The sequence below is a fragment of the Apus apus genome, chromosome 2, assembly GCF_020740795.1.
Source record: "Apus apus isolate bApuApu2 chromosome 2, bApuApu2.pri.cur, whole genome shotgun sequence".
Classification (NCBI taxonomy): domain Eukaryota; kingdom Metazoa; phylum Chordata; class Aves; order Apodiformes; family Apodidae; genus Apus; species Apus apus.
In genome coordinates, this window is record NC_067283.1 from 136,281,563 (window position 1) to 136,332,248 (window position 50,686).

Consider the following 50,686-nt stretch of genomic DNA (forward strand, 5'->3'; position numbering starts at 1 on the left):
ACTCTGTGCATTTTACATTCCTGTGTTTGTTGCTGATTTATCTTTAAGAGCCAAGACCAAAGACTGCAAAGGTATAATGAATGGTTCCCACCTCCTTTCTTCATGGAATCAGAATATTTCTGCATCTGATGTCCTGAGGCTGTGGCTCTTGGATTTTGCTGTCACATCAAAGAAAATAAAATACATATATTCCACATAAGAAATTTCTGTATTTGCCAAAGCAAGCTTAAATAGTAAAAAATGAGAGGAATTATAGCTCTAGAATTATGAACAGGAGAGTTTGTGGTTGCTGTCATGGCAAAAGTGGAAGAGACAGAATCCAAAACATTTTCTCCACAAGGTGTCATGTTACTGGGGGGAGAGGGGAGACAAAGAACTCGGTTATAACTCAGAGCTGACTCTATAAATAGCAAGTTGGGTATGTGCTGAGGTAATCCTTCCCTGTTACACAGCCTCAGGAAGGTCCCAGCTGAAGCACTCGGCCCTTTCTGACAGCTCCCTTTTAAGAAGGTCAGGAAGAGACCAGGAAGAGCCATTGGCCACTTCAGAGGCACAGTCCTCTGGGAGAGCTCAAGGAAGCCTGTCTGCCTGGGGCAAAAGGCAAGCAGGCTTGTGGTCTTCCTTTACATCCACTGGGAAGAACACAAGAAGAAATGGACATAAGGGGAAGCTGGAAAAATTAATTCTAGAAAAGAAAAAATTTCAAAGATCACTTGACATCTTGTCTAGGAAATTTTTTTAAGATCACAGTAGACAGAGATACTTGTGTGGTGTAGGGACAACAAATTCTTCACTTCATGTGTTATTCCACCATAACCCACAGAAACACCAGTTCTACTGAATTTTCTAGAACATCTTGTACCCCAATAATGTCTTCCCTAAGGAACCTATGAGCAAAAAAGGCATCTGATGTTACGATATTAGTCTTGTACTAAGAGCTTATCCAAATATAATGACTGTGGGGAAGGGGGATACATGCTCATATCAGGCATGACACACCCATGTAATGAAAGCCCCACTTCTCCTTGGGTGATAATGCTAGCTGTTTGTCCTTCATCACTTGGCATTTTTAACAATGGCACCCAGGAGATTCGTTGCTGAGCTTACTGTGTAAGAACACAGAATGAGACACTCATCTGAAAAGTGAGTCATTCTCTGCAACAAGACATAGGAAGTATGATCAACAACAACAACAAAGGCTGGCTAATGAGAAGAAGGATTCCATACATTAAAAGTGTTCTGTTGATGAGGAATGCTTTGAAATCATAGCAAAAATCTGTATGGCATAGCAATAGACAAGGAAGGTGTATATTCAAACATTCAAAACCAAAAATATGTACTTCTGAATCATGGCAAACACTTCAGTGCTCAGATAGTAACCTGATTTAGTTAAAGAAGTCCCTGTGCACTACTGGGGGACTGGACTAGATATCCTTTAAAGGTCCCTTCCAACCCCACACATTCTGATTCTATCATTCTGTAGGATTGGCTACAGGACATGCTTATCTTCAGCAGAAAGGCATGATCTAAAATGCTACTGTCAAAAATCAAGTGGGACAATGTATAGAGTCAATCCCAGTTAGGCTTCAGGATACAGCTATTTCCTCAGGCAGAAGCATTAAGCATTTCAGGTATGGTTGATACAGCTGTATCGTCTTCTTCTTGCACAAGATGCTAGTAATACCTGCTGTGTTTGAGACCCTCCTGGAATGTGGTAAAATAAGTGTGCAATGAGTGACTGCTACAAAGTTAAACAAATGTGAGAGGAGGATTAAAAAGTACAAGAGAGAGCAAAAAGCAAATCCTCCTTGGGGGCTTCACTGTTGCACACAGCAGGTACAAAAAGCTCTTTTTTATATATACCCCAGTAACATACAAATATAGACATGACCTTAGTGAGGGCTCTGCATTAAGTCCCCATTAAAGGTGATACATCTACAGGGTTTACAGTTTTCTGTGATAAAAAAAAAATTATCTATGAAATAATGACAAATTCTAGTCAGCACCTCTGCAAAGATGAAAAGAAAATAAATCTGGTCATGTGGAAATAGCAGCAGCCAAGCACAATGCAGAAGAAAACAGAACAAAGCACTTGCTAGAGAAATTGCATGGCCCATACTAGCAGCAAAGCTGTTAACTGCCTGTTGAAAAAATCTGTGGTCTCCAGGACTCCAGCAGCAAAGGATGAGCAGCCAGCAGCCTCCTTCATGGCCAGCAGAATTAGTGAGCTAGGGAGAATAAAGGGGTCATGGTTTGTTCTCCCTCTTTATTCAGTGCAGGTGTTGTAAATGTATAAGGTAACTGGAATACATAGCTAATAAAAATGTCCTTGCTTCTGTGGAAAATACAGGAGGGAGAAAATAGCTGCTGGGTTGTTTAACCTGTCCCATAAAAGTAAACTCATAACTTTCACAGGTAGCACTTTTTTTTTTCCAAAGTTACACTAAATTTTAGAGATATTTTACTTAGTGCCAGAAAGGGTTACTCTTGCAGAAATATCATCCCCATCCTAATTGCCTGTGCCTTGGGTGTTGTCTGTCAGGTAGCTTGTTCTCTTTGATTCCTGGCCAAGACGTTGACACAGCAACTGATTTGTTTCCTGTGGAAAAGGAAGACTAGTACAAAGGAACAGCTTTCAGAAGTGCCAAAAGGCAAAAGGATATGGGGACACAAGAAAGCCACCATCCAGTTGTAAAAGCCCAAGGGGACCCTGCAAACAGGATACTTTGAATCTGTGGTTAAACTGTGACTTGCAAGCAGAGTCCATGTTGCTGCAGGAAGTGATGGAGGGGGAGAACTCATTGCAGGTGAAGCCCCCAAAGCAGTTGGGGTTTAATGGACTCTGTTCCTCTCATGCATCTGGGAAATATATGCTGAGGAGACATTTCTAAAATGAAAATTTAGGAGGAGTTAAGTGGTCTACAAGGCTGTGCACACCGTGCATCCACTCTACTTATCAATTCTGCAGTGGGGCAAATTTGGCCTCATATTTTGAAGAACTTGGTACACTATGATGTTTCAAAATTAAACCTTCAGTGTCGTCAGGCCAAGCATCCCCCATTGCACTAGTGCCATCCCAGGTGCCTCCCTTCCAGATTTTCTCAGTGAAGAATGTGAAAAAGTAGCAGCCAGAAATAAGATATGATGGTCTAAGATGCAGTGGCTCAAGACCTCTCATTCTGTACCGTTATCTTCCTGGGGTTTTCAAGTCCTCCTACCTGATTCCAGATTGCCTGTGCATATTATCCAGAGTTCAAAGCCATTCTCATGCCCAGCTGTAAACTAATTACAAAGTTGGATCATTAATGTAGGATAAAAAGTGAGCTGATTCACTAGAAAATACACTAGTTAACACATGCCGCTTCACCAGGATAAAATCAAGGTTTATTTGCAATACCTGCTGGCACAGAAAAACTCAGCAAACACTAAAACATAAGAAATACTCTAATTTTAACAGTAGAAGTAGGATGTTGATAAGCAAAAAAGAAGCAGAGAGAATATAATAGCTTTTCTTTTCTTTCTGGAGGACTGAATATTGTTTAAGTCCTGAGCAAGAACAGTGGAATGCTTCTGTAAATCCATCCTCGCTAGAGTGTTTGAAACAAGCAGTTTTATGTTCCTGTGGGTGCCTGCTTAGGAAAAACAGGGTTGAGGAAGAAGGAAAGAGACTGGTGTCAGAGGTCAAGACTGAGCCAGCTGTATTGATTGGCCTTACTTGCACATTCTTGCATTATAATCAGTATTGTTCAGCTTTAATTTAATTTCCATTAACCTTTGCAAAACACCCACATATTTGGATACAGCAAAATATGTCTTGGGTATTACTGCATGGATACAAAGAACGATTTGCTCACAGTCAAAAAGCAGCTTAAGAAAAGGCACCATAGCTAATTAGCACCCTGTTCTTTATCAGCTATGAGGAGCTGTCAAATGCAAAAGGCATGAAAATATTTATGGCCATTCATATCTGCTCACACCAGAAATAAAACTATTTGGTTTGTTCATGCAAGGCAGGTAGAACTTTCCAGGTCATGCTTAGTAAATGGCTTAATGTTCCGTTGCCTGACTCAAGAGCTGAAGGGCTGATTTAATCCTAAAACAGGAGGTGCTGAGTTTTGCCCATGTCCCTAAAAAAGCCCTTGTGTGGTGCTGTGGCATCTACCTTAAAATTCTTTCCCCCCGCCCTAGACATCTTCCCCAGCTTCATTCAGAGTATTAATATGACATAATTTTTGCAGCATGTTATTATGCATGTTATTATATACTAGAGAGCATAATTTTACCAATTCAGATGCGGACCTGGGGAAGCTAAAGCTTCATGATCAGAACTGCCAAGCACAGGAGCAAAGTTACTTCTCATTGATTCACTCTGCAGCTACAACCCCACACAAGTAGTACCATCACCTCTGAGAACCATTTGGATATAGGGAATTCAATATTAATGGACAGGTATAACACTCTGTGCAAATGATATTGATTATTCATGTTTCCAATTCAAAACCACCTTTCAGATGAATGAAAATATTTAAAATCATTGCTGAGAAAAGTATTTTACACCTGCTCCTGGAATGCAATGCTTTACTCCTCTAGCTGGGATTTCACACCTAGCAAATACAGGTTTTATGTCCCTTGACTGTGGTTGATATCATGGCAATCTTTTGACAGTTTGGAAGAACAATTAATGAAATACAACAGATTAACTTCCAGAATATATACTGGGCCACATTTCCGAGCAGGCATGCAGAGGAAATCCCTGTTTATCTGTCTGCATGCATTTTCTTACAATGCAGTAATTACTTGCATCCATGGTAAGAAAGCAGCTTCTAAAGCCTGCACTATATAGGTATTTTTCAATTCCCTCTAATAATCTCTCACTGGCATTCCATATTACAAGTGCATTTTTATCACGAGGTGAATCTACTCTGCTAAATCACTTTTCTCCAATACTTGCTCCTAGATGCTAATCCCAGACCATCTGCATTATACATATGCACATGTGCATGTTCACTGGGAAAGAAACAACCAGTTCCCTCTGCAATAAAACTGGGTTTTGGCCCAGGAGCTGCTCCTTGAGGCGTTCTTAGCTGTGTCTCTCTCCCTTTGCCCTACAGAGAGCTCTGCCACCCCACAGACCTCCCAGCATGGCACAGACACCTCTGTGTTATGCCTCAGGGCATGTCTGGGAGAGCATCGGCGGCATGTAATAAACAGCTCTTGTGAGCTGCACAGCAATCCATTAATTTCTCTGGGGAAGGTGTTTTCACACATTGGGAAAGCCCGTTCCTATCAGCTCCTCCTTTCCAGCTTCCTGGGGAACACCACCCAGGCAGCCCAATAGCAGTCCCAGCCTTTAGCTTTTAAGTCTCCATCCTCCTTCTCCAGGCTGAACAACCCTGCACGTATTCCTTGTTTCTTCCCCAGCTCAGCCCTCATGGTGTCTTGCATTTTTACATGCATTTATTTCACCATAATACACCACTTTTTCCTCATCACACATTCCTGCCCACCTGGTACACACTCTGAGCACACGGATGCTCTCCTCTCGGCTACGTGGGCACCATGCTCAGGTTACAAGTACTACCTGACTGCATCAGAAATTACAGTCTGGTGAGCACTGCAGGCAGAGGCCTACAAGGGGCGGATCACAAAAGTTCCACAGGGCTCTCAGAATGGTTCTCCATGTCCCCCATTGGTGGCTGTACTGAATTTTAACTGCCAGCCCTCCAGGCCAGGGTACCAGACTGAACCTTCAGTATGATTTCCAGGGTCTAAAGAAACACAGCTTATATGCACAGCCAAGAATTTCTTGTTAGCCTAGTAAAGATATTAACAGATCAATAAAATAATTACTATCTGTCCAGTTAAAAAACCTATATACTAATACTGAAAGTCCAAATTGTCCAGTTATTAGAGTCCGTTCCCAGAAGGACACCCACTGCTCAGCACCCACACCATTGTCAGGAACTGTCCTCATCCTGCCTGGCCCCTCTGCGTTCTAGGGTCAATGGCACCAGTCTGCATCAAGAAGGGACGGGGAAGCCTGAAAGGAATATGATATTAATATTCACAGTTCATAGTTTCCCACCTCATCTTCTCCGGGAGGAGTATGGCATTGTTGCTGATGAGCTTCTTCCTTCTCACTCTGGGTCTGTCTGGTGTAACTTTTGTATGTTTTCTAATACAGACTGTTTACTTACTCTGTCCTCATTGGTTTGCAGTTCCATGTTCCATCTGAATTTGCTATTTATAGCATATTTAACTTACATTGGAAGCTTACTGTTTGTTCTCTTCGTTATCCCTTTAACAGGTTTAACCCATTCCACGGGGCTGTTCTCCTCAAGTGACTAATAACTGACCACATGTGACTTGTGTTTACAGGTCTGGCACCTTTAGGATCAGTCTACACTTGCACCATGAAGGCCTCTGTGTCACCTTTGTGCTTGTACTTTCAGGGACTCCTGTTAAACCCTGTTTGCCTTCACTAACCATAAAGCTTTCTGGTAATCTAATCTGTGTTTTATTAGCACAACGTAGTCCCACACAAGGCCTTGTTTTAGAGACAACTTTATTACTTTATGAGAAGAACAATACACCAGAAGACACACATTCAGACACATACGGGCACAGATACAATACTCTGAAACTTTTAGTTGTGGCAATATCACTGGCAAACTGTTTATAAACACATCCAGTGCACTTGAGGATAAAAAATCTGGATGATAGCTTCAAAAGCTTCCACCATGCTCATACTTCCACAGACATAAATCGGTGGTCTTAAGGGTGATGAGGTTTCAGAGCACTGTCCTCTGCCATGGGATTTTGCCAGCTGCCTCCACCAACTGTGGAATTGCTCCTCCCTTAGAAGTATTTGGTATCCAGCCCTGATCATCCCAGCACATCCTGGTCCTGCCAGGCACACTGCTAGCCTGGGTCATAAATCTTTTCTGAAGTATAGAGAAACCAGCAAGAATATAGTCTTGGTGACTCCTGGTTGCTCATGTCTCTGGCAACAGCCTGCCCATAAACTGGCTTCCCTAGGATAGGTGGCTGCTCTATTGGTCAGGACTGATGTCTCCATCTCCTCTGGCGAGACTTTGTTCAAGAGTAGGAGTCAGGTTTTGGAAAGACAATAGACAACATCAAAGTTTCTTTGACTTGAACGTGAGCAGTAAATATAGCAGTGGCAGAAGCACCAAAAAGCAGTTGCAATGGTGAGTCCAACAGCAGCAGTGGTGGGCAGCATATTCTTCCACCAAGGGGATGTCAGTGTGGGGAGTGCACAGACAATTTTTGAAGAGGCTGCTGGAGCAGTCACTTGTCACACATGAGACAGGAAAGTGCCACACATGGCACACAAGAAAAGGCCAAGTGGTGAGATGGTGAAAAGACAGCTGGATTCAGACCAACCCAAGCTCCATGGCTATGCAGTCTGGATGCAACTGGCCTGCTCTAAAAGGGACCAACCTTGAGATTTTGAAGACAAGCTACAATAGGCCTGATGCCTCCAGAGGTATATCTGCCAGCTGCCCATGGCCAAATTTGAATCTGGACAGAATTTGAATTAAGGAGAGTTCACATGATACTCCTCACATGAAAGGCAAAGGTTTTAATTTATCTCAAGTCTTACGAATGAGTAACATCAGGGTTACTTTTAATTTTACACCTCAGAAAATCAATGAATTAATCCCTTAAGGACAGACCATGTGTTAACCCTTTTTGATCAAAGTGACTAGCACAATTCACGTCATTTGATTTAGGAGGACATTTTGATGGCAGATCCAGATATCTCTGATGTAGTCCTGTTTGTTTATAGAGAGTACACAAATTCAGGTTGCCCTGGCCACACCAGGATGCAAGCAGAGGGAGATAATTTCTCTAATGTCTCCAAGCACTTCTGTGATCAACATCTTCTGGGAAGTTCTGTCAGTTCCTTCTCCCAGTCACGTCAGCAGTGCTTCTCTGACTCAACATCCTTTAAGTTAAGCACAGCTCGTGACAGAAGCAAGTGATCCACACTCAGTCTCTATGTCCTCCCTGTAAAGTCATACAGTGATTCAGAATTTGCCTTTTTCATACATCAAATAACCTTCCAATGGTGGTTTAAGCACACAAATTACATTGCAAAGCAATGAGAAGTTACCCTTGCAACGGTCAGACAACCTGTCTCTAGTGGGAGGTTGGTCATTCAGACTGAAGGAGTTGTAAATTCTCAAATGTATTTGATTACTTGTGGTTATCCACTTAGATTAACAGAGAAGTATTTCCTACTGTCTCAATCACATTATGTTCCAGAACTCCACTGTCATAGGTAATAATCACTGAAGGCTTTTATTTTGGATGCTTTTGAGGCAGGTGGAAGGCTGCTCTACAAGAAGAGGTACTGCTGGTTCTTATTAATCGCATTAATCATCACCTTATGGACCACTCCAGTGGTAATTTTTTTTTTTTTTTTCCTTACTAACTCAGGGTATCCTAATTTATGTCTGCTCAAATCTTTGAACTGCTTTTCTGCAAATGGTGTTTATCCCACATACCTGAACAGTCACTGCCACTGAATTGTTAGTTATATTTCTGTCCTCTCAAAGACCTACTGCAGATTTGCTTGAGCAAACCCAGGTGACCACTTTTTCAGCATGATCAGTGAGACTCCGCTCTCAGACTGCCTGTCAGTTTTCCAGACAATTAATAGCACCTTCACTTCTGCTGGGTATTTGGGATGTCTGAGGTAAAAAGAAACAATGGTTTCCTTCTTCAAATGACAGACAAGTTCAAGTTTTGCTTAGCCACATCAATGCAATTTGGTATTAATTGTTTCAACTCTATTATTTTCTTCCATATATCTAAAATAGCAGTTCAAAACTCATGGGGGATAGGCCTACGTGGCATCTTTCTTCCTCCATTGACTGACTACTTTGATTGCACCTACCAAAGCTAAGTTTTGAAACAAGTGACACATTTTCAGTTATATTAAGACCATTGCATAACATGCTGTCTACTTTATTAGCATAAAACTGCACATTCTCATTAATCCCTCAATTTTGCCAATGGCGTATAAGGTGAATTAACTGTGGGCAAAAATCAGTGGGTCTGCATATTTTCTGAGGCTTTTATTTATATAATTCTATACAATATAAAAATAAATTACTTTTCTGCATGTTCACAAGTGAAAACAGCCTCTTTCTTTATTAATTCAACATGTATTATGCTGCTGCTGTTCTCCCACAATGGTCTATAATCCAGAAGAAATCATGCTGCTTTACCACAAATTAGTATGAAAGTAGAAAGCTCCACTAATGCAGGTTTGATTTTCTTCCCTTTTCATTACTTTCAAATTTGGAAACAGGTTAAAACCAGCACTTGAACTGACACAGCTGGAGTTCCTGAATATAAAACAGCTTTAGATTCTTCCAAATTGGTAGAAATTGGAGAATTCTTTCCTGTCTTCTGACAGTTCTGCTCACACAATTCACGTGGAGCTCAAACAAAAGCTTAGCTGAATTATTCTCTTTACTCCCAGGAGTATAGAAACTTTGGATTTGCTAGTGGCTGAAGAAATTACACAATGCAATTGGCAGAGATGCAGGAACACGTATATCACACCAAAATGGACACAGAAGAATGTGAACATAAGTGAAATAGAGGAAAATGCAACAGGGGAAACATAGGAATTATGGAATTATGGAAATGCCAGGCTGTTGGATTAAATCCCGATGCTAGTTTTATCAATGTAAATCAATTAAGACATTACAACTTTTTACATGATAACATAATTTGTTCCTTGTCTCCTATTAAAAATGTTAGTATCCAGTTTTTACTATAAATTACTTCACAACACCTGCTTAAACACCACAAAGGAAGTTGAATCAATTTGGTGCAAAACATAATGAGGCACATATTAGCATAATGCAAGTGTAAAGGTGAAAATAGGAATAAACCACTATCTTTGTCTGTTATTACTGGCTGAATTTGTTTTAAGATCCTTTGCACAGAAGCACATAACTGCTCTTAAATAGTGCAGAATTAACTTCCTAGATACTTATTTTCAGTTCTTACTCTATGCCAGGTGTTAGGACATTTGATGCACAAAGAAGAGACAGTAAGATTTTATTTATTAATGCAGGGGCAAGACTGACAAATCCTAGCTACGTTTCTCCAATTGCATTTCCAGTAGAAATTCAGTTGGATGAGTTAAACTGATTTTGGTCTTGTCTATCTATTTTGCTCTACTGACATTTTGAAAAGGTCCCAGGAGCTGTGTTACAATACTTCTGGCATGGAATTACCCTTCTCTTTCTGACCTCCGTAAATAGTGCTGCCATCCCTGGATGTCCCTGCCCCCCTTTCCAGAGACTTGGACTGCTTGGTTGGCCTTGTCCCTTAAGTGTTGTCAGTATCTTTAGGTGTATATTATCTGCCTCCCATGATCAGCCTCTCCATCTAGTTGTTCAATGGACATATGGCTTCTACTACTATGCTGGGGTTGTTTTGCTTATCTTCAATTTTCATCATGAAAGTCCTACAGCATGGCACCACTGCAAAGTTGGTCCAAACATAGAACCTCATCTTAAACTTATCCCTAAAGCAACATAAAAACAATGGTTCAGGATAATGTGTGTTATAGGATAGCATCCTCTCAGGTGGTCCTTAAACTGCCTAAAGTTTGAGTAAAGGATCATCAGTGCATGGGGTGAGCACTGGTGGCACAGGGTGACTCAGCATGGTCATTTGTGCCCAGATGGCCCAGCACAGGTATAAATGCAACCTGTAGCAGTGCAGGACTGAATGAAGGCTCCGAGACAGACTTGCAAGACAGTTAAAACAAATAATGAACACTTAGCCATTGCTAAGTCATTGTTCTCTGCTACTGTGAGGATCTGAACTGTGTTCTGTTGTGGGACAGGGACATCATACCAACATAAAGGAGTGCCTCCATGGAGGGAGACATGAGCATCCCTATCATACAAGGGCAGTTTGTGTCATCTGAGGACAAAGGCAACCATGATGCTTGGGCTGCTGTTGGCAAGGATGGCCAGAGAAGTCTTCCATGAACCCTAAGTGTTGCTTTGCCTCACACAACCTCTCTAGGATCCAAGGAGATGATGGTATGAGTGCTTTCCACATTCCCTTTGTAAGAGGGAATGTTTTATGGGTACTTGTCAGCCAAATTCCCAGTTTGGAATCCAAGACCACTGGCCTTCATGAACCATGCTCTGAGAAGAGCAGTTTTGGATTTCTGTGTCACAGACATGCATAAACCCCACCTCACATGTCAGAGTTCTCTTTTATTATTGCTTTTATGCCACATTATTGCTTTGCTGTTCTGGATACTTCACAAGATCCCTAGCAAATGCCCAGAGCTGAACTTTGTATGTTCCACCCCCACCCAGCAAGTAGATTCTCCCCCCGCCTCCTGTCTGCCCTGCTCAGAGAAACAAAGAGCCTCCTGGCCTTTCTCCTCTGCTTCTCATCCAACTGCCTCAGAGAAGCCTGGCCCTCTGTCCCTTCCCCCTTGCCTCCTGGCCTTCCTTCTCTGAAGCTTTATCTTCTGGATTTTGGTCTTCTCTTTCCCCTTCAAGTCAAACATACCCAGTTAGATGGCAAAAAGCCCAAGAAAGAAAACAAAGCCACAAACATGGAACCAGTAGACTTGGTTACAAAAATCATGTAAGAAGACACAACGGGCTAATGGTTAGCTCTGTCTCTGACTCCTCTTAAACTGTCAGTCATAGCTGATGATGTATCTGTTAATTACCAAAACTCTGCTATGAGTAGGAAGACAAATCTGAATGCTAACTAGACATAGTAAAGAAAATGTACCTTTGTGCTTAGAATCAATTCCTTGCTAACGAAGCAAGTTTTTTTCTGTTTAAGACCTACTGGGATTGTTGCTGACAGTTGCAACAGCCCTTCGTTTCTCCTTCATTATTGGCTTATTATTTTTTGTCTAACAATAGTTCATATTCCTTTTTCTGCCATAATTTGTATGTGGGGCACTTTGACACTCACACAGCTGGCTCCATTATCTTTCTGACTGCAAATTATTAGATGGAAGAGCTTAATTTCTAGATATTGACTGGAAATATAATCCTTAACAGCAAGGATGAAAAGACATGCAAGGAGACTGAGAAAATGGGGTTTACATAACTTGTAGGTGTTAACAGTGGTCAGCACTATCTCCCAGAACATGGTATAACAGGTTCCATAAGCATATTTTGCAAATCCTAGTTTAAAACAGTAATGTTGACACATGTCCTGGAGTGGAGCAGATTTTATTAACATGAGCAATGCATTATGTGGTTACAGTTACCCTAAGATCTAAAGTGTGACTCATTTTTGTATTCTGCATTGATCTTGGGCAGAGTTGTACATCTCAGCTGAAAACTTATTTAGTATTCTGCATGCTGTTTCCATTTTGTAATAGCTCTGGAGCATCTGTGCAGCAGGTTAGGAAGACAAGGTCCTTTCATTATTTCTGAGTTTAAAACTATCACATTCAAATAATTTTACTGTTCATAACTGATCATAAACAGGTCAAAACAGTGACAAAAAATTGGCAGAAAATAAGTTGCAGTTCTGTTCATAAAGACAATGGATACAGTCATCTTGATACTTTCTACTTAATTCTCACACATTAACAAGAACTTCACTCCATGCAATTCCACAGAAACACTATTAAAGACATATATGAGATTGTGAAACAATGGAATCAAACAAACAAACAAAAAAAGAAATGTACTGCCTATCTGAACTTCTTTCACAGTTTAGCAAATAGTGGATTTGCCACTCTATAAACTCCACTGGGAGAAGGTGGGAGCATGTACTTACAAACAGATCTGTTGGGGTTTTTTTTACAAGGTACTCTGATATGTATTTATCCAGAACCTGGGAAATCTCTGCAGCACAGGATTTTTATGATGGGAAGACAGTATGCATTAGGTGGGCATGGGATGGGTGTAATTACCCTGGCACAGTGCTGTTGATGCTCATTAGTATGCCTTTAACATATTGATTAGTACCTTTGGAATCACCTTGTAGTTATTGCCTGAGCTTTCAAAACTATTGTTTTGTTTTAGCCCTGCCATTCTCATGTTTCAATAAATACCTTGAACTACCAACTTGAAAAGCAGCATTTGAAATGTGTGTGAAGTCAATCCTGCTCTGGTAATTGCACATTGTACTGGTAGGGACAGTTCAACTGCATCAGTGTCTTGGAGGGGCCGCGCAACAAAGCTAGAGCATACGCCATCAAGGACTTTCTGTTTTGCTGCCAGCATCACCTGTACCTTGCTGTCCACTCTAACTGAGTGCTTGGTTTCTGTCAGTCTTTTCCACTGGAAATGACTCATGGCCTATAGCACACATTTCCCTTCTCCCAGCCTTTGTGACATCGTCCAAAGTAAGTGCTGCCCCTGACGCAGAAAAAAGCAGGATAAGAGGGGCTCCGTTGGGAAAAACACCCCCCACCACTGCTATGGTTGGTGTCACCCAACAAGACAGGCTGCAGGTTTACCAGGAGTGAAGGCTGCTGCTCAAAGTCCACAAGGAACGAAGTATCTTTGACTGTTCTTGGGAAAGTTTTCTACTGACAAGCGTATTTCCTGTTTAGTTTACATTGTGCTTAATATCTGAGGCTAGGTGAGGTAATGTGCTGGGAAAGGAATACTCTCAGCATAATCACTGGTTTATTAAAGCAATGATGTAAAGGCACAGGTTGCCATCTACATTCAGATGAAAGATGAGATCCTTCTAGCATGAAGGGATCAACATTTTCTTATGTGTGGGTGCCACAACCCACACAGCCATAATATTTTGAAGGACTACAGTCTAAATAGGTCATACTTTGTTCTGGAAGAAGCTGACATGGGTTCCAAGTACCCAGTAATGTGGTTAGCACATGGCAATGCAAAAACCTTCTGGCTTTCTCAGGATGCTTCCTTCTCCAGTTTGCATTGCTGTTGGGGGAGGTGTTACAATTTAAAGGCTTTATGGAGAGAAATTAATTATAAAGAAACGTTTAGGTTGACCCAGCTGCATGAGATTGGAGAAGTGCTCAAAAGGCAATGAATCACCAAAACTGGATTTTCTAAATAACTAGGAAATTACTGTAACACACCTATGTGTTCTTATAAGCCTTTCTCATGAGTTTATGTGTTCAATTAAATGGTAGAGTTTCCACTTAGGAAACATATTCTATTTAAAACTAAAACATTTTCCCTGACTATTACTGTAAAATAATAAGAATAAATTATATAAATAATGCTGTTTTGTCTGTTTGTTTTGTGTTTTCTTTTTCATTTTCAAAATGCATTTCAGAAAGACAAGAATCACAGCTTTCAAGTCTCACATAGGATTTATTGGTGCCATCTACTGGCTATTTAGTCCTTTTAAATGTCACCAAATTATGAATAATGTATTTTAAATGCAGAATAAAAGGAACATTATGAACCCTACAACTGAATCATCTGACATCAAACAATGTAATTGGCAAATCTGTAATATTTAAATTACATTAAGTCAAACTTTGGTACAATGTTCCAACAGTGTAATGCAGTTATGAAGCTTTCAGATGTGCCAACAGGAGACAGTTTGATCCAGCGTACAACTGCTCGTGTGCAGACTCCAAGCACGAGAGCCACACACACACATACCCCTTGTACCTCAAAAGTAAGATTTTTCCTGACAACTGCCAGCCATTTTGGGTCCTTCCTTCCTAGTGCATGAGCATGTGGAGCACTAATATGTTCATGCTGCAGGTTAACATGGTCATGTTGCTGTTTGCCTTTCCTGGAGAGATATCCTTACAAAACCTTGAAGGAGGTCATAGTCCAGGAAAGCTGTCAACACTTCTGCTAAGGATAGGTTTAAACTGGATGGATGGTGTGTGGACATGGGGGGGATGGCACACAATCTGTTGCACCACATCCATCACAAGGGTGGCAGGAGCCAGCAGAACTTGGAAGGGAGCTGCTGTCGGCCACTGCTGAAACCCTCTCTGCTACATTTCTTGAAAGGCACCTGAAGATGACCCAGGATTTGGACAAGGCTTACACTCTTTGTAGTAAAAATTGCTAAACTGTAATAATTTGAAGCAGTGCCAGGGAAAGGTCAGCAAATTAATATTACATTAACTGAAATGTTAACGATATCTGCAGTGCCAGGTGAGCAAAGTACTTACACATCCAAGTAGCTGCATCCCTAATCAGCAATATATCTGAGCACATGCTTAAAATACTTAATGACACTTAAAGGTGCTTTGCTAGGTAACAGTGAGAGTGCTCACATTCCTCACTCTGGTTAGTCGAGACCTTTATAGAGCCAGAAACAAATATATTTAGATCATGGCTCTGAGAACCAACCTCTGGAATAACTTGCTTTGCAACTATGCTGTGACCAAAGAAAGTACATTCATAATGGGACTGAAGAAAGGGCTCACCCTTCCTTTTCTTTGTCTTTTTCCACCATCTAACAAAAACATGAGATTCTTCAAGGAAGGAAAGAAATGTTATTTAGCAATATGTGTTTTTTAGAGATTTAATTTATGTATGCAAATGCATTTTGACAGAAGGAACTAAGCCATCACTTTGTATAACTCCATATTTATGGAGTATGATAATAGCAGAGCTTACGGCTAAGGCTGCTAAACTCCTCACAATACCCTATTTTCAGGTGCTTGTTACTTTGACAAACTTCTGTGATTTGGCAGAAACTTCCACACCTTGGATTTTTGTCTGGTTCTTTCAGCAAAATGTGTTACTAAGCCTTCATGAGATCATGTAAGACATGCTGGTTTTGCCATATTTAAATTAGAAGCTTGTCTGAGAATTCATCAACCCTACAGACTGGGAAGCAGAGACTTTTCACTTGGCATAGGTGGTCCTAGACAGCTCTAATACCTTTTCCATTAAAATACCTATAGGCTTAGTCAGTGAAACTAGAAAAAGAAGATAATTCAGTAGAAATCTACTTGAGTATGAATCTGCACTGAACACATCCTGTCCCTGCAGAGTTTCATTGTATCTGCAGAACTGCTGGTGTTCAAAGAGCAGAGAGCAACTCAGCAACTTCATCAGGGACTGACCAAGACCTTCCCTGTAACAGCTTCTGCAGACATGGAGTGAGGAGACTCTCTTGCATGCTACTGGTGCTCTCACTGCCAAACCTGCAAAGTGTGGCCTCTCAGAGGTCAAGAAAAAAAAAAACATATTTCTAGGATGGGAAGGATCTACTGAGAGAGATTAAGACAGAAATCAGCTGGAAGATGACAACTGGAATGATGACAGAGGATAATGTAGATCTTTGTACACTTGAGCACATTCACTTCCACAGCCTGCAAGCAAGAAGTCTTCATTAATGCCACCTGTGAAACCTCCTGGAAGAATGTTAGACACGTCCCCATTCAGTTACTTGTTCATTCAGCAAAATTAATTCCATTACAGCTATGTGGATCTGTGGCAGGTAGGTATAATCCTCCTCATAATTCATGCAGGTGCTAAAATGGTTTCATATAAGAGAATCTGGAGGGGTTTTGTGTTTCTGTGGGGTAACACAGGAAATGACAAATAAAACATCTGCATGAAGAGACTGTGGTCCTCTGAATAACCATGTGCAGCTTCACACTCTCCGTCATTTATGAACAGGTTCCCTGGGTAAATGTGCACAGACTACCTGGGGGCACACCAGCAGAAAGGCAACACTGCCTGAGCATCATCAAACCATTTCTAAACCTGGTTTGCATGTCTCGGCATCTGGTGTTTCCTGTTCCAGTCCCGGAGAGCAGAGTGAGCTGCATGGCTGAACAGCAGCCTGGTGAGACCTTGGGTGGCTCTGCACTGAGAGATTCAGTCATCTCTGCCTAGTAACCTCCAGCATTTTCACAGGTCTCATTAGCTCAGGCCTGTCTTTGTGAACACAGCTAAGTGCTACCAGTCACATACCTGTCTGGTGTGTGTGGCCTCAGACAGCAGCAGCCGTGGGTGCAGTGGAAGGACAATTCCCATGTGGCTGGAAGGCAATGGCACAGTGCTTCTCCTTCACCCATTTGTTTTCACCTCAGCATCCCTTTGCTTTGCAAATACCTGACATAACTTCCCATTCTTCCATTACATTCCGTCTTCCTACATGGACTTCTAATACTAACCTCCTCCTCCTCAGCCTTTTCCTCATCCGAGCCTCCCCACCCCTCACCTCAGGAGGACTGGGGCCCTGGCCGTGCGGAGGGGCAGCGCCGCGCCCGCCCTCCCGCAGAGCCCTCGCACGTCCCGCACCGCCCGGGCTGGCGCAGAAACAAGCCCCGGGATCCTTTCCACAGGCGGGACACGTTCCTTTCCCGGTACCTGGAAGTCTGTAAATCGTCTTAATATTCATACAGGGTATCGCAGAGTTAACACCGAGTGTTTTTAAGGAAACCTAAGTGACAAGAGATTGTTCGGAAGGATTTTTCACGCCGTTTGCAGCCGTGCGTTCTGCCCCAGGCGCCTTCTCAGCCGAGGCCGAGCCCGCACCGCAGGCGCTGCGGCACCAGGACGCCCTGGGGAGGCCGGGCCGCGCCGCTGGCATCGGGCGGGACACCGACCCCGCACAGCCCCGCGCCCTCGGCGGGGCGTCCCGGCCGGGAGCGGACCCCGCGCACCCGAGGGGCGGGGCGGGAAGGTGCGGGACGGCCCCGCCCCCGCCCGCCAAGTATCGCGCGAGCGCCGACCCCCCCGCCCCGCACCGCCAGACACCGCCTTCGGTCGGTGCTGCGGGGCGGCCGCGGGCGGGAGCTGCTGCAGGGCCGGCTCCGGTGAGTGCGGCTGGGGCGAGCTCCGTCCCGGGGAGCCGCGCCTCCCCCTCGGAGCGGCGCGCCGGGGTGGCCGCTGAGGGGGCAGCGTGTGCGGGAGGCGGGTCCCGCTGAGGGGGCAGCGTGTGCGGGAGGCGGGTCCCGCTGAGGGGGCGGCGGGGGCGCGGTGCGGGCGGGGCGGTGATGCGGCGCCGAGGCCGCGCCCGGCGAGCCCCGGCTCCTGGGCCGACTTCTCGGCCGGCTCCCCGCCTGGCCCCGCGGGCGCCGCTTCCCAGGGCGGGGCTGGGAATCCAGCGCCGACAGCGGGGCGTCGGGAGCAGCGGTGGCTGCGGGGCCCGGGCGGGAGCGGTGGCCAAACGCACCGCTGCCCGTGGGCGGGGCGGCGCTCGGCGGGACGGGGCGCAGCGGGAGCGCGGGCTGCGCCGTGCGGGGTGCGTGCGGGCCGGGGGCAGCTGCGGGGGCGCGGGGCGGGCCCGGCGGGAGCTGCCCGTTCTCCCCCCTCCGTCCTGAGGAGACCGAGCTCGGGCTTCGGGCGAGCGGTCGCGGTCGGGTTGTTTCTGCTGTTAATTGTTCTGTCTCTTCCTGCTCCTGCAGCGCACAGGCTGGAGGAGGAAGGGGATTCAGTAAAATCGCGGCCGGCCGAAATGGGGAAGCACCTGGAAGAGCGGCGAGGAGTCTGATCGTTCTCCTGACGTGCGCTTGCTTTGTGCTGGGACCTGCGACGGAGTATGTGTGCTTTTGTCCCTGTGCAAAGCCGCCCAGTCTCACTGCTGAACACAGCTATGTGCTGAAGTTGGAGGTCTGACAAAATGGGAGCACTTGTGTTCTCTGTGACTTGCACTTTACTTCTCGCTCTGGTGCGAGGGCACAGTTTATTCACATGTGAGCCAATTACTATTCCCAGGTGTTCAGGAATGCCTTACAATATGACTTTTTTCCCAAACATCATGGGACACTACGATCAGGACACAGCTGCTCACCAAATGGAGGTAAGTTCTCACACCTCTGCTGTGGAATGTTAATGCAAACTCTGTGAAACAACCTTTTTTGTCATTGTGAAATGGTTTGCGTTATTTGTTGCATGAATGACAAGGCAGGTAATGTTTAGTGACTAGATGTTTCTTTAAATCTTCTTGGAGTGCACTAGAACTCGTTGGCTGTACAAGCACTGTGTAAGGGAAAGGAGGTATAGACACCCCTGCCCTGCCTTGGATTCTGTGTTGGAGTGGAAGAGGAGTGGGTGTAGCACAGCAATGTGGCTATTCAGAGCTCTTTGGCAGAGCTGATCACATGTAGCCCAGGCACCTCACTGACGTACAGAGCAGATACTGGAATTCTCTTGGGACATAGTTTTTGGTATCCTGGCCTGCCAGAACTCAGGCAGAGGAAAAATTATGTTTAGGAGTTGTGCTTTGTTCCTCTCTTTCCTTATGTCTACTAAGGAGAAATACCTAACCTTGTTCTTAGCCATTGTGGCTTTTGTATTTTGTTGTCTTCTGACTGGATGCTGAAACTTCTCACTGAACGAGCAAGTTCCCTCTTTTTTTTTTTCTTTTTTTTTTTTCTTTCCCCTGAAAACAAACAGTTTCCTACCTGAACTGACTGTCATATATGGCTCCCTTGAGAACATGCCACCTCGTGGAAAGGCTTTGCCGATAGCAGTAGCCGTAAAGGGTGAGAGCCTCTCTGGGTGAGAGGCCTGTAAAACAAGTTTTAAACCTGTTTTAATAATGCCTTTTCAGTGGTAAGAGGAGGGGGAACATATAAACACAGGTCTTGAAAAGCTGTTGTGCTGTGCAGAGAGTGAAGCAGAAATGAAAATAAAGAAGTTTCTGGTTTAAAAAAAATCCATTATAGGTGGTAGTGAGGTGCCTACTAGTAGTAAAATTTTACTTGCATCTTCTTGCTTGGAGGAGGAGCTTGGTTCAGATGCCAAAACATTTTTTTCATGTTGCTTGGGATAGGCAGGATTACCTGTTTGGCTTCTAGCTGCCAGCCTGGAAGGGCACAGGCTTTCATCTTGCATTGTGTTTGCCAGCCCAGTGTAGATGTATGGGGAATTCTGGAATCAAGTGTTAAGACACCTGAATGCGAGCAACTGAATTCAGCCACAGATTGCAGATAAATTGTGTTTTTTTAGACTGGAAGGCAGGCTGTAGGCTTCAGTTGTAAGCTCTGTGCAGTGCCTTCTCCAGTCATCGTGTCAGGAATGCTTTCCACAGCGTCTGCTACTTTATCTCGCCAGGTATGCTGCTGGTTCTTACTTGGTGTGTCTTAACTGCAGCTGTTGAGCCAGCTTTTGTCAGTATTCGTGCCTTCCAGTCACGTTGCTGTTACAGCAGAGAGACCATGGAGACATTTTTATTTGTTGACTGTGTCGGATTTTCTGAACTGTCAGTAACTTGTGCCTGGTGCATGTTTTCTGCATGGAGAAAGTTCCCTCTGGAAAAGCTTCACGGCTTACATGTATAGACACTTCATAAAACTGCCTGGTAGTGAGAAGTTTTGTTGTTTTCTCTTTTTCCATCCCATGTCCCTTATAACCATCTCTGACTACTACAGTGGTTGATCAGTACTTGGCCAACTGACTGGGTAGCTCTGTGGAACAGCAGTGTCTATCAGGATTTGATTTCCCAATTTGATTTCCCTACCCTGTTTCATTTTCTTCCTAGTGTTCTGTCATTGCGGCTGTCTGGCCTCTAATGTGGTATACCTCACTATTCTAGTGTCGTGCAGAAATTTCTGAACTACCTAATGTGTACCTGATCTGTCTGCCTTTATTTGTGATTCAGCAGTGCTGACTGACTGCTTGGTCAAACTGAATTTTTCAGACAGCTGCTTTACTGGTGAAAGGGTAAGGAAACTTCTTTCCACTCTTGTGTGCAGCTTGTGTTGAATTCATTGCTATGAGTTTGATTTGAGTTAATATGGGAAGCTTATTACGGGTTGTTGTTGGGCCTTTTTTCTGAGGGAGACCAGTATATATACCAATATCACACATTTTTATGTGATTCTATAAGGGCACCAGTATGCTTTGTCCACAGTTGATTGCAATGGGGAACCTTTTCAGGACTGTCAAAGAGTTCTCTTTTCAGGGGACTTGGTGTTGCAGCAGACAAGGAGGAGGAGCTGTTGACTGCTGGGATATTGTCTGATTTAATTTTGCAGCCATAAAGAGGCAGCGGGTTGGGAGGTGGAGGAGGCTTCTGCTGTTTTAAGTTTGCTTTTTTCTGTAATTGGTAGTTCAAACTTCATTCATACCAAAGAAAGAATTTTAATATCATGTTGGTTAAAACTTCTTTGTTTTGATACTTCGTAGGAATGCTTAAAGGCTTTGTTTTTAACTCCATCTCTTTCCACCTCCCCACAGCCTGTTCTCAAGACTGGGTATGGTCTTAGGATGTAAACACTGTGGTTTGAGAGTGAAGTTTGTAATGTTTTCCTCACTTTATCTTAACTGAATTTGACCAAGCTGCATAATCATGCAATCTCAGGGCATATGGCAGAGACTTCAAGAAACCAAAGTATTTTGTGCAGAAAGGGCCTTGTTAGTCTATTTTTCTGCTCCTGTTCTCTCTGGAAACATCTTCCCATTACTTATCTGGAGTGTTTACTCCCAGAATGAACAAAAGAGTTGTTAAGGGGACTGTTACCTGAAGGTGAAGTTCACTTGCCAGAACAGTGGTAATTCTCTCCTATATCCCACTCCCAAAACTTTGCAGTCATGTTTTTGGGTGGGGAGGTTGTCTTGCATAGCAAGAAGAGCTGTGCCTTCCATCTGCTGGAGGACGAAAGCTTCTGTACAGTTTCTCTACTTCCTGGAAAGGTGTTAAATGGGTATTTCTGAGATGATGTCTTCTTAGTGATCTTCCAGGAGAGGATCAGCTAGAGCTGCTGTATCAGTGGTAGTTGTCCTCCAGGAATTTAGCGGTATCAGCAGCTGAATTGTGGTGTTACATTTCTGCCTCCTGTATCAAACTCTTCATACTGATGTGTTATAAACTAGAACAGCAAACTGATTAGAGCAGAAGAAAATACTAATTCAATCTTACAGCCTCTGCTGCGGGTGTTGTGGCTAGTGATGGGAGTCCTTCTCTGATCCTATGTTCTGCAATAAAAAAATCAGAATTTCTAGTTGCTCCCTCCACCTCCTCCATTTTTGTTTTTTCATTTATTCTGAACTTTCAACTTGGCAAACTGAGTTTAGACTACTTGGGTTTTGCTTTGTATTTGGATTAGTTTTGTTTATTCAACAAAATGATCTTGGGGAGAGAGAACCACATTACTTTGTGGTGTGAAGTTTTGTGTATGGTGACTTAACAGCTGCATGACAGTGGAATCTAATTATTTGCAGATTCTTACAGTATATGTACTTCAAAGCAGTTCAGTAACACTGCTCATGTTACTGCTAGCTCAGATTGGAAAGCTGCAGATCTAGGGTTTGTCTAGTGAGAAAAATGGATAGGCACGGCAGAAGAGCGATGCATTACAGCTATACTTAAACACGTGTAACTCCCTTTCGTGGTCATCCTCAAAACCAAGTCACTTCTATTTCCAAAGGAATTCCTACTTTAACTCTCCTGGAATAGGCTGTCAATATAAGGCATTATTTCCAGCATGGCAGAGAGTATTACTGTGTTGTAACTTTTTGTTCATATCTCTTAATCTGTTCTGCTGCTGTTCTGGAATCTGTCCACTGTAGACAAGCCCTGAAGACTTCCTGACCTGGGTAAGATCTATGCGTCTGTAGAAATACAAAGGCAAAAGGCGTGCCAGTGAGTTTTTAAAGCAGACTATACAAAATACTGGAAAATGTCCCACTAAGAACAATAAAGTATCAGAGAGACTGGAAAAAATGGTTCTGTGTTGAGTTTTCCATTCACTTGAATTCATGACCATGTGCCAAAATATGTGTGTCTGTGGAAAGTCGAGTGCAACTGGCTGCTGCAGTGAGAAAAATTGTAAGAGAACCAGGATTGGTGTAAACTAAGAGAACCATTTTGATGTGTGTTAAGAAATACCTTCAAAAACTTTATGCTGAAGTTCTGTGAGTTACATTACTTACTTAGCTTTCATGAAATAGAAATTTACAATTAATTCAACAGGAAGGTACTTTAAAAAACCTGAAATCTGAGATCTGGCAAGTTTAAATCAGTACCTCTACGTATGTTTGTGAACACTTACAGGTAGGAGGAAGCTGTCCACCTTCTGCAGGTTGGGATCTTTGGGGAAATAAGTGTGGCTTAGTGTAAAAGGTTGTTAATGGGATGTTCTCCAAAACAGCACAGGTGTGAATTTACTAAAACCTTTACAGGCAGGCATCCTGCTTCTCCCTCTTACTCTCTGTAAGCAGTATTTGGTGTAATATGTGAACCGTTAGTACTTAAAACTTTAAACTTAAATCTTTTTGTTGTTAATTTTTCTGTAGCTTGGCTTCAATTAGGAAAGCAATCAATATTTCTCTGCATGGACCCAATGGAACAAGCATGAGGGGTTCTTTACTTCTTGTTTGGCTTGTAACATTTTTTGCTGTTTTGTTTTTTTTTTTACCGTGTATCTCTGGTACTAACAGGCAGGGAAGGCTTGTATAGAAAGTGTAGCATGCTGTGCATCACATCTTGCTTAGACAGACTGAAGTCAACTTTTTTAGTTTACCAGAACAAGGTGGTGGTCACAAAAAATTTTGGTGGTGAAACAACTAAACTGCTGCTTGCTAAATTATATTTGGCAAATGCCAAAGTGTTTTTTTATAGACTCTTCATATGGATCCAGGGAAATAACAAAGCAGTATGATTGACTTCTGTGTTGGGTAAGTTTCTAGAAATACAGAATAGTTGGACATGAGTAATTCTGTTCTGAGCATCATTAGGTTACTTGTAGAAATGTTTTGGCTAAGGGGTCAGAAACCTGTGAATTACATGCTTCTGTGTCCTTTTGTACAATGCCATACAAATTTGGGAAGTGTGTTTCATTTCTGCATTCTTTTGCTCTCAGGTGTTCCAAAAAAAATAAGTCATCAGTGGTTCTTCAGCAACACATTTGTAAACCATCTTTGCTGCTTTCTGTGGGTACGCTAAGTTACAGCTACTAAACAAGTGTTTGTTACCTGTAGTACTGAGGCCCTTCATCAAGTGTGATTAGCTCGTGCAGATTGCTTGAAACCAGACAGGAGAGTGTGTGTAATCCTGTTGCACTGGCTTTAAAGGTATTGATCATGTACAAAATCTAATGCTGCTTTGTCTGAGTGGCATTCCTTGTATACTTGATAATGTGAATCTTGCTCCTTGTTCTGAAAGGATGCTGCTTAGAGTGCACGTGGGTCCAAAGTAATGCTTGTGTTGTGAAGATAGGGTATTTACCTTATGTTAATTGGGGTTCACTGAGATGGTGCTGACAGTGTGATTCCCAGAGCGTCATCTTTATCCGGGTTCAGACACTGTCTACACTAGCAAGTAATTTGGTGTTACGGGAGTGGATCACTAACTAGTTGAAATTGTTAGCACACTTCTTACCTGTTCACTGCATGAGACCAAGGGGTGGTACTCTGGACTACAGAGGATCTTCTAGACCTTTCTCCATTGCAAACCTTTTTGAGGAATACTATGGTATCCTGTTGTTAGTCCCCTGCAGACTGTTTTCCCTTTCACAGTGCCCTGTCTGGTGTTCATGTGTAGCTGTCCTGGTGGTTTCTGAGTCTCATTTTCTAGCCTGTGTTTTGGATCCTCTCTTCTCCACACTCATATGCAAAGTGTGGTCACAGACTAAACCAAGTCATGATAGATGTGGTGTGATGGACTTAGAATGGCTGTAGCCTACTCGAGGAGGATACCTGTGATGAATGGAGTCATTTGAGCTTTCCTGAAGCTGTTTATACAGAGAGAGAAAATCTGGATGGAGCTACTGAGTTTGGAACTGCTTTGTCTTTATCAATAAGAGGCAGTTAGGGCTTTGGACCTGAGGCCAGACTGGTGGGAATGCATCATCCTTCAAGCTGGGGAAAGCCAGCAGAGGGTAAAAAGTTTTCAGACATAGAAGAGTGTATTTGAAGCTGGTATTTGTCTTTGCCCTTCACCATCATTACCTGCAATTTCAAGATGATCTCCATGTTTTTAAGAAGTGGCTGTTGTCCTGTGGAACCTCATGACCTTCACCTGGTCAGCAGCAAATCAGATTAGGAGGGACAAGTCTGCTGAGGGTTCTGTGGTGACCACAGTATCAAAGGTAGTTTCTCACATTATTTTCCTTTGAATAGCAGACAAGTGGGCAAAATTATATATCGTGGTGTACAGGTGACCCATACTGTTTTCCCTCTGCAGTCCAGGAGTTGTCAAACTGTAGGATCAAGCATCTCATTAGCAGCTCACATGCATTGGCCTATGGCAGCTCTGGCAACAGCTACTTGATTGCTTGGTGAACCACCAAAGTACATTTGTGGACACCTTTGCAAGGATCATGGTGCTTATGTCTTCTGCAAATCTAGCCTAAGAATGAAAGAAAATTCTGATGTCCTCTTTCTGAAGAGGGCTTTGTGGTCTTTAGGTGCCTTCCTGTAACTGTGAGAGTTGCTTTTGTCCACAATGTTGCATGAGTCCTAAGGCTGTGTGGGGCCCAGGCCTTTATTTTGTGGAGGTGGAGCATGAGTTTAGTTTTCCATTTGCAGGATGGATGTGATGTTCACAGTGACAGTTTGGCTGCAGGTTATCTATTCCTTCATTGATAAAGACCACAAAAAGTCACTGATCCAGGAGAGGAGCGCATGGAATAGGCTGCCTTTTTCTCTCTTTCACTATCTGTTTCTTTTTGTTTCACCAACTCTCCAGAGCAAATAGAATTGCTTTGGCTCCTCTTGCCTTTTTGGACCTTTTCTGTGTATGTGTGCAGATGCAGTTGCTGCATCCACTGTAGCAATTTGCCTGCCACAGAAAAATATGCATGTTTGCCCTCTTCTTCTGAGCTACATAGTGGAGATGAGTAAAGAGTTGCTTGTTTTCTGCTTAGCTATTAGAAGAAGGAGAGGTGTGCAGGGGAGCATAGGAGTTGTTTAAGCAGCTACTGAGCAGCTACTAAGATACCTGCTCCTTTCCATTCCTGTAGCAAGACAGACAAGAACTTCCTGGAGAAAAAAAACATCCAAGTTCCCTGTACTTAAACTTCTGGTAGATCAAGTTCTTTCAGTGAATAACCACATCCTTCCCAGTTTGGCACATACTGTATTCCCTGGAGGGCTGGTACAACTAGATTTCTTCAGTCACAGAAAGTACTGCCCCTTTTCCTGTTCACAAAGCTCTTAGTGGCCAAACTCTCCATGTGTTTATCCTGTGTACAGAAATTAAAAGCAGCTTTTCAGAGAGGGAATGTACCCGTCCAGCTTCGTGGTGGCCTGGCACTACCCAGTGACCCAGGCTCCATATCCCAGCTCTGTGCTACTTCACGTGAGCTAACACTCTTCTTCGGAAGGTACAGGGTGCACCATTTTAAGCGAAGCTCAAGAATCCAGCTGGGTGGAGGGTCTCTGGGGTGTATGCCTGGGGCGACAAAAAAAATGTTACATGCCAATGGTTAACATGGCCTGCAGATCATAAGATGAAAGGGTAGAAGAGAGAGTGGCCTTGAGGTTTTGTAACAGGAGAAATAGGTAAGATAAAGGGGGGGAGAGGGGAAAGGCATTGTGGCCAACAAAGTGATCACTGTGGGCTAACGGTAAGGGAACAGTGGCTAATACAGGCATTCAGAACTGAGGAGAACAGGAGGGTTCCAGCAACCATCTTGCTGTGTCAAGTATGCTGCCCGCCACCCTCTTATGGGTGCTTAGGTGCCTGTGGATGGGGGTGAATGGTAGTTTTCAATAAGGGTGGAGGTCTCTACCTAGGGTTGGGCTGACTTCTTCTAGACCTTCATGCACCATTCACTGGTTGTGAGACAGTTAATAGTTTGGTAGCCTTGGAGGTCTCTTGCAGGAATTGCCACCCCTGTCATGTGTCTAAAGCCTCCTGATCACTTATTGGGTGAGACAAGTGGTGCTCTGGTCCTTCTCCATGTCCTTGGTGGGCCTGCCAGTGACTACTTGCAGAGTGTTGTTTTTCCATCTGCCTTCCCTAGTACCATATCAGGTGATACTGCCCCCCCCCCAGGGTGTGTGTTGCCTGCAGCAGGATAGAAATGGGGGGAGGAAGAAGGAAGAAGTGCCATTGCATATTCCTCTGATAAGGAGGTGAATGCATCCTTCTCTTAATCTGTGGAAAAGCAAAGCAAGTCCTTGACTGCCTGTGAGGTTACAGTACAGTAACATGGCTTATGAGTGTGCTGCAGACCCCAGCTTCACATGGGAGAAGATTCTGCAGTGTGATGGAGGTGCTGGGGATGTACCTGTTTCTGTGCAGACTCGCTCCTGTGAGGGGTGGCTGAAAGCTCACACCAGGTTACCCCATTGAGTAGTGGTGAGTTACTTCTGTGCTACAGGAAGCAGTGAACTGTTGCAAAACTGTCTCTCTAATGAGTTTATCTCACTAGCAAGAGGAGACAGGGTATTTAAAGAGTCAAAGATTTGGATGGAGATTTTGAAGGGATGGATGAGAGCATGTGTGAAGCAGTGCATGCCAGAAGAGGTTCCTGTAAAAACATCATTGGCTTTGTTAAGAGAGACCTTTCTTATATTTGGATAACTTGCACTTGAAGGAAGGAAGAGGTGATCATGAAGTAATGGGATAAATGAATTAGCTTATTTTCTTAGCAGCTACATCATTAATCCTTTAGAATTTGAATACTTCTAAAAATATTTTTTAAAATTAAGTTATTTTTCTTGCTTTCTTGCTTCTCAGGTTGACCTGTTTCTCAAAATAAATAAAAATTAGAGTAGAAGTTAACAAATAAAAGTAATTTATTTAAGATGCATACATATGTCTACAGAGCAAAAGTCTATAGCTACTCAGGTTGTAATTGTTCTAGATATTTTATCTTCATTAAAATAAATAAGTGAACAAAAATGCCACAACAGAAGTATACCTCTGTGGAAGATAAGAACTGTTTCCCACAAATACTTACGGATAAATTTTCACAATTTTTTTTCAAAAAGAGATTTTACGTGTATCTTTAAAAAATCTTAAGCACTGCTTTTCCTATTACAATAATTATTGTAATTGTCTATAATAATCAATATCAATAATTATCTTGATAATTATTAGTAATCTTAATGTTGTATTTTCAAGCTGTAGTGAAGATAATAGCTATAGGATTTAATTTAAAGGGGAAGGCCTGCCTTTCCATTTTGTGCACACACTGATCTTCCCAGAAGCAGTGATTTTACAGAAAATTACTCTGGATCAAAATTTATGGGAGATGGTGGATGTTAGTATATAGAAAGTTGGCTACATGGTGAAAGCTTCCCAAAACCAACCAACCAAACTGAGGCTGCCCTTCAGTTTTCCATTGTTCTTTTGAACTGTGATTTGTGGCTCAGACTCAGGTCATTTGTTTCTAGTGCTGTGTCTGACTTGTGTTGGTCTGTGCTCCTGTATTACTGAGAATTCATTCAGAAGATCCAGTCCTCCTTGTTGACTGCTGTGCATGACAAAAGTCACTTGTGCAGATTTTCTAGAGACTAAGCCAGTCTATTTGAAGTTCAGGAAAGCATTTGATACTATAATGCATGAAAATTGTTACAATTACTAATTTCTGTGAACTTTGGCTAATTTGTTCACTTTGTTGGGATGTAAGAGGCAACATCAGTCAGGCATGCAAAAGTCAAATTACTAAGGTAATAAAGTTATAGGATGGTTTGGGCTGGAAAGGTCCTCAAAGATCATCTAGTTCCAACCACCCTACCATGGGCAGGCACACCTCCCACTAGATCAGATCACTCAAAGCCCCATCCAACCTGGCCTTGAGCACTTCCAGGGATGAGGCATCCACAACTTCACTGGGCAACGCCCTCACAGTGAAGAATTTCTTCTTAATGTATAACCTAAATTTCCCCTCTTCCAGTTTAAAGCCACTCCCCCTTGTCCTATCTCTTCGTGCCCTTGTGAAATGTCCCTCTCCAGCTTTCCTGTAGGCCCCTTCAGGTACTGGAAGGCCACTGTACGATAGATAAACATATCTGGTCTGACTTTTTTGGAACCACAGCAATAACAACTTATGCTGGAATTCCCTTCAAATAAGGAGCTTTTTTGTAGATAACAGGCAGTCTATCACAGTCCTACTGGTAAGCTTCTAAATTGTATTCTACATAAAAAGTTCAGTAGTAAAACCATTTACTCCTTTTTTTGTGTGGCAAATACATGAAGAATTTAAGATTATTTTGAGGTTCTTCTGCTACCACAGCCCAGATGCAATGAAACTCTGTCAAGACTTCAGATGTTTGAGGGCCTGCAGTGTGTTTCAGTTAACTTATATTTGTCTTTTATTCTCTATATAGTATACATGGAGATAAAACCGTATGTAATTGAAAGCTTTGTATAAATAGCTCAGTTCTGTAATACTTGGAAAAACTCTGTCATGTTTGTTTTGGACTGAAAATTGCAAAGGCTGGAATATCTATCATTAAGTCAAGCTATAATTTAGGTTAGAACCACAAAATACAGTGAATTCTGCTAATAAGCTAGTTTGAAAAGTATTGGAATACTTCTGCTTCAGTTTGTTTCAGAAAAAAAACTTCTTAGTGAGATGCAATTTTCTTGTTTATATTGCTTTTAACCTTTGTTATAGTTAAGAAATATTGGAATACATGTGTGTTGTTTTTTTTTTATTTTGTACTTAATAAATACTGAGAGGAAAAATGTGGATCTGAGTTCTTTTACTACAGAAGGAAACTCTGTATTTGCTAGTTAATGCAAAACAGTCCAGAGCCCATAGAAGTGAAAGGCAGAATAGCCTGGTTTATCTTTCTGTGTATACTGTCAATGACAGTGGCAAGTTAGTGCTCAGTTGTGGTGAATGTCTTGCTGCCCATCTGACCTCTGAAAACCATCCACCCTGTTCCTTGTCCTTACCCTGGTTGGATTTCTCATTAATGGTCCCATCAGCTTTGAACAGCTAGTGTGAAGGTTCATAACTGAATATATCTTAAAGTATATTACATATATAGGTGTAGAGGTGAATGATGTTGAAGACTTTGCAAATAGACTCATGATTTTGTTGCAGATATATTGAATGTTTACATGATGAGTAGTTCAGCTCACTCAACTGCTTGTGGTTGCAGAGCCTGCAATCCTTACTGATGCCTGGCTAGTTTAGCTTGAGGTGGGTCATGAGGGTCTGACCCCCTGGGGTTTGACTGCTGGCCAGTCAGTCCCTAAGCCACTGGGGTTTGCAGTACAGTGTTTTTAAGATCAGCTGCCATCTGACTTTGCCTTCTAGATTATGGTGCTTCTGGTGCTGACCGGTCAGCAGCTCCCACCTGTATGGGAGGAGCAGACTGCTGGGAACAGTTCAGCTGATCAACTTTTGCAAGTTAAGCTGTCCCCATGCTTTGTTCAGAGCCCTAAAATAACTTGTTGCCTTTGAAAGTCCAAGTGCATGCATTGCTTCTGCTGTTTAGCTGCAGGACAAAGATGAAAGCTCTTATCTTTATAAACACCTTTCACTGCAGAACAGCATTGTTTCGCCCACTTGCTTGTTTACTCCATTTTTCTTTTAAACTTCTGGGATAAATAGATTTCTACTCTGACAAAAGATGTTGTTCTTATCTCTGCAGACACTAGACTGATGACATTTAAAAGTAATTTGACAAGCTTTAAAATTAAATATGATTGTGTTTGTATTCTATTTTGAAAGCTGTAGAAAGTAATGCTGCTTTGTTTAAAAGAAGCTTTTAAAATAAGTCAAATTAATGTGCTTTCAATTATTTTCTTTTGCTTATTTCAATTGTTTTGCTTATTTTCCATCAAATTAGCATGCACCAATGTTGCCTATTAAGTTTATAAATATATATTCATATCTAAAATATTTTATGTCTATAAGTGAATTGTAGTCCTGAAAAACTTTTATCCTAGGGGAGTTACACATATAATTTTGATTGAGGTTGGAAAATATGGATGATGACTGATGCTTGCTACTGACAGCAATAGTCAGTTATTACCCATAGCTCAGGATGTTACATGGAGTATTTGGGCTCCCTCTAAATCAGTAGCAAATTAGTTCATATTGTCTTCATTGATAATTAAAGGATGATTGATGTTGCACTACAGTTAGTAAGTTGCACCCACATTTCTGTTTTGCAGCTCTGGTGTTGAAGTAGCAACTTCAAGCAGACATGCAGCAACAGGACACTGACAGTTAAACTGCCTTAGTCTCCTGCAAAGTGATTTCTAAATCATTACATACCAACTTAAAAGTCTTTAACTTGTCTTTGATCTAAATCCATTAGTATAACATTCAATTGGAAAAATCTAGTCTTTTCTCAGCATTGCTTTGAATCTAACAAAACCTGAAAATTTCATCCTTCATTTAGTTTCATGTGTTAAGACATTTATTTTTCTTGACTTAATTAATTGTGCATGAATTAGGAGTCAAGAGTTTCTTGGCAGCTGATTCACTGTGGCTGTGAGCAAATCAGCACCCTTGCCAGCCCATCTGGGAACTGTATGAAGGCATTAATCTCTCTGGGTATGATGCTAATCTTGTTCGCATCCAGTTGAGAATAGCTCTACTGAAACAGTAGTGTAGGATTAAATCACCCGTCCTGTACTTGGTTCACTTTTTTTAATTGAAACAGATTATATTATAAAGCAGCTAAAGATACCATGAAGATTTAGTGTAGCTCTGTTGCTCAACACATGGCTGAATATGAGCCAGCAGAGGGGGAACCTCATCACCCTCTACAGCTACCGGGAAAGCGGTTGTAGGGAGTTGGGTGTTGACCTCTTCTCTCAAGTGAATAGCAATAGGACCAGACAAAGTGGCCTGAAGTTGCACCAGGAGAGGATTAGACTAGATACTAGGAAGAATTTTTGACAGAAAAAAATGGTTGGACACTGGAACGGGCTGTGGTGGAGTCACCATCCCTGGAGGTATTTAAAAACTGTGTAGATGCACTTCAGGACATGCTCTAGTGGGCATTTTTATTTTTCTTTCTTTCGTATTTATTTATTTATTTTGGGGTGGTGGGGGCAGTGATGGCTGAACAAGATGATCTTAGAGATCTTTTTCCAACCATGGTGATTCTTTGATTCTGTGAGTATAAAGAGTAATGACAGCCTATTCTTTTGAAACAGTATACGCCATGGTTGACAGTGGCTGTGTTTCCTACATACCACATATGAAAGTATCACATATGAAGGTGTTTGTGTAAAATACATTGTGTTTAGATTTTGAGTTTGTACTTTAATTCTGTAATGACACTAATGGACAATAGTTGTGTTTGAGTCTGGTGCTGTAAATTGCTAATCATTAAGTTGAGGTGTTACTTCCTGTAAAGCAGGTAAATAGTTTCATGAATAACAATGTGTATCTTTACTATAGATGGGAATCTGGGGTAAACAGAGTAGTATGATTGTGGAAATTGAGATTTACGCCCAAGTTCACTTCCACAATTAAAATACACAGTTATGTAAGTGACAAGGTTGTAATGTTGTTGCTTTAGGTCACAAGATTGGTGTCATAAAATGAAACAGGTGCCACTGCTAAACAGTGAAACAGCTGGTGTCTCTTACTGTTTAACCGGTTTAACTAAGCTAAATATTTTAACTTGGTAGTTAGACCACGTTGATTAGGAGAGTAGGTTGTTACTGTCTTAAATAACTGGCTCCAGTGGCTGAACAAAGGCTCTGATCCTGTGTATATCTGAGCAAGTCAACATATTTCCTGTCTCCTACAATGAAGTTTTGTCATAGCTGATTGTAACAGAGATCTTGGTATTTTGATCCGCTGTTTTCTACACTATTTAAATCTTTCTGTGATGTTAATCAGCAGAGTACAGGAGAACACTTTCACTTGCTCATTTCAATATACGTTAGTAGTTATCATACATCCCAAACCCAGAGAAATCTGGTAATTTCTGGTAATGATTTTCTCTAGAATAAAACTGAGATGAGGTAGGATACTCTATGTGCTTGGAATAATGAGCTTGTTTCTATTTTGTCTGGATTTCTGAGATAGTCTGGTTTTTTGCCTCTGGATAAAATAAAGGCATACTTTGCAAAGAATCTAGGATTTACTAAGTAAGGTGTTGGTGTTTTGTTCAGTGCAGAGGAGGATATTCCTCTCACTGGCTAATGATGCTCTACTCCCTTGGATTGTTTGTCTGTATTCACAGCCCACAGTGGGTATGGATATGCTTCATGGGGTTCATTTCAGACCATTTTGCCCCATACAGAAACTTCCTAGTACACACATCCCTCTCATACTCTGCTCTGACAACACAGTGGAAAGTTTGCATTTCACAGCCTTCAGTTCTTCAGCACAACTATCTCTGGCTTGGCAGTTGTGACTAGTTTCTTGGAGGGTTCTTTGGTAGATTGCTAGTGTGTTGTAGTTTGCCTCATATTTGCTGGATTTTATTTCCCCTTTGCATGAGGATGAGAATATACATTTTGGAATTATATGGGCTTTGTGAGGCTCCATTCTTAGTTTTAGGAGAACCTGGTTTCACTCTGGTTTTAGCACTGCCATCACCAAATCTGCAGGTTTTCATCTCTGTCTTTCATGTGACAAGGCAATGATTGATAACGCTCAAATATGCCAAGTGCTTTTTCATGTGGTTGTGTCACCTGCACATCCTGAACTTCCTGAAGAGGAGAGAACCATGGTACTTGACTCTAGATTCACCAGTTAGGTGAATCTAAGGATTTAATCTTGGACTTGGATGCTCAAGATATCAACACCTGCAGCTCTGCAGGTTACCCAGCTAACCACTTGGATAAAAAATTGTTGTTGGTTGAGACACCTATGATCCAGACAACACAACCTTGAAGCAGCCAATTCATATTCTCAGTGAGCTTTTGACCTTGGTTTTACAATTTTTGCTTACACACTATCCAGCAGGAGAAGCAAATACTTTGGTTTTGGTGAGATTTTGCTTTTATCGTCCATCAGGAAATGCAGACCTATTATTTTCTACAATGAAGCATTTCCAAACAGATTGACTGGAAGTGAAGCCCTCATTTAAAGTTACATAATTGTTAGCAGAGTTCCAGACACAATTCTTGAGCTTTTTTCTGTTCTTGAATGGTAAAAGTAGGCAGTTTCTGAAAATACAAATCCTGTTTCTGTGTACTTGAAGCAAAGATTTACATTTTATAGAGTTTTTTTGGTTGAGGGTAATCATTGCCTATAAAATCTATTGGAGATTTTTTTTTTATGGACTTCATAACTTTGTTGAAAGGCTGAATCAACTTTTTTTGATTCAGCCTGAGTATTATAGTTCAGTTTTCAAAAAGGCTTTGACATGGTTGTAACCTAAGTTTTTTAAAGAAACTATACTGGTAACCCAACAAGAACTTGCTTTTCCAATCCCTACCTAAAGAACAAAAATAAAAGAAGGCATAAATAAATGCTTTGTTACAAAACGGTGTGAAATCACGAGCTGATAGTTTGGTCCTATAACAAAAAAAAATTGTAAGGTGGTTCCCACGGTCATCTGTACTGAAAATCTCTGACACAACTAACTCATAAATGACCCTAAAGAGGGCTTGATAGTGAATTTGCTAAGAAGAAAAACCCAACAAACTAAAGAGTTGCAGAAAGGTCTTATGATAGATGCAATTGGACAATAAAATGTTAGGTGAGATTTAGGGATAGTAAATGCAGAGTAATGAATATAGGGAAAATTAATCTCCACTATTCATACAAGTAGATGTACATGGTATTATTTTAGTAACTGCCACTCAGAAAAGTCTTTGTCATAATTGAGGATAGTCCTGTGGAAACATAAGGTCAGTGTTCGAATGTAGTCAAGGCAAATAGAAGGCAAAGTATATTATGAAAGGAGTAGGAGGCAAAATGGAAAACATTACTATGCTAATATATAAATATATCATGTAAAAGATAACAGGTTGGCAAAATTACATGGAAAAGCAGAGTAATCTGTTAACTGTCAAAACACAAACTAGTTTGCAAAACCACAAGTTACAGTGAATAAAATGCAGTATTTTCTCAGATAACAGAAACTCTGTTAGAGTGGTAAAAACTTGATTTATGTCCTGACTTTCTTCACCAGGCGTTGCTTTCTTTATACTCATTTTCTGTGGCAAAGGAGCTAACTTAGGGTATGTAGCCTTATTAGCTATATTGGAAAATACTGTTTGAAAATTGTTTATTGCTAAGCAACCTAGCTAGTAAAATTTATCTTTAGATGAAGTTGGTTTCATAGATACGAATATGATTTTAAAAATATTCTTAAGTTTCTAGAGAAAAAAATGCTGGTTTACCTCAATCTGCAAAAGTTCTTAGCTAGCACCCCAAAACATACTGTAGGAAATAAATTTTATTTTTTATGCAGTGAGACGAACTGTAGTTAAAAAAGAGAGAATTCATAACAATTGACCATTTCAACAATTCCTAATTTCAAAACTAAACTCCATTTCTATAGGAATGTTATATGACTACCCAGGCTATTATCTTTATTTTATCCTAAATGCCAGGCAGAACAGAGCTAGCATAAATTAAACACTGGGGCAAATAAAAGGTAATTGAAAAGAAAACAAGCATCATAATCTCACAAAAGAGATTTAGCATTAACCTCCTGAGTGTTTTTAACCTGAAGCTGCATAGCATTTAGGAAATAATCCAACTCACGGAACCGGAGCACACTTTGCCAGAGCTATACTTCTCTCCTTGTCATAAAATACTCAAGTTGTGGGTTGCTGCAAAGGCAGCTCCAGAGCAGACACCCAGAGTGGGGATCAGACTCGTGTGCAGCTGCTGTAATGGCATCTGAAGCTGCAGCACACAGCTGGAATGCTCTGAAGGATGGTGCCAACATTTTTTTGGTTTTCCATAAAGTGTTTTTCTGCTATTACTCTTCCTTATCTCCTCCTCCCCCCACCCCCCATTCCTACATTTATTATTGAGGTCCCTTGAGGATCTGTAGGTATTCCATTTTGCAGGGAAAAATATATTTATCAACGTCTTTGCTTTTGAACTGTGTGTGTGTGTGTATATATATATATATTTGGGATACTTAAACTGATAAAAATAAAATACTGTTTTGGGCTCAGAAGTTAATCTTTCCTTTACCAGTCATTGGTTGAATATTTGAGATACGTAGTTGTTAGTGGCAAAGAATTAACTTCATACTAAATAAAAATCTTGTTTAAAATAAGAGGTCTGCTTTCTTCAAAAATTTTGTGCAGCATCTCTAGTTATCAGCACATTTCAAAGTGTATTTAATGAGATGTTAAGGGGACTGGAGCATCTACCATAGAGGAAAGGCTGAGAGAGCTGGGTCTGTTTAGCCTGGAGGAGACTGAGGGTGGATCTAGTAAATGGTTTCAAATATCTAAAGGGCAGGTGTCAGGAGGATGGGACCAGACTCTTCTCAGGGGTGTCCAGTGACAGGACCAGGGCTACTGGACATGAACTGGAACACAGAAGGTTCAATCTAAATGTAAGGAAAAAATTGTTTACTGTAAAGGTAATAGAGCACTGGAACAAGCTGCCCAGAGAGGTCATGGAGGCTCCATCTCTGGAAGCATTCAAAACCTGTCTGGACATATTCCTGTGTGATCTACTGTAGGTGATCCTGCTCTGGCAGGGAGGTTGGACTAGATGATCTTCAGAGGTCCCTTGCAGCCATGGCCATTCTGTGAAATACTGTTTCAGCTTTCCTGATGCATGAATTTGACTGTTTGTGTGATACAGAGGTTCCTTTATTCTGAAAAAGATAAACATTTTATCAAAAAGGTGATGTAAACAGAGCTGTCGTTGCCTGGCAGCTCATGGCCCTGGCCACTCTGCTGTTTAGTGTCCACATGTCCAGAGTCTCCAGCTGACCACTGGTGTGTGGTTGGCCTCTTCAGTTTGTTTCTGCCTGAGCTTGCTACCACCAGGGCTGCTTTCCCAGTCCCTGGTGCCCCTGCTCCCACCCGTGGTCGCTGCGTGGGGCACAGGGCTCACTCAGGAGGCTGGGAGCGGCTGGTGCTGTTAGCCTGTCCTTGCTGAGCTGCCCCTGCAATGCCACAGCGATTGCAAAAATGTCTGGAGTGTTTCAGCTAAAAGAACCTACCCTGATAATTAAGTTGATAAAATGTGGGGAAGAAAGGGTGTGTTTTGTTTGTTTATTTTTCCTTAAAAGACTTATTTGTAAATGATGGATTAAATGGTTGGGGGGGGGGGAGGGGTATGGGGGGAGGTTGCATTATATTTGGACTTTTGTACCTCATTAAAAAAACCCAAACCTTTTTTGCATGAGGGAAAGTGATGAGTGCAACACATAACATGTAAGACTGAAAATGTAATTTAACAGGAACTACAGGGATGAGACCACCTTTAAAAATCTCAGGGCACTTATTTAGAAGCTGACTGACAAACATAGGAACTTCATGTTTACCCTATTTTTTAGAAATTTTTTGGCTTCCATAATACCTTTCAGGTTTGTAATGTTGCCAAATAAGAAATACCAGGTTTGAATAGTTACACGTTGATCAAGATCCCAGGTCCCAGGGTGGGCTGGAAGTGCTAATGGAGCTTCTCCTTACTCAGGTTTTGCTCTTTTACAACTGCTGAATGTTATTGTTTAGTGTCTTTTCAAATGTACAGAGGAACAGATGTGAACCATAGTCATGAAAGTTAGTTTTGATGCCTTGAATTATATTTTTAAAATTACTAACAAAAGCCTTTTTCTTTCCGGTAGCCTTTTTTTACAATTATGAATCTTCACTGTTCACCAGACATCCACACATTTCTGTGCAAAGCCTTTGTCCCTGCTTGCCTGGACCAAATTCATGTGGTTAACCCTTGTCGAAACCTCTGTGAGAAGGTGTATTCGGACTGCAAGCAGCTGATGGACACTTTTGGAATTACATGGCCTGAAGAGCTGGAATGTGCCAGGTCAGGTATTTTTCATGCTGACAGGTGGTGTTAGTGATATTTTCCTAGACAGAGTTGAAAATCTGAGGCAGAATGTGAAATAGTACCTTGCTTTCCCATCACTGGTGACCATACAGTGCTTATGCCTAAGACTAATTTTTTTTTTTTTGTTAAAACTTTTTTGTTATTCAGGTGGTCATCTGTGTTTCCTGCTTGTGACTTTGTGCAACAAGGTTGTGCAGCAGTTCTCTTCAGTATTCAGTTCCCTGCAAAAGGAAGCTTTTTACTCTTAAGTTTCTTAAAATTTAAAATATTGAATGTTTCAGCATAGAATTTGCTTTGGTTTCTGATCTCTAAACTAGATCATCCTTAATTCACAGGGGTTATATAAGTAATTGCTTATAAAATAAGGAAATAAAAAATACTCTGTATTTGAAAGGACACAGAGTATTAGATAGCCTTATCTTACTCCTAACTGCTGAAGTGTGCAAAAGAAACCTTGTGTTGCTTTTCCTGTACTGCCTGCAAAAGTCTGTTTTTGTTGTTGTTTTTTTTTAATTTCACCTTTTTTCTCAAAGTTGCTCAGGTGTCCAAAAAGAAGGCAGTTAATACTACATCTGAGGGAGAAATTAGTCTATGTATATTAAATGGAAACCACTGATAATACTCCAGTGGCATATTCTTGAGATTCAGACCTTCAACTGCAGATTTTTTATAAATTACTGAGGCCAGAGGGGTTTTTCAGGGCAAGAAGTACAGGAAGGAGCAGGGAGTGGACCCTCAAATAATTTTTCTAACCCCCATGCAGTTGCTAATAGGGCTGAGGAAGAGCTGGGACAGTAGTCCTGTGCCATGATCCTTGGTAGAAATCCATAGCAGAGTGGATATGACAGATGGCATTAATGCCATTTCCTTTAGTTCTGCTGAAAAATTTAAAATGAGAAGGCATCAACTTTCCCCATCCAGTGTGAGCTTCTATGTAACCATAGTGCCACTCAGTGAAGCAAATGTCTTCAACAATTGTTTTGAAATTTTAGGAAAATGATAAGCAAATCCAGGTTATCTGATATCTTTTTCAAATGACATTTTAAATCAAATTCTATTTTTTGCAGGAGTCCCTGCAGCTTTGAATTGTTCTATTACTGGTTGCATTTACTGAAATTGAACCTGCTCTGTTCCTACATGAAATGATGCCTGCCCAATAGCCAGAACAGACTAGTCCATGTTCTTAAAACAGCAGAGATACTGCTGGAGCCTGTGAAAGTGGAGCTGGTGTGAGGATGGGCAGTAACTGAATCTGCAGATTGACACTCTTATATTCTTACAGACATACATGAAGTCTGTTAAGACATGGGAGAGTAAAGTTCACACTGTTCCCATGCAGCCCATAGTTAATTAAAGAATCTGCTACATAAACAGTTTTCTTAGTGATTAGTCTGGATTTAGTGTGGGCAGCATGATAATGCAGAGAAACAAAAAACGAAGGGATTTTTAGCTCAAGCTGAGCTTGCAAACTGACATGGAGGGACTCAATAGTGTTTGACAAAGAACGTTTTGAGATAACAGAATCTTACCTTACAACCTGGGATGCAAACTTGTTCTTTCAAAATACATGCTTAAGCTTGGAATGCATGTTAATATAAATCCCATTTTGAGTAAATGCTTACCTGTTAGAGTTATACTTACGTAATCTACTTTGAAGATACGTCAAACACTGCTAATACTATATTAACCATATAAAAATATCACATATTGTGTCCAGTTAATGCCTTGAGCAATTTTTAAGTTAACATTATGGAGCTATAAAAAAAAAAACAAACTAAAATAGTGGTGATTTTTTTTTTTACAATGCTTATTTTTTTCTGCTCTTGTCTTTTTGAGTGAGGTAGTTTTGTTGTTGTCAGCAATGAAATATCACTGTAACACAAAAATATCATAATCATATACTAGTCATCAGTTAATTCTGTAGATACTGTCAGTCCTCTTTTTGTGTTCCTTGATTAAAGCTTGTGGTTTGCTGTCTTGCATAGTCAATTGTTACATAGATTTTAAAAAAAACAACTATTGTAAATATTCATATGTACATATGTAAAACTTTAGTAGGATTTAAGACTCTCAGAAAATTACAATTTGAATAGTGTTTTATAGGCAATAACTTGTGTTCTCTAGCTGTTTTAAATAGCTGCATTGGAATGGTCTTATCTGAAAGTATTTGAAGTCTCTTTTTTAAAACACCACCAGATTTTTTTCATTCAATGCACATTTTGCATTATCTACAAAAGTGCACAGTGCTTAGAATCAGATTTTTTCATATTTCTAAGAAATTACTATAGTTAAGAATAAGAGTTATTAAGATAATTCCTCTTCTGTTTATTTATGTAGACTAGTCAGTTGTGATGAAACTGCTCCTGCTACTGCTGCTGTAACCACAAACATACATGGAACTCAGAAGACCCCAGGCCAGACCCGAAGGGATTATGGATTCTGGTGTCCACGCCACCTGCACACTACCAATGGACAAGGCTACAAGTTTCTAGGAATTGATCAGTGTGCACCCCCATGCCCTAATATGTACTTCAAAAACTATGAATTGGATGTTGCAAAAAGCTTCATTGGAATAGTTTCAATCTTTTGTCTTTGTGCTACGCTTTTCACATTCCTGACTTTTCTGATTGATGTTAAAAGGTTTAGGTACCCAGAGAGACCCATCATCTATTACTCTGTCTGTTACAGCATAGTCTCTCTAATGTACTTCATTGGCTTTTTACTTGGGAACAGAACTGCCTGTAATGAGGCAGATGAGAAGTTAGAAATGGGTGAAACAGTTGTTCTTGGCTCCCAAAACAAAGCCTGTACTGTCCTTTTCATGGTTTTGTATTTCTTCACTATGGCAGGAACTATATGGTGGGTGATTCTTACCATCACGTGGTTCCTTGCAGCGGGAAGAAAATGGAGCTGTGAAGCCATTGCACAAAAGGCCATGTGGTTCCACGCAGTTGCGTGGGGAATACCTGGTTTTCTAACCATTATGCTCCTTGCAATGAACAAAGTTGAGGGGGACAACATCAGTGGAGTTTGTTTTGTGGGTCTCTACGATCTGGATGCCTCTCTGTACTTTGTGCTTTTGCCGTTGTGCCTTTGTGTTTTTTTTGGTCTCTCTCTTCTTTTAGCTGGTATTATTTCTTTAAACCACGTGCGGCAAGTCATACAGCACGATGGCAGAAACCAGGAGAAGCTAAAGAAATTCATGATCCGAATTGGAGTTTTTAGTGGTTTATACTTAGTGCCACTTGTAGCACTTCTGGGGTGTTACGTCTATGAGCTGGTGAACCGAAAAATCTGGGAAACGACTTGGGTATTTGACCATTGTGACCAGTACCATATTCCTTGTCCTTACCAGGCAAGTAGCAGTTTCTTTTATAAATATTACTGGAACATTAATTAACAAAAACCCTTATGCATCACCATATCTACTGTGCAGTTAGTAAATTATTTTCATATTGGGTAGTCAGTTCAAGAAATGGAGTAAGTTGCTTTTTAAGTAAAAATGTATGGTATCACACTTCTGCTCTGAAATTTTTCACTAATCAAATTGATAGTTAATCAAATTAAATTCCAACTCACATTTCTAAGGGATTATATGATCTTTAAAATAGTTGAACTTCATGGTACAAATTTTGTTGGAGGAGGATCATTCTTCACAGTATCTATTCCTAAATGTAGTTGCTCAGTATTTGGGTGCCTAGCTCAGTATCAAAGTACCTAAGGTGAATTTGCATTGATTTCAGTTGAAGCTGAAGTAATGATTCTAGAAAATTGAGTCAGAAATGGATTTTAAATGTTACTTATAACCATAGATATAAAATCACTTTCATCTTTTTTTCTTCCAAGTGAAGACTAAAACACTTGAAACTACAGAACAAATTTCCAGTATAATTTTTCCATGTTATCTGTAATTTGCAGGCAGATTTTCAGCAATACCAAAAATTTTTTTTTAAAAAAACAACAAAACAAACCAACCGCCCCCCAAAAAACAACCCTCAATCCAAAAAATACCAAAAAACCAAAACAACAGCACTCTTAATTGTGGAGGTGTTAATATTTAACATTTGACTCTTAAAAAACAACTTTCTTGGAAAGGATTTTAAAGTAAATCTGCCCACATTCAGTACTCTCTATGGAATAAATCTCTTGTAAGTACATAAAACTCCCTGCAATCACAAATAATTTGTGGTTTTTCTTTCCATTTAAGAACAAATAAAAAAGAAGACACCATCACTAAGAGAAACACAGGTGTCTGATATCAAGTGTTTTGCACTTACCATCTATGTTTTTACTGCAATCAACCATCATTAAAAAGAGGAAAATAAGCAGCCATTATGGAATGATGAGGCTTGATCCTTCAACATTCTTAAGCTTCTTCTGTATCCTCTGTTGAATTCAGTGTAAGCTGAGAGTAGTGCAGCTCACGGACTTCTTGGTTATTTTTGCTTCCATTACTGTTCTAAATGAATGCATTTTGTCTTCCATGGGCTTTGCTCTGGTCTGTTTATCAACCTAAATGGTCCAAAATACACGAAGTTGAAAAAAAAGGCTTTTCTGCTTCTACAAAAACAAACAACAAAAACCAAACTTATTTTGTAATGCTTAAATAAAATAACTTGGCATAATAAGGCAGAAAATGCATGAGTTCTCAGCCTCTAATTAACCTATTGGAAAGAGGAAATAGCCACAGAGTGTTACACAAGGACATACTTCATGGGATCTGTCCCTGTAATAAACAGCATGTGCTAACTGCAGACTAGCTTCAAGTATGGTGCTCAGCCATGGCTTACCTGAGCCAGCTGGTAGACTTTTACTCTATTGGCCAGATCAAAACCAAATAAAAACCCCTTCAGTTTAAGTAGTTAATGTTACCTGCCTAACAAAAATGGTGACTTTCATAGATGGGACTGGCAGATAAGCCAGCTAACATAAATTAAATTTGCAGCATGGGAGCAGAAGATAATAATCTCTTACTGAGTTAAATGTCTCGGCTCCTGTGATCATGTTCTGCAAACAGGGGGATTAATTTTGCAACAAACAGAGAACTACTATGAAGCCCTGCGGCTCCTGGAAGATGGCATCTAAATCTGATTAACTCCCGACTCATCTGTTCACTGTTTCTTTTAAGTTGAAGGGATAAATCTTATACGTACAATCTATTTCTGAAGAATATGGTTACTAATTCTATTACCTTCCCCCCTAGATTATCTTTCCTTTCAATTTAAAAGAAAAATATTTCCTTTTGAGAAATCTCCTGTCTATGTATCCAGCCACAGACGTTAGCCAGGTCTGACTTGACTGTACATGTCTCATGTTTGTCAATGGTACAAGCTTCAACAAAGAACAACAGCCATAAGGAGAAAGTCATTTACATAACTTGTTTGTTTTCTGTGTTTAAAAAATAAACCAACAAGTATATTTTCTTCTTTGCATTTAATAAACTTTACTATCTTCTAGGCAAAGGCACTAGCAAGACCAGAAATATTTTTGTTTCTGATGAAATATTTGCTGACATTAATTGTTGGCATATCTCCAGTCTTCTGGGTGGGAAGTAAAAAGACTTGTTCAGAATGGGCCAATTTCTTCAACAGAAACCGTAAAAGAGAGTAAGAACATTTTTATTCCTATTTTTAAAGTGTATACTTCAAAATAAGTTGGCTTTCAGACATGTTTCTTTAAATGTAGCTTAGGTGATCAAAATGTTGTCCTCAGACCCTTTCTCTTTTGGAGTCTAAATGCTCCATATGGGCATCAGCAGAATTCAGATGGAGTCTGTGAAGTTTTAAGTATGCAATGAATTTTTTACATCATTCTCAAAAGATAAAAAATATTTTCTTCTGCTGGTTTGTTCCCTTTCATAGAGCAGAAGACATTGTAGCATTGGCTAATGCATCTTCTGTTTCCAGTTGAATGAGGGAAGATCATTTCAGCCATCAATGTAATTCTTTCACATGCTCTAACTACTTCATTTGGCACAATACTTAGCTGTGTTTGCTATCATGCAATAAAAACATCCTCTGCCTTTCTCCTTTGCCCGGTTTGTCTGGTTTTAAAACTAATTTTCATTGAACCCTCTTTAGTATCAGTTTTTGTGTTAATCTACAGTTCCTTATTTTTCTGAAATAGAATGATTCTGTTTTATTACTTAATATTACTAAATTTATATCTTTGCATTTAAACATATTATAAATGCCATTTCCAGTTCTCATAGTTGTAATTTTTTCCATTAATTTTATTCCTTGATTCTTTTTAGATTATGTGTATCACTCATAAATTACACTGTGTCTTTAGATATTTATATTTCTTTGGATTTCTCAATGCAGCAGTCCTTAAGCTCCTGTTATTTTTACATCTACATTCCTTGATGGTGAGCTTATAGCTGCCTTTCCCTCTTGCCTCTTTTTCCATTTCCTATGTAACTTTTTCTAGTGTTTCAGATGTTAACTGCTTCCAGTGATAAGAATTTTAAAATACTTCAGTCAATTTTACAATGCTTACCTTTTTTTCGCTTGAGCAAGATTGACTGTACATAAGTTTAATTTGGTAATACAGCTGCTTATGAGTTAATTCTGCTTTCCTCTCTTAGATGACTAATCTACTGAAGTCATTGGAACTACTTGCAGAAGTAAGAAATGTAGAAATCTGCTTTATGTAATTGTTCCACAGACATAATTATTTTGGAGCCATTCTCATCAGATTTTTTTCTCCTCTTTTCACATATTTTTTTTCCCTCCTGGTCTTTAACATCCAGCTCAGACTGCATCACAGGTTTCTCTTCTTTTGTGTTTTTTGAGTATGAAGCTGTATTACATTGTATTTGTGGTTGTCCTTTTCATTCAGTTCCCTGCTTATATTTTCTTTCAGTCCAATCAGCGAGAGTCGAAGAGTGCTACAAGAATCATGTGAATTTTTCTTGAGGCACAATTCCAAAGTTAAACATAAAAAGAAGCACTACAAATCAACTTCACACAGACTGAAAGTCATTTCGAAGTCAATGGGGACTAGCACGGGTGGCACAACAAATCATGGAACTTCTGCAGTAGCGATCACTAATCATGATTACTTAAGCCAAGACACTGTTGCAGAAATTAAAACCTCTCCAGAGACATCTGAGAAAGAGACAGAGGCTGATGGAACATCAGCCCGGAGGGCTGAGGAAGGTGAAAACAGTGGAGATCAAATGTTATCTAGTTCTAAACTGACAGTGGATCAGGTGGAAAGAAGAAACAAAGCAGATAGCACGTGTGATATGAGTAGCTTGGCTGAGAGTATGAAGAGAGTAGGTGAAGGAAGGTAAGGCTCCTTAACTCAGTCTTTTTCTTGTTTGTGTGTATTACCACTATTTTGGTTAGTTTTCTGTTTCTTCTCTCTGAAGAATCAGTGTACTCTCAGTATACAATTAACCCGCAGTAGCTGTCAAGAGGACTGTAATTCTTACAAACTAATTCATATGGCCACATACATTTAGCATATATGTGGGCTATTTTACGTTTTGGTAGGATTCTTTTCCTTTTAAATGTTGAGTGTTGGAGCTTCATCTTGTAGGATATTGTTGAACACTGACCCTCAAAAAATCTGTGGCTGCAATGCAACTATTTTGATAAGGTGACATGTCTGAAAAATAATATCCTCAACTTCCAAAAGAATACAGAATTGCAGTGTTCTGTTGAAAATAATATAGGTTAAGATATAATATAATTTCATTGCTAAAACTGTATTTTTTCCAGTGTAATGCACTGTGCTTAAAATGTACTTACTGTGTCTTATTTTTCATTACTTACAGAATAACTCCTAAAAATGATTTTATTGAATCTTCTCCATTACTAAGCAGCTGTTCCCAAGTACCTGATGTCTCTCAGTCAGGTTCTGTATCACTGCTTGTCTACTCAGCTTCAGACATCAGAAGAGAGCTGGATTCAGGAAACAGTTAAAACCCTTGAAAGACTGATGTTTTATATTAACATTTTCAATGTATAAAACTGATTTGGATTCCATGTTACACTGGAAATAACAAGATATTCTGTGCCTTATTAAAAACCACACGTATCTCGCTTTGCACTTAAATGTAAGTTTTGTTATGGGGACACTTAGCAATAATGTACTATATTTTTTATCCTACCCAGGAATAATGGAAATTGAAGTTCTGTAGAACACAGCTGGATTGACTAGCAGTAACTTAAGAAAACTATGAGAGAAAAATTATTCCAAATAAAAAGAAAACTTTCTTATGAATTGCATTACTGTAATGCTTAGAAAGCACTGTTACTTTTAAAGGCATGAAAGTATCATCTGCATTTTTTATGGTTTTTAAATCTTATAAATTTTTCTCCTTTGTACTATGTTTTAAACAGCAGTATCACTTAAATAAGGGATACACAAATTTATAAATATTCTAAATTTTGTGTCACGATGTATCAATTATAGCACTGTTTTATGGTAGCTTGTACACTGAATATGAAAGGGAGTCTGGAGTTGTCATGATTTATTTTGTACATAAAAATGAATTTTGTAAATAACTGACTGCATAAGGTCAATATTTAGAACTACTGTTTTGTATGTATTGTACAAACTTGGTGAAGTTAACATGCTTCCCTTAGGTGTTACTGAAGTCAACAGCACTGTGGTGATCAGGCAGTGTTACTCAGTTTTGAGTAAAGCAGATTGTAACTTCTATATAGACATGTACCAAGCACTGTGCACCTGGGGCAAGACTGGTCAGACACCTGTGCATCCTGTTGCAGGGATAATGCGGCACTGCTAATGCTCCCCTGAGCCCCTCCTGCTCTGGTGTCCAGTGCATCGTGCCAGAGAAAAAACCACTTCCAGTCCCTGGTGGCATGGGGGACAGAGTCTGAAGTGTACACTTCAGGTTCTTTTACTGAGCTGCAGTGAAGGTGTATGTTTCGTGTTGTTTCTATGCAAGTAACTTAATGTTTTTTTTAATTCTGTAGAGAAATATCTTGCAGAAAACACATTGTTACTAATATACAGGCTTTTTAAACAATATATTTACTGAAGATGAGATACTTGTTCTACAAAGCTTAATTTTCTATATGCTACAGCGATATTTTTATTTAATCAAAAAGGCCTTAATACATGTAGCCTTTCTTATGATAGGATGAGTCTCAAGAGCAAGTACTACTGATGTGGATAGGAATGTCATTGTTTGGCTCTTAGGAAAACCTGGCTCAAATGTAGTCAATGTGATTTATTACTTGAGGTAATTTGGAGTCAGTATTTTGCTGTTTTCTGAACCTAAATGCCAGTGCATTTTGTAAAACTCTTCACCATCTTGCATTTGATTACTAATAGGAATATTTTTATACTACGCAGAGAAATCACTTTGTTCCAATTTGGGCAGCATTCATGGAAATCCTTTGAATAATCAAGCAAAATGGCATAGTACAAAGGTCATGTAAATGCTGAATCAATAGGAACTAGAGTTCTGGTAAACCAAAGTTCCTTGTTTTATCCATGTATTTAAAATTGAATGTATTTACCTTTCTATTACAGCATCTGCATTTTAGCATTTGTAATTTATTGCCTTATGTAGGACATGCTATTTCTTTTATAAATTCCTTATTGTTCTTGCTGCTGAGAAGGACAGTGAGAAAGATCTGAAAAATCTCCTGTGAAAATGCACACTAAGTACCCTTCATTCTTGTAGTCATGTTTGTAATGGGTAACTTTATACACATATTCAGTAGTTTCTTTATTACTGTCTTTGTTAGTAATAAAATATACTGTTATATAGCAAGAGCCTCTGAGTTGGTGTTTCTTAATAACTAGGTGCAGCATGTTTGGTGCTCTATAACTTTAGTATTTTTGCACCAAAGGCACTGAATTGTATTTTTTCTTAGAGCTATGTGAGGTAATAAGTATTGCAGTGTTTTTCTCCCTCCTGTGTAAATTCAGAAACTGAGACAGAACAATGTCAGGAATTGTTCACACCAACACAGACAGTTATGAAGAAATGAGAAGCTGAACTATTCTTTCATCCTAATATCCAAGACCATTCTTTCTTTTATGCTGTCTAGTTAGAGACCTCCTTTAGATCCCATACGATACGTGTTTCCAGACTATTCTCTTGTTGCAACCTTCTTCAAGTATTCATATACATTTTTAGTTAACTATTATTCCCTTTTTTAGGTAGTTTTGGAAAAAGCAATGAATGCTTTTGTGGTAACGGCTCTAAAATTACAATTACAAAGTAATTTTTAAGTTACAGCAATACCTTGGGCTGAAAATTAGGTAGATTTTCAAAGAACTGTGAATTAATAACTAAGCAATAACCATAACATGCATTGGAAGTGAAATGCATTGGTGGTGGAATGAGACTTGTAGCACTTGTGCGTTCCAGTGCTGCAGTCCCAGAAATAATACACAGAATGTGGGTTCCCAAGGTGACCTTTATAGCTAAAGAGGTGGTGAGCCCTGGATGCATTAATCTTGAAGTATCCAAGTGGTATCTGGAAGGTTAAACGTTTGCTTGAATGTCCATTAAATTGCTGGGGGAAAGGAAACTGAAAGGTACAGAGGTAAGACAGGGTATGGAAGACTGCAACTGCCTTACGGTGATGTTCTATAGAGAAGCTCCATCAGCTTAAGTAATTTAATTGAGGCTGGCTGTCTTCAGAAAGATCCACTATAAATCCAACAATTTACAAGACTGATACGGCCACTTTAGTCTTGTTTTCTGCTTCTGTTTGCAGAAACCTGGAATAAAGGATATCAACAACTTTTCTTAAGGCTTAAAATGTATTTGCCAAATGGTCTTTTACAGCTGTCATAAATCACTTCAAATACACATTATACTGAGTTTAGAGGGGGCATAGAAAATCTTTCAAAGGACAAGATAAATTTAACATGCTAGATCATACTTGATTTGTGATATAAACAGCACCTGAGATTGCCACTACTGTAGTTTTATGGTACATTTTGTGTATGCTCTATTTTACTGTGCTTTTTTTGTGTGTGTGTGAAAATTGGTACAAAGTGAACCTGGAGTATAAAAGAAAGCAATGCACATATTTGGAAAAAATAGTCCAAGTTTGCAAAACCAACCCAGGATATGGAAAAAAGTGGTGTGTTTTGTTTCTCTTTGTAACATTTGAAAGGTGCTGTTAGCAGATAACAAGAAAAATGTCTGCAGTATTTAAAATACTTTTAAATCCTTTTGCTTTTTTAAACTTAAAAAAAGCCAGTTCAGGTATGCAGGACTAACAAGCTGAAGCACTTTTTTTTTCTTTGCAGATTTTTTAATTGACGTACAGAAAACTTTTGGTCCCTTTTCCATACAGGATGTGGGATATACTTGTTTTAAAGCCTGTCAAATGTAGTTGAACTTCAGAGGTAAAAACCCCCACATTTAAATGTGAGGAGTTGAACTTTATTAGAAAGTTTAGCGTTCTGCACAGCAGTGGAAAATGCAGTAGCTGAGTAGGATGAGGAATCCTGTTTCTCTTTGAAGTTTGACCACCCAGTCTCCATGTGCAGCTTCTGCAGGCACGTCCCCCTAGCTCTGGCTGCTTGTTGGTCGCTCTTGGGAGGGATCAGCTGCTCTGCTCGGCTGCCAGCGTGCGAGGGGTCTCTGCCAGCACCCACCACACCATTCACAGCCATTTAGATGGCTGGCACCAAAGGTTATTTTGGAGTCTCACAAGAATAAATGTGGTTTCCTGTGCATTGCCTCTTTTTTTTGCAATTCTTATTTTCCTTGTATTTTTGTCCCTTATCGTATTTAGGTTTTTGGTTTTTTTAATGGACTAGAGTTTAACTGTAATTAAAGACAAGTTGGGCAACCTGTACCACACCTTCATGTACTTTGTATATCCAGAAGTAGAGATCGGAGTATCTTTCTGATGTGCATCTATGAAGTCTGCTTCTGTGTATTAACTGGATTTTGCTTCCTATTAAAAAGGTCTTGAGATGCAAAGTATAATTAAAGGATTAAAAACATGCTGGGACACTTATATCTGAGCTCTTAACTAGTCCTTATTCCTGGTATTACAACTTTGTTTATCAAAACTAAATCTAAAAGACAAGTTTGCTTTATTTGAGGTCTTGCTAGTTAAAAAAATAATTGCAAACTTGCATTATCTTTAAACGTACAAAGAGCTACCTTCATTAAATGGCTGACAGCTGGTTTCTCAGTGCAAACAGAAGCTGGAGATAATTGTTTCTACAAGAGCTGTGTGGAAGAAACCAGTTTTTGTGGAAAGGAAATGCTAAATGGGCACCTGCTACTGGGTGTAGGTGAACAGGAAGGACACTGATCTCCAGCCTAGAGAGTGCTCTTAGGTGTGGCAGGAGAGCCATGAGAGAGCATCAGCTGTTTTAAGTGGAGAGGAAGGCACTGATACTTTCAGACTTGCTGTTGACCTACAAGGTGGAGAGAAAGTGCAAGAAGGTTTTTGAAGTTACAGAGGTGATAGTGAGATCTTTAGACAGTCACCCAAAGGATCTTAACAGAAAAAAGTACATTCCATGTTGGACCTGCATGAGGGATGACCAAAATATCTGTATTTTTATGAAGATAATGTACATCACAGTTTATCTTCCTGGTCTGCCTGACCACATGAAACCGGTTCATAAGAAATTACATGGGTACAAAAATAAGATAGTGCCAGATAAGGTCCTGAATGGAATTACTACGAACTTAGTTAATTAGCTGACAGCTTAAGCCAGCTGGGAAGCTGCATTCTTCCCAACACCAACTCTAGGAGTATTGTACTTACTACCTGAGAGTGCATGTATGTCTTGAATGACCCAGCCAAAGACCACAGGATTGTCAGAGTTGGAAGGGGCCTCCAGAGATCATCTAGTCCAACTTCCCCACTAAAGCAGGATCCCCTAGAGCATGTCACTCAGGACTGCATCGGGCAGGTCTTGAATATCTCC

The 50,686-nt window shown here is 40.4% G+C and overlaps 1 protein-coding gene across 3 annotated transcripts; it reads left to right on the forward strand.

Moving 5' to 3' along the window:
* Positions 1–17,699: 17,699 nt before the first annotated feature.
* FZD6 (frizzled class receptor 6) lies at positions 17,700–47,543 on the forward strand. 3 transcript variants are annotated; one of them, XM_051611787.1, is made up of 7 exons: positions 17,700–17,782; positions 18,374–18,768; positions 37,566–37,762; positions 40,124–41,141; positions 43,244–43,392; positions 44,651–45,079; positions 45,570–47,543. In XM_051611787.1, the coding sequence occupies exons 2-7, from the start codon at positions 18,589–18,591 to the stop codon at positions 45,715–45,717; spliced, it is 2,121 nt and encodes a 706-aa protein (XP_051467747.1). In that variant the 5' UTR covers positions 17,700–17,782; positions 18,374–18,588; the 3' UTR covers positions 45,718–47,543. The 3 variants fall into 3 exon arrangements, with proteins under 3 accessions (XP_051467747.1, XP_051467749.1, XP_051467748.1); XM_051611789.1 differs by lacking the exon at positions 45,570–47,543 and adding an exon at positions 44,373–44,411 and having other exon boundaries at positions 44,651–44,689; XM_051611788.1 differs by lacking the exon at positions 17,700–17,782 and adding an exon at positions 18,131–18,210.
* The last annotated feature ends 3,143 nt before the right edge of the window (positions 47,544–50,686 follow it).

Coding starts and splice junctions, on each gene's coding strand:
- FZD6 (XM_051611787.1), top strand. CDS start 18,589: ATGGGAGCACTTGTGTTCTCTGTGACTTGCACTTTACTTCTCGCTCTG. Junction 18,769..37,565: donor CAGCTGCTCACCAAATGGAG/GTAAGTTCTCAC, acceptor TCTTTCCGGTAG/CCTTTTTTTACAATTATGAA. Junction 37,763..40,123: donor GAAGAGCTGGAATGTGCCAG/GTCAGGTATTTT, acceptor TTATTTATGTAG/ACTAGTCAGTTGTGATGAAA.